The 72,089-nt window shown below is 39.0% G+C and overlaps 2 protein-coding genes across 2 annotated transcripts; both read right to left on the reverse strand.

The window, feature by feature from the left end:
• Positions 1 to 42,079: 42,079 nt before the first annotated feature.
• LOC138869267 (uncharacterized) lies at positions 42,080 to 42,628 on the reverse strand. The gene has a single exon (XM_070146870.1). The coding sequence runs from the start codon at positions 42,626 to 42,628 to the stop codon at positions 42,080 to 42,082; it is 549 nt and encodes a 182-aa protein (XP_070002971.1).
• A 3,932-nt stretch (positions 42,629 to 46,560) lies between these two features.
• Positions 46,561 to 47,910, reverse strand: LOC104242717 (protein SENSITIVE TO PROTON RHIZOTOXICITY 1-like). The gene has a single exon (XM_009797794.2). It carries the CDS (start codon positions 47,795 to 47,797, stop codon positions 46,667 to 46,669), a length of 1,131 nt encoding a protein of 376 aa, XP_009796096.1. The 5' UTR covers positions 47,798 to 47,910; the 3' UTR covers positions 46,561 to 46,666.
• Positions 47,911 to 72,089: the final 24,179 nt, after the last annotated feature.

Below are 72,089 nucleotides of genomic sequence, written 5' to 3' on the forward strand. Positions count from 1 at the left end.
TTGAATCATCTCAAATTTCCTTGTAGGTCAAATGATATGAGCTTCCGAAGTAGGACCAATGAAAAGTTCCCCACCGCGGCCGCACAACATCTACCGCGGCCGCACATCTTTTTGTGTGGTCCGCACAACACGTACCGCGGCCGCACTTCTTTTTGTGTGGACCGCGCGGGTGAGTTTCAAGGCCTGCAACAGTTATGATTTTCGGCCCAAAACATCCCGGAACCTACCGGGAACTCCCGGAACTTCAAACTAATTGTACCAACACATCCCATGACATCGTTCAAACTTGTTCAAAACTTCTAAACGCTCACAACAATATCAAATCACCAATTTAACATAGGATTCAAGTCTAAGAACTCCAAGAACTCTTAAATTATGCTTGCGATCAAAAAGTCTTTCAAATCTCGTCCGAATGACCTAAAATTTGCACACACATGCCAAATGACACAATGAAGCTACTGTAACTCTCAGAATTCCATTCCGACCCCTATATCAGAATCTCGCCTATCAACCAGAAACGCCGAAATCTCAATTTCGCCAATTCAAGCCTAAAACTTCCACGGACCTCCAAAATGCATTCCGATCATGCTCCTAAGTCCCAAATCACCTAACGGAGCTAACCCAACCATAAAAATTCTGATCCGAGATCATACACAAACAAGTCAAATCTTGGTAAAACCTTTAGAATTTCAAGCTTCAACTGAGAACTATTTTCTTCCAAATTTAATTCCGATTACCCTGAAAACCAAAACCAACGATTTACATAAGTCATAATACATCACACGGGGCAAGTAATGCCCGAAAAATAGCATGCAAAATGCAAAAGCTCAAAACGAGCGGTCGGGTCATTACATCCTCCCTCACTTAAACATACGTTCGTCCTCGAACGTGCCTAGAGTTGTTCTAATAGCCAACCAATTGCTGAATAACCTTACCGTGCATATATCCGGGGTGATCCCACATCACCCTATCTCATATAGGTCCAATAACATATTGTAATTGAAATTTCACAACCCAATCTAGCCCATAAACCATAGAACCACATTTCCACTTCTTAAATCCTCAATACGATCAGAATCTCACATTTATACTGTGAATAATCCCGAACCAGCTGTAACCAACCATACCTGCAACCTCAAATGCCATTTCATGATAAACCACATAACTGAAACACTTGTATCGATAACTTCTATTCACAGCAGCTGCCCACAACAACCGAATATCGGTAGAAAATCTCTTATCAACTAAAATCTCATTCCAACACTTTCATATACTGCCAATGATCACTAAGACACGCGGTAAGCCATAACCATTTCCCAGATCAACAATTCGTGAAGCCACTTCTTCCTTGGCAAATACCACAGCAAATTTCCGAATCGAAGCTCGATACTATCCTTCCAACATGATAAAATCGCATCCGTTCGTATTTATTAATGATCCCCAACAATCTCCTCTAATACAACACATTACTCTGGTGACATGACGCATCCATACAGGCCTAATCCACAACTTGAACAATACATGCACCAATACGCAACAGTCCGAACATACTCAAATCATGAAAATGACTTAAATGAAAGAGCTATACCTCAAGTTCACCGGTACCACCACAACACAAGGCTGAGAACCCGTCTCACATCATAGGAACAGAACACATGAATCTAACCCGCAAGGTCATACCTCCACATAACTTTGCTGCGATGTGCGATCCTATCCAACGCTGCTCCACATGAACCATCTTAAGTCACTATGCTCGAAATCGACAACCGTGCACAATTCGATATCTGGAACCAAAGCAAATCATCATACCCACGGTGAAGCAAATAACATATACCACAATAACCCGAAAGGACATAACCGATGCGCCATTCACCGAGCAATACCCAATCACTCTTCCCGCTCGACTTCCACTATGAAACCCCAATAGAACCGCACCATATGTACCTATAACCAACAAATCATAACATCTCGCAACACAGAAAGGTAACTCATAGATCTTCCCATATTACTAATAAGCTCAATAACAATCGAATCAACACACCCCTCACAGTATAATTCGGAGCCAACCAAGCTGGCTCAAATTAGATCACGCATCCACATTGGTCTGCCAACGAGCTCCTTATCACAAAAATCCTGGAGTTGTTCTTCAACTCCTTTAACTCTGCTGGTGCCATACGATATAGTACCCGGCATCAAATCAATACCGAAATCAACAACCTTGCCCGAAGACATGCCCGGCCACAAGAAACATATCCGAAAAGTCCCTCACCACCGGAACTAAATCAATGGTAGGAGTCTTTACACTGACATCCATCACGAAAGCCCAAATAAGAAAGACAATCCTTCCCAGCCGTCCGCTGGTCCTTCGAAATATAAAACTACTCCACTAGGGCATAATCCTACGGACCTCGCCACCTAATCCATGGCATTTACGGCATAGCCAACAACGTCGCCTTAGTGCAATAGTCAAGAATGACACAACACGGATACAACTAGTCTGAACCCAATATCACATCCAAAATCTAACATACCAAGCAACAAAAGATCCGCTCGGGTCTCCAAATCCCGATAGTCACTAAACAGTGCTGATACACACGGCTCACAACCACCACATAGCCTGAATATGAGAACTTCTAGTCTCTAACTCCATATGGCCTATGATTCAACATATCTGGTTCCAATTCCACCATCCGAATACATACCACACCTTAAATACCCAATCATTCCACGAGAGAAAATCTAGAATTCCTCTATGCCACCAAGCAAACTCGAATATCAGCAATTGATCTAACAAGAAAATGTCGCAATACTACTGAAGTATCATCAACTTAATCACATTGCCCTTTCTGAAACATATGCCCTCGTCAAATCACCAAAAAATTAGCAATACCATTTCCTTAATCATCTGAAGACCCATTCTAGTTATCTGAAGCTTGTTCCTTTAATTATCTGAAACTTCCCGCCGCCTAAGAGTTGTGACCTTCCTTTCAGATCTGAACCACAGCCTTACACACGCGATTCTCAATCCTTCACAACATACCGCATAACCCGTACCATCCTAGGATAACCATGAGAACTTCATATCCCTTCTGAACCACAAGCAACTATGCATTCCACTAGCCAAGAACTCCCCATTGATCCCATCTAGAAGAGAACCACTATACATCCCATGCTCCCCACGCCAATAGGAAAAATATACCTCTCTAACTATGGTGGAAACCATCTAGAACTCCCCGAATTCCTTTTGCACAACACTAACTCATCAGGACTGAATCCTTCTAACTCAACCGAGCTACGCATGTCACTAATACCCAAAAGAATTTCCGCGAAACACCTGCAGAGACTCGTTACCTCGAAAACACCTAAGGAACTAATCATATCGTTACCATATCGATCTGGCATACTACCACGCTATCTCATCTATTCGAGTTTCCCTCTGATCTACCGTTAGCTTGACACTTCTTCTTGCTACAACGCCACAATTCCTAAACCCAGACTCACCACGCAATACCCAAGCATGAAACCACATTGTCTAAGGCTTATAAGCCACTGAGTACTCTCTTAAATGTTTTCAAAAGCACCACGTTCAAAATACCTACCCCGAAGGGGCTTCCTGCGAATCTGGAACCATTACCTTCCTAATACTGATATATAGAATCTCATAGTTAATGTAGAAAGTACCACAAGTCTTGACATCTTCCAAATGAAAACTCAGTTCCTAACTACATATACAACTTTAAAATACCCAATTGCTACATGTAGAATCTTTAAGACATTAGAACCATTCTCGAGAGTCATTCACTCTATTCAAACTGCAATTAGTCTGATCAAATGAACCGAACAACCTGTGTCTCATTGGCACTCCGACACCATAGAATGTAACCTCATCCCAATACAACCAAGCAACTTCCTGCTCTATGCACCGAGCATTCTTGCCAATAACAACTCAAGACATCCCGTTATTCTCACACACCTATGAAGCATAATATAATCTTCGTCAAAATCTTCCTTCCGTAAGCCATAACTGATGCACCAGCACGCCTCAAACTGGAACCAACATAGCACCTAATCATGCAATCACCTAATCAATAGCACGCTCCCCCACTTGGCTCGAAGCCATAGATCATCACACACTCAATAATTCATAACGATTATACTCTATTGATGCCATGATACCATAGTGAGATTAAACTCAAATCTTTTATAAGCCTTTGAAAACACAAATCATCTAGAATTTTAACTCTTCTGCAAATCTCGCATTCCACTCTCGCAACAGTTACACCCACTCTCTAATCGACCTAATTTAAATTGCAACACATATCATACACTCGCAAATGAGATCTTCTAACAGACACATAAGGATCGTACAACCTCAGAACATTTCGTAGGAGACAACCCACCTGCTTTGCCTCTAACTAACATTTCTGTATACCTTCCACTATCATAAACTGTACGCAATCACTTAGTCTTCCTGAGTCTAAACTCATACCGCAACATGAAATTTACTTTACTCACAATTGGGAAACATGAAAAGATCCTTCACACACTCATAACTCGGGGCTATACCTCAAACCAAGATGGAATTCAAGCACCTAATAGTGCTTCTATCCTCTAGCAGACCTTCTCATTGCTTCCAAATCATGTGGATACATCTCGCAATACCAACATACTCATCACATAGTTATCCAGCCGTCACTTCCACTAGTAGGGACAATACCGAACATATACGTTCAAAAAATACTTGGTCACATAATCAGCACCTCGGTGCTCAAGCTATAGGCAAAGATCCAGCCTCAAAACATCCAAACTGGCCCAACATCAACTCACAGAGATCACATCCCGCCCCTCGATCAGGGAATCACAAGCCATCAAGGCACATCCGATACTGAGCGCTCATGCGCGCATACGAACGCGTGGAAGGAATTCATGAGTTACTTTTCAAGCTAAATCAAGGACGCACGATTAGAATTCAAGAATGTGAAGTTCTTCCAAAAGGTTCTGCAGCCTCTCTAGTATAAATACAAACGTCTCCGTACCGATCCGCAAGACTCTACTAAACCTGCTTATGACTCGTGAGATTAACCTAGGCTCTGATACCAACTTGTCACGACCCTAATCCCCGAACCCGGTCGTGATGGCGCCTCTCGTGAAGACAAGGCCAGCCAGTCCAACACAGTACACTTCTTTAAGTAGTTAACTACCATGAAACAGTTTAAAGCATGATTTAATAGCGATAATTCATGGAAATATAGATAACAATAGAAGGAACCATCCCGACACAGCCCAAACCGGGGTGTCACAAGTCATGAGCAACTAATGATCCTGATACGAGTCTACTAGGTACGATGTATGGTACAATAGTTTGAAAAACATAGAATTAATAAGATAAAGGGAGGCACGAGGGCTGCCAACGCCAACAACTACCTCGTAGTCTCCAAAACACCACCTGGACTGGAAGGATCAACACTCAGGAGCGGGATCTGCTATGCCTGAATCTGCACACAGGGGTGCAGAGAGTAAAGTGAATACTCCAACTCAGCGAGTCACAAATATAAATAATGGCTGAAAGCATGAAAACACGTAAAGGCACAAGGCAATTCTATATCAAAGCAGTAAAATCACTTAAAGCAGTAAATCCGTGAAGAAATCAAGTTAAATCCCTTTTTAAACAAGTAAAACAGGTAGTTTGGCAGGTAAATAACAAGTAGAAATCCGCCCCTCGGGCACAGTATCAATCACTCAGGATAGTATCAGCCCCTCGGGCTCACTCTCAGTACAATATCAGCCCTTCGGGCTCACTCTCAGTACAATATCAGCCCCTCGGGCTCACTCTCAGATCATGATGGGTAATCGCGCTCACTGTGGGTGTGCAGACTCCAGAGGGGCCCCTTATGGCCCAAGCGCTATATAAAGCCACCTCGTGGCATCATCTCTCGGCACTCGGCCTCACATCATTCGGCACTCGGCCTCACATCACTCAAGCCACCTCGTGGCATATAAAGTATCTCAGGCCCTCGGCCTCATATCACTCAGTGTATCCTCATATCTTGCCCTCGGCCGCACTCAGTCAGAAAATCATCATAAGACCCTCGGGCATTTGTAAAACAATAGTGCTCAGCCCAAAACATCGTTTAGAAATATCATTTAAGTCTCAAAACTGAGTAAGAGTGGCTGAGTTGTAAAACAGTGGATAACAACAGGACTAAGTTCAGGTAATAAATCAATACCGTGAGAAAATAGTGATAAAAATCCCCGGAGTTCAAATAGTTGGAACGAAGCCCAAATATGGCAATCAGCCCAAACCATGATGATAACAAACAAGTTTCAGTCAAATACGCGGTAAAATCATCAATCGGGACGCACCAAGTCACAATCCCTAATAGTAAACGACCCCATGCTCATCATCAAGCGCGTATCTCACCTTAATATATTACTACGATGTGCGATCCGGGGTTTCAAACCCTCAGGGCATCAGTTACAATCATTACTCACCTCGAACCGGCTAAATCTCTAGTTTGCGATGCCTTTGCCCCTCGAATTGGCCTCCACGCGCGTCGAATCTATCCAAAATCAGAACGAATACGTCACAATATACTAAAGGAACAAAGCCCAAGCGAAAACAACCAACAAAGGGCACAATTCCCAAAATTACCAAAACCCGAGCCTCGGGCCCACGTCTCGGAATTTGACAAAATTCACAAAACTAGAATCCTTATACTCTCACAAGTCTAACCATACGAAAATTATCTAATTCTGGTACCATTTGGTCCTTCAAATCATCATTTTATACTTTTGGAAGATTACATAAATTTTCTTCCCAAATTCCATCCCAAATCATGAATTAAATGATGAATTCAATGATAGATTCATGTACTCTAGCCAAATCTGAGTTAGAATCACTTACCCCGATGAATATCTTGAAAAACCTGCGAAAAATCGCCAAAATCCGAGCTCTGTAGGCCAAAATATCAAATAAAACCCAAAACCTCGTATTTATAGAGTACCCCACAGATCTCTACCTTCTCGGGCCGCACAAAATCAACCGCGGTCCGCACAAAACTAGTGCGGTCCGCACAAAAACGACCGCGGGCGCATAGCTTTCCTCTGCAGTGATAGGCTTTAGTATTTTGGCTGTAACTTTCGCTACATATGTCCAAATTGCAATATATTTACTTTTCTGGAAACTAAACACGAAGGGCTACAACTTCTGTTTTTGAATCATCTTAAAATTCCTTATAGATCAACAGATATGAGCTTCCGAATTAGGACCAGTGAAAAGTTTCCCACCTCGGTCACACAGCATTTTGTGCGGTCCGCACAACATCTACCGCGGTCCGCACAGCACGTACCATGGCCGCACTTCTTTTGGTGCAGACCACGCGGGTGAGTTCCGAGGCCTGTAACCCTTCTGCACCTGCTACAGTTATGATTTTCGGCCTAAAACATCCCAGAACCTACCCGGAACCTCAAATCAATTGTACCAACACATCCCATGACATCGTTCAAACTTGTTCAAAACTTCAAAACGCTCACAACAACATCAAATCACCAATTTAACATAGGAATCAAGCCTAAGAACTCCAAGAACTCTTAAATTATGCTTTCGATCAAAAAGTCTTTCAAATCTCGTCCGAATGACCTAAAACTTTGCACATACATGCTAAATGACACAACGAAGCTACTGCAACTCTCGAAATTCCATTCCGACCCCTATATCAGAATCTCTCCTATCAACTGGAAACGCCAAAATCTCAATTTTGCTAATTCAAGCCTAAACCTTCCACGGACCTCCAAAATGCATTCTGATCACACTCTTAAGTCCCAAATCACCTAATGGAGCTAACCCAACCATAAAAATTCTAATCCGAGATCATATACAAACAAGTCAAATCTTGGTCAAACCTTTCGAATTTCAAGCTTCAACTGAGAACTGTATTTTCCAAATTTCATTCTGATTACCCTGAAAAGAAAAACCAACTATTTACATAAGTCAGAATACATCACACGGGGCAAGTCATGCCCGAAATTTGGCGAGCGAAATACAAAAGCTCAAAATGATCGGCCGGGTCGTTACAGAAATACATGTAGAAATTGAGATTTTATTGTAATTATATTATCAAGTGAATTCAACGATTCCCAGCTCTTTTTACATTATAAATCTTTCAGAAATTGTTTGTTTTGCTTTAATTAATTAACAAGTTTTAAAACTCACCTTTCATCAATTTGGTTCTCTCAAATAGTAGTAAAAATATTAAAAGTCTGTAGCCTAGATTAACCAATCTCTGTGGGACGATATCATAAACTATACTAGAATTTGACTGAGTACGAGAAGAAAAATCCTATGCACATTGATCTCGTCAAATTTTTGGCGCTGTTGCCGAGGATTGACATACATCTACTTCAAATTAAATATTTTGTACTAATTTGAGAATGTATTATTATAATTATTACTATTATTATTATTATTATTATTATTATTATTATTATTATTATTATTATTATTATTATTATTATTATTATTTATGTCAGTATTCTCACTATCTACTATTAAGTACTTCTACCTACTACTTCTATCATTAGTTTTCCTTAAGTATATTTAGTACAATATTACTAGTACTATCTTTGCTTATACTTAATATATATTATCGTACTTTTTTTTCAACTAATTATTTTTGTTATTTTTGAATTTTTTTTTAGTTATTGTTAGTAATGCTTTAGAAATTAGTGTTAATTTATTATTATTTTTCTTCTCTTTAAAATTTTAGGTAGTTTATGACCCGCTCTTCTTCAAAAAAGTTGGCTAGTTAGGATCCAGAAATTGAAAAATCTCTTCGATTGTACAGGAAAGGACAAACAATATCTTCTCAAGGTATAGCTCGTGAAGGTATGGAGAATCGAGAAGTAGAAAAAATTCAACTACCAGTCCATGTGGAGGATCAGTTTGATGAAGTAGCACCAAGGCCAGCAAACAGAACCCTAAGGGATTATGCTATACCCGACCGCTTCAATTGCGAATTTAGTGTCAGAAAACCTCCAGTGGCAGCCAACAACTTTGAAATCAGGACTGGCCTGATTCAAACGATTCAACAGTCTTGCATCTTCAATGGAGACGCAAGTGAAAATCCACACAGTCATTTAATTGACTTTTTGGAACTTATTGAAATAGCTAAGTATAATTGAGTACCTCGTGAAGTTATCAAGTTAAGTCTATTTCCTTTCTCTTTAAAAAGAGATATCAAGACTTGGTTGCGAAGTTTGCCACACGGTTCCATCACCACATGGGATCAAATGACTCAGAAATTTCTGAACATATGCAGTTGTATATTTTTTATCACGGGTTAAAACCCTCTTCTAGAAATGTGATTGATGCAGCTGCAGGAGGTTCTGTAATGGGAAAAACCACGGAGAAAGCATTGCAATTGTTGAACGAGATTTCTGAGAATGCCATCCAATGGCCATCTCAGCGTGTAATCATCAAGAAGGCTGCTACGGTAAATCAGGTTGATGCTTTAAATACACTAACACAACAAATTGTTTCTTTGGCAAAAAAGTTTGAAACATTTCAGGTGAATACACAACAACCAAGTCAATCTGAGGTTTGTGACATGTGTGGAGGAAACCATCTGAACTATGAATGTCAAACAAACAATCATAATGACGAACATGTCCATTCTGTCGGTTATAAACCGTACCCTTTTGGGATTCCTATGGTACAAAAGCATCCAGGATTTCAATGGAGCAATCCAAATGGTGCAGAGAACTCTCAAAGCTTCTAAAAGCAACAAATACAGGGTCCACCCGGATTCCAGAATCCAAACCATGGTCAATCAAACTTCAGACCTTATCAGCAAGCAACTTCATATCAGCAAAGGCCTCAACAAGCCCATTCAAGTCTTAATGATCTTTTGTATAAGTACATTAAGGTCATTGATGAAAAGATGGAGAGCCAAAATTCATCCCTCAAAAGTCTAGAAATACAATTGAGCCAATTGGCAGCTCTTATTTCAGAAAAGATTCAGGGTCCCTTACCAAGCAATACAGAGAAAAATCCAAAAGAGCATCTTAAGGCCATCACCTTACGGTCAGGTAAGGAACTTCATAAACCCTATGTAGACCAATCAGAACAACAGGTAAACAACGGTAAGAATGTTGAAATACCTACTGAACCATCTGAAAAGAAAGAAGTCAAGAAAAAAGAAGAAAAAAAATATTGAAAAACTAACTCCTCTCCCTGTGACAATTCCTTCTCCATAAAAAATGAAAAGAGAAAAGCTTGATAGTCAATTTGCAAAAAATTTGGATATTTTAAAACAGATTCACATCAATATTCTGTTCACTGATGCTTTATTGCAAATGCCTTCATATGCCAAATTTTTAAAAGAAATTTTGTCAAACAAAAGAAAATTGGAAGAAGTTTCTATGGTAATACTTACTGAAAAATGCAGTGCTATACTTCAAAAAAAGCTACCACAAAAACTTGGTGACCCAGGCAGTTTTACAATTCCATGCACTTTGGGAGGAGTATATTTTGAAAAGGCACTCTGTGATTCTGGAGCTTCAATAAATTTGATGTCATTTTCTATCTTTAGAAAATTGAATCTTGGTGAAATGAAAGATATAGGTGTTTCTCTTTAATTTGCAGATCAAAGTACTAAGAAACCTAAGGGAATAATTGAAAATGTGCTCGTAAGAGTAGATAAGTTTGTTTTCCCTATAGATTTTATAGTACATGAATTGAAGGAATATCCCGATGAACCAATCATTTTGGGTAGACCATTTCTTGCCACAGGTAGAGCAATCATAGATGTCTATCAAGGACAACTAATTTTGAGAGATGATGAAGAAAGAGTGATTTTTGATATGCAAAAGATATTAAGATTTTCAGGAGATGAGACGTCATCGTCGTGTTTTTCGATTGACATGCTTAATTATCTTACAGATGAATTCAAAGATGATCAATTAATTCCAGACTCAATGGAAAGATGTTTGGCTAAATCTGGCACAACACAAGATGATGATCCTATCATCAGAAGAGAAGCCAAAATACTAGAAAAAGATTCTGAAGATGAGGAGATCCAACCAGAACAAGTTCAACCAAAAATTGAACTCAAAGTTCTCCCATCTCATTTAAAATATGTTTGCCTTGAGAAAGAATTATTTCCAGTAATTATTTCATCTTCTCTTACTGCAGGACAAGAAGAAAAACCGATTGAAGTGTTGAAAGCACACAAAGGAGCCTTGGGATGGACTATAGAAGATATCAAAGGGATTAATCCAGTTCTTTGTACGCATAGAATCCTTATGGAGGATAGCTACAGGCCAATAGTCCAGCCCCAAAGGAGATTGAATCCAGCAATGCAGGAAGTAGTAAGAAAGGAGATCATAAAGCTTTTGGCAGCAGGTATTATCTATCCCATTTCAGACAGCCCTTGTGTAAGCCCAGTTCAGGTAGTACCAAAGAAAGGAGGTATGACTATTATAAAAAAAGAAAGTAATGAACTCATACCTACCAGGACCATCACAGGATGGAGAGTCTGAATTGATTACAAACGTCTCAATGATGCTACTAGAAAAGATCATTTACCTTTACTATTTATTGATCAAATGTTGGAAAAAATTGCAGGATATGATTTTTACTGTTTTCTTGATGGTTATTTAGGATACAACCAAATACCAATTGCACCTGAAGATCAGGACAAAACAACTTTCACATGTCCTCATGGAACATATGCCTATAGGAGAATGTCATTTGGTCTATGCAACACCCCTGCTACATTTCAGTATTGCATGTCAGCAATTTTTTCTAACATGACTGAATTTTTTTTTTGAAAGTTCTTAAGAGATGTGAAGAGACAAACTTGATTCTTAATTGGGAAAAATGTCATTTTATGGTTACTGAAGGAATTGTTTTAGGACATAAAATCACTGCTAAAGGGATAGAAGTTGATAAGGCTAAAATTGATCTTATAGTAGGATTACCCCCCTCCCACAACTGTTAAAGGCATCAGAAGCTTTCTAGGTCATGCAGGTTTTTATAGACGGTTAATAAAAGACTTTTCAAAGATTTTAAAACCGTTGACTAACCTTTTGATGAAAGATATTAAGTTTGATTTTTCAGGTGATTGTTTGAAAGCATTTGAGACCCATAGGGAAAAGTTATCAACCGCCCCTATAGTTGTGTCCCCAGACTGGAATCAACCTTTTGAGGTCATGTGTGATGCTAGTGATATAGAAGTTGGAGTTGTTTTAGGCCAGAGAAAGGATAAGATCTTTCGTCCCATTTACTATGCTAGTAGAAGAATGAATGAGGCTCAACTAAATTATGCCACAACAGAAAAAGAGTTACTAGCAGTAGTATTTGCTTTTGATAAGTTTCGATCTTATTTGATAGGAACCAAGGTCATTGTTTTTACTGATCATGCAGCTTTAAAATACCTCTTAGCAAAGAAAGATGCTCGACCTAGATTGTTAAGATGGATTTTACTTCTACAAGAATTTGACCTTGAGATAAAAGACAAAAAGGGAACAGAAAATCAAGTAGATGACCATTTGTCTAGATTGGTAAATCCCCCCCCCCTTGAGTTTAGCGAAATAAAAGAAGAATTTCCTGATGAACACATTTTCTTAGTTAACTCAATTGTGACTCAACCAACCTGGTTTGCAGATATTGCAAACTACTTGGTTGGAAAGTGGACACCCCAAGATCTCTCTTACTAGCAAAGAAAAAAGCTTATATCTGATGCAAGTATTATTTGTGGAATGAACCTTACTTGTTTAAAAATTGCGCAGATAATATCATTAGAAGATGTGTGCCTGAAGATGAGATGAGAAAAATTTTATATCACTGTCATGATGGAGCAACTGGAGGATATTATGCAGCAAATCGAATAGCCTTTGAAGTTTTGGAAGCCGGATTTTTTTGGCCGAGTCTCTTTAAAGATGCCCGAGCATATGTTGCACAATGTGACAGGTGTCAGAGAACAGGTACATCACTAAGAGAGATAAGATTCCATTACAATCAATACAGGTATGTGAAATATTTGACGTTTGGGGAACAGATTTCATTTGTCCTTTTCCTTCTTCTCATTCTTTTTAATATATCCTTATCGCCGTGGATTATGTGTCAAGATGGGTTGAAACCATCCCCACATGGAAAAATGATGCTCGAACTATGTGCAATTTCTCAAAAAACATATTTTTACCAGATTTGGCACACCACGAGTCATCATTAGTGACCAAGGGACTCATTTTATGAATAGACAATTTTCTGCTTTGCTGACAAAATATGGTGTTACTCATAAAATAGGAACACCATATCATGCTCAAGCTCAAGGGCAAGTTGAAGTTTCCAACCGTGAGTTCAAAAGAATTCTCGAAAAAACGGTTGGAATCTCAAGAAAAGACTGGCTTTAAAATTAGATGATACATTATGGGCATATCGAATGGCGTTTAAAACGTCAATCGGAACATCCCCATATAGATTAGTCTTTGGGAAAGCTTGTCATTTGCCAGTTGAATTAGAACACAAAGCTTTTTGGGCACTAAAAGCACTAAACTTTGAATTAGCCTCTGCTGGTAAAAATAGATTTTTTCAGGTTAATGAGTTGGAAGAACTGAGATTAGTAGCTTATGAAAATGCAAGAATTTTCAAAGAAAAACAAAAATCTAGCATGACAATTAGATCCAACAGAAAAGTTTTCAAGTGGGAGATCAGGTACTTCCTTACAATAGTCGACTCAGGCTATTCCAAGGAAAGTTGAAATCCAGGTGGACAAGTCCTTACAATGTTATAGATGTAACTCCATATGGTACAATTGAAATTTAGCAAAATAATGGAGGAGACAAGTTTAAGGTGAATGGACACATGCTAAAAATGTACTTTGGAGGACATTTTGAGCAAAATCCGTTGGTCACTTTGATAGACTGATGAATTTTAAAGTTAATAAGTCAAGTTGACGACATTAAACTTAGAACTATGATACCCTACCCGTAGCCATTGAGGGTGAAGCAATGGAGCCTCATAAGTCCGATACAGATTTGGGTAATTAAATGTTTAACCAATTAATCTGGTCAATATCCAAGTTATTATACAACCGGAACATCTCATGAAGGCCTCTACAAAAACAGTATCACCTACATAGGAGTAACTCCATGGTGATCGGTATGCCTAAGTAATTGATGGTTAGCCATTTAATAATTCAATTTGAATGTTGGCAAAGGTAAATTTTCTGGTTTATATTCATAACCAGCACTTTATGACTGTTAAAGTGTTAAATTAATTCAGTCTATTACACATAGAACATGTGTGGTCACAGTTTCTTTCAAACTTTCTTCTATGATTGTAAATTTGAAAGTCAAAAAGATTTTATTTTATTTATATATTCTTATTTTTAATCTAATATATATATATATATATATATATATATATATATATATATATATATATATATAAGGATTTTCTAATATATTTATCTATGCATAACTAATTTTCTTTAGTTTATAATCATCCTTTATTCGTAAGTATTGCTCTTGTACGGTTTTAAAGTGTTAAGATAAAATTTTACATACCGTTGAACATAATTTTTTTCGTTTATGCCATCTAACTTCCAAGTTTGTGATTTTTGTTTTTATGAAGGCAAAGGATGAGTATCTCCAAATATGAGAAATTGTTGAAATTGAGAAGCATTATGATCACAAACAGGTAGAATCAATATAATTTAGTTAGAACTTGCCCCAAATGTCTATCGAGGAGAAATTTTAGACAACATTGATTTTTAAAAATTAGGCTTTCTTTGTTTAACTTTTTTTTTTAGCCTTTTTATCCCGAAAAGAAAAAAAAGTATACATATATATTCTTTTAGCACCCAAATTTGAGCCTTCAATTTTGTTGCTACACCATCATGAAAAGAAAAGTAAGAAAGAATACAAAAGTACTATTCTTACTCTTTCTAAGCTATCTATAGTTGAGTAGAAATGGTTATCAAAGCAAGGGATGGAGAACTATGAAGAAAAAAAAATGAAAAAACTGGGCATTCTGAAAAACTGTGCTTCATGTATATATGAATGTCCCATACAAAAATACAAAAAATGTATATATGCTTGCGAAATAAATTTGTAGTTGACAAAATAATTAACTCTTTGATAAAGCTGGAAACATCAAGTCACTATCAATATATCCTTTATCCTTAACAGCATTAAGCCAAATATTACAAACCCAAAAAAGTCCTAAGAAGATTTTAGAAATCAATGTTGATCGTATATTAGTGGAGACTGACATGAAGGGCAAGCTTATGGAAAAATTTGAGAAACTCAAGAGTTGTGATCATAAAGTTATCAATCTCAAAAGGTTCGTCATGAATACGAGATGCAAAATTTCTTTTGCTAAATAAAAGCAGAAGCAGATTCAAGGTAAAGATTTGGTGAACTTGAAAAAGTTATTGCCGTTGAACTTTATGTAAATTTTTATTTTTTCAATTTTCTACTTTACAAGAAACAATAATTACTAATAAAGTTATTTTCCTCGAGGACGAGCAATGGTTCAAGCATGGGGGAATTTGATGAATATAAAATATTTGCTTATTATATATTATTAATATTCTACTTTAAATAATATACTTAAATTTAAATTTAGTATTTTGCCTCTTTCTAACTATTTTTGTAGAAAAAAAAAAGATTAAAATTACAGAAGAAAAAGACAAAATACTCGATGAAAGTCTGTTATGGCAAGCACAAGAATTGAGATGGAAAACGGAAGCCTATAATTGAAGTTTAGATACATCCAAGCTCCTATCTTGGACGTGTCCAAGCCCATGTTTTCAGACGTATCCAAGCTCATGTTTTCAGACACATCCAAGCTCATGTCTTCAGACACATCCAAGCTCACTCCTCGGACACATCCAAGCTCACTCTTCAGACGTGTCCAAGCTTATTCCTTGGACACGTCTAATCATCTAATGCTTGCAAGATTTATCTATAAATAGAATGCAATTTGGCATCGGAAGAGGGAAGAAGGAGGAGAACTACTTTTATCTAAACATTGGTCTTAACTTCCTTCTTTAACTATTTTATTTTCTTCTTAGTAGTTTTTGGATTTTATAAGAGTATTGGAAATATTCTAGAATTCCTTTTTGTTGTGAGATTTAAATACTCCATAATGGAGTAATCTCTTTTGTTGGGATAGTTATGAAGCTTGATATATATTTTTATAATATTATTTCAGTTTTAATACATCCTTGGCTTGAAATTTTCATTGTATAATTCATACTGTGCTGAAATAATGGTTTCTATCTAATCATTATTATCACTTCTATATATTTTATTTAAGTTATTCTTATATTAATTGTGTAATTCTCACGAAGCAAAATTAATATATAATAACCAATGAATAAAATAGTAGAGTGAGAATAATTTTTTGTAACACTCTTATTTCAAATCCATAATCTTGTTTGTCTCAGTTTTAATTCTCATGGAGGAATTGTTGTCGGCAAGATTACTGATTTTTAGTAAAAATATTCTCACGAAGTTTTTACTACCTTTTAGCACAATTCAAGTAAGAAAATATTTCGCTTTGATCGTCACTAGTTTTAACTCAATTAATTGCATAACCTCATGGAGTGCTATTAATTGACTTTTTCTTAGTGAGCAAATATAACTGTAATAGCAATAAGCAATTATTCTTTAGAGAAATACATGTAGAAATTGAGATTTTATTGTAATTATATTATTAAGTGAATTCAACAATTCCCAACTCTTTTTACATTATAAATCTTTCAGAAATTATTTGCTTTGCTTTAATTAATTAACAAGTTTTAAAACTCACCTTTCATCAATTTGGTTCTCTCAAATAGTAGTAAAAATATTAAAAGTCTGTAGCCTAGATTAACCAATCTCTATGGGACGATATCATAAACTATACTAGAATTTGACTGAGTACGAGCAGAAAATTCCTATGCACACTGGTCTCGTCAGAACGTGAGGCTTTGACCGCATTCGCGAAGAAGGATAGGTCACCTAGGCAGAATGTTTAAATAGTCATTCTTCGCGATTTTGGGTCTAACTTCCACCATTTTTGAGCGATTTTGGAGCTTTTTGAGAAGAATTTAAGAGGGAATCAAAGGGAAACACTTGGAGTAAGATTTATGGACTTAATACTCGATCCTATTGTGATTTCTACCTAATTAAACATGAAATTTATGGAATCTAAAGCCTAAAATTGGGGAGTTAGGGCTTGAAATTTGAGACTTTGATTTGAGGATTTGAGGGGTCGTTTTTGGTCGGATTTTGATATATTTAATATGCATGAACTCGTGAGAGTGTAAGCATACTAGTTTTGTGATTTTTATCAGAACCCGAGACATGGGTCGGGGGGGTCAGGTTTTGACCAATTTCGGGATTTGTGATGTAATTTAATTATTGTCGTGTGGGATTTTCTCCCTTAGCATATATTGATTTTATGGTTCTAATTTTGGTTAGATTCGGGGCATTTGGAGGCCGAGAAAAAGGCGTCGCGGGCTAGAGTTTGGCTTGCCTTAAGGTAAGTAACGGTTCCAAACTTAGTTCTGAGGGTTTGAAATCCCGAACTGTGTGTTCTATGATTACTATTGAGGTGACACAATGCCAAGTGACGGGTGTGTGGGCGTGCACCGTGAGAAATGTGGTCTGGATCATTCCATGGCATTTCTTAGTGACTCTTTTATACTGATATCTGTGTCGTAATTATGTGATTAAGTTAATAAGCTACAAATCATGCTAATTATCATGTTAAGGCTTCCCGCCAACACTGTTGAGACCCGAGAGGTCTTTTCTTGTTGTCATGTCATTAGCTTCATTTATATTCTATACTCAGTCTTGTTCATGCATATTATATCATACCTAGTCTCGATTATTGCTATTTGACATATCATATCATTGGTTGGGCTTGTATCTTGATATTTTATAGCCCGTGTGTGTGGGACTGGAGAGTATTGACTGAGTGAGGCCGAGAGCTTGATATTGATTGATAGTATAGGATCGGGCTGCACGCCGCAGCGAGATATTGATAATGTCTTCACTGTCATTGATATAGCACTTGGGCTCAGAGAATCCCCTCCGGAGTCTTTACACCCCCAGTGAGCGCAGTTGATGATATATATATTCCGGGATAGATCTTTCCTAGGCCGAATGGACCATATACAGTACCGAGTGGTTGAGTATTGTGAGTGGAAGTATTATACGTAACATTGACCATGCTATTTGTGCATTGGTACTTAGAGGTTCCTGAGCTTTATACTCTGTATCGTTCATACTGTGTTTAATTACTGCTGAGAAACTACATGAACTATAAGCATGTCTACTATTCCTTACAATTAACTATTGCAACCTGTTGAGGTTTGGTTCGTCACTACCGTCAGTCCATAGTCTGGACTTATTACTTACTGAATTGGTGTACTCACGTTACCCCCTACACCCTTGTATGCAGATCCAGGTATCTCAGGGCACGGCAGCGGTTGTTGATCACACCAGTTGGAGACTTTCTATGGAGATTGCGAGGTAGCTTCTTGGCAACCGCAGTTCTGCCTTCTCCTTTCCTTATCTTTCTTTAGTATATTTATTTGGATATTCTTAAACCATGTTGGCCATGTTATTTCAAACAGATGTAGTAGTTTTAGCTCATGACTTAGTGACACCCGAGGTCGGGATTGTGTTTCTTACCGCTAGATTTTGATTTCTATTTTTATCTTATTGAATTTCTATTAAAATTATGATTTTCCTTAAGTTTTTATTTGAAACAAATGGAGTATTTGGAAATACGTTATTGGTCTAGTATCACGATAGGCGCAATCACGACATGGTTAGATTTAGGATCGTGACATGTTGGTATTAGAGCCTAGATTACATAGGTCTCACGGGTCATGAGCGGGTTTAGTAGAGTCTTGCGGATCTGTACGGAGATGTCTGTACTTATCTTCGGGAGGCTACAGAATCTTTCGGAAAAACTTCACATTCTTGAATTCTTGTCGTGCGAATCTGTTGACTCTGGTAACTAAACTTCTATTATTCTATTCTCTCACAGATGGTGAGGACACGTGCTACCGGTCACGATAGCTTACCACCAGTTGGGGCCGCTAGAGGCTGAGGATGCGGTCGATGCGTGGTAGGGGCAGTGTTGTGGCCCACACAGCAGCAAGGGCAACACTTGCAGATCCACCCGCCGCCCTAGTTCATGATCAAACTCCAGCGGGGATGCTCCAGTAGCACCAGCTCAGGCACCGACTGTGCGTATTGTTATTCTGGATCTCCATGAGACTTTGGCTCAAATTCTTACTGTGTGCACCAGTCTTGCTCAGGCAGTCGCAGTTTCTACTACAGTAGCTACTTCTCAGGCTGGGGGAGGCACTCAGACTCCCGTTGCCTGTACACCCCAACAGGTTGTTCAGGGACTCCAGACACCGGAGGCACCACTCGCCTAATTGGTTGTACCTGCTCAGGATTTTGTGGTTCCAGTTATGCCTGATGACAAGCACCGTCGATTGGAGAGGTTTGGTACACTTCAACCTACGACTTTTAGTGGCGTAGAGAGTGAGGGTGCCCAAGGTTTCTTGAATAAGTGTCAGAGGATGTTGTGTACAGCGGGTGTTCTGGACACTAGTGGATTCTCATTTACTACTTTTCAGTTTTCTAGAGCTATCTTCACTTGGTGGGTGGCTTATGAGAGGTGTAGGCTTGTTGGTGCACCGCCCCTTACCTGGTATCAGTTCTCCATTCTCTTCCTAGAGAAGTTTGTACCGCATTCCCGCAGAGAGAAGCTGCGCAGGTAGTTCGAGCAGCTGCATTAAGGGGAGATGACTATGTTGCAGTATGAGATAAGATTCTCCGAGTTGGCCCGTCATGCTATCTGGCTAGTTCCCATGGATAGGGAGAGGATCAAGAGGTTTGTTGATGGCCTCAACTATCTGCTACGAATTTTTTCTTACCAGAGAGAGAGTGTTTGGCGCTCCTTTTTGAGGAGGTGGTTGACATTGCTAGAGAGATAGAGTCAGTTCACCGCCAGGAGCGGGATGAGAGGGAGGCCAAGAGGTTTCGGGGATCTGGTAGCTTCAGTGGTGTTCCTTCGGGAGGTCAGTCTCAGCACGGTAGAGGCCATCCATTCAGACATGCTCATCCAGCCCGCTCAGGTCACTATGGTGGGTCACCTGGCCCTGGTTCTCATAGTTCACATCAGGGTCATTCATCTCTCAGTTCCCTTCCAACTCAGAGTTCGACTCAGGCACCATTAGTTTAGGGTTCATTTATGCCTAATTCTTCTAGTGGGCATCATGGTGCACGGGGCTCCCTTCAGTCCCCACCGCCACTTGCTATAGGGGGTTGCTTCGAGTGTGGAGATTTAGGTCATATCAAGAGGTTTTGTCCCCGTCTTACGGGAGGTTCATCCTAGTAGAGGAGTCAGCCTTCAACTTTAGCACCAGTTACTTTCCCACCTGCTGAGTCAGTTCGGGGTAGAGGTCAGTCAGCTAGGGATCTCCCTAGAAGGGGAGGTCGATCAGGTGATGGTCAGGCCCGTTTTTATGCCCTCTCAGCCAGACCAGATGTTATTGCTTTAGATGCTGTGATTATAGGTATTATTTCATTCTACCACAGAGATGCCTCTATATTATTTGATCCTGGTTCTACATTTTCTTATGTGTCATCATATTTTTCCTATTATTTAGATATGCCCCGCGAGTCTCTTGTTTCATCTGTTCATGCATCTACTCCGGTAGACGATATATTATTGTGGATCGTATATATCGATCGTGTGTAGTGACTATTGAAGGTTTGGATACCCAAGTGGATCTCTTGTTGCTTAGTATGGTTGATTTTGATGTGATATTAGGCATGGATTGGTTATCACCATGTCGTGCTATTTTGGACTGTCATGCTAAGATAGTGGTATTGACTATGCCGGGGTTGCCACGGATTGAGTGGCGAGGTTCGACTAATTATGTACCTAGTAGGGTGATTTCATTTCTGAAGGCCCAGCAGATGGTTGGGAAGGGTTGTCTTTCATACTTAGCCTTTGTGAGGGATGTAAGCGCAGACTCCTAGTATTGATTATGTTCCTGTAGTGAGGGATTTTCCCGATGTATTTCCTGCAAACCTGTCGGGCATGTCACTAGACAGGGATAGTGACTTTGGTATTGATTTGTTGTCAGGCATTCTTCACATTTCTATTGTACTATATCGTATGGCACCGGCAGAGTTGAAAGAATTGAAGGAGCAGCTTCAGGAACTCCTTGATAAGGGGTTTATTCGGCCTAGTATGTCGCCGTGGTGTGACCCTTGTCTTATTTGTGAAAAAGAAGGATGGCTTTATGAGGATGTGCATTGATTACAGACAGTTGAACAAGGTCACAATTAAGAACAAGTATCATATTCCTCGTATTAATGATTTATTTGACCATCTTCAAGGAGCGAGGGTGTTCTCTAAGATTGATCTCCGTTTAGGGTATCACCAACAGAAGATCAGGGATTCGGATATTCTTAAGACGGCTTTCAGGACCCGATATGGTCATTATGAGTTCCTTGTGATGTCATTTGGGCTAACAAATGCCCCGGCAACATTCATGCATTTGACGAACAGCGTGTTTCAGCCCTATCTCGACTCATTCGTGATTGTTTTCATTGATGATATTCTAGTATATTTGCGTAGTCAGGAGGAGCACGCGAAGCATTTGAGAGTTGTGTTGCAAAGATTGAGGGAGGAGAAGTTTTATGCAAAGTTCTCCAAATGTGAGTTTTGGCTCAGTTCAGTGGCTTTCTTGGGGCACGTGGTGTCCAGTAAGAGTATTCAGGTTGATCCGAAGAATATAGAGGCGGATCAGAGTTGGCCCAGACCATCCTCGGCCATAGAGATTCGCAACTTTCTTGGTTTGGCAGGTTATTACCGCCGGTTCATTCATGGATTTTCATCTATAGCATCACCCTTGACCAAATTGACTCAGAAGAGTGCTCCATTCATGTGGTCGAATGAGTGTGAGGCGAGCTTTTAGAAGCTCAAGATTGCTTTGACCACAACTCCAGTATTAGTGTTGCCATCAGCTTCAGGTTCTTATTCAGTGTATTGTGATACTTTGAGAGTTGGTATTGGGTATATGTTGATGCAGGAAGGTAGAGTTATTGCTTATGCTTCTCGTCAGTTAAAGCCACATGAGAAAAACTACCCCGTTCATGATTTGGAGTTGGCTGTCATTGTTCATGCGTTGAAGATTTGGAGACATTATCTGTATGGTGTGTCTTGTGAGGTGTTTACTGATCATCATAGCCTCCGGCACTTGTTCAAGCAAAAGGATCTCAATTTGAGGCAACGGAGATGGTTGGAGCTGCTAAAGGATTATGATATCACAATCTTGTATCATTCGGGGAAGGCTAATGTAGTGACCCATGCCTTGAGTAGGAAGGTGGTGAGTATGGGGAGTTTGGCGTATATTCCTGTTGGGTAGAGACCTCTTGCAGTTGATGTCCAGGCCTTGGACAATCGTTTCATGAGGTTGGATATTTCGGAACCCAATCGGGTATTGGCTTGTGTGATTTCTTGATCTTCCTTATTTGATCGCATCAGAGAGCATCAGTATGATGATCCTCATTTTCTTGTCCTTGAGGACAAAGTTTAGCACAACGATGCCAGAGATGTGACTATTGGTGATGATAGGGTATTGAGGATGCAGGGCCGGATATGCATGCCCAATGTTGATGGGCTTCGGGAGTTGATTCTGGAGAAGGCCCATAACTTGCGGTATTCCATCCATCCGGGTGCCGCAAAGATGTATCAGGATCTGAGACAACATTATTGGTGGAGGAGAATGAAGAAGGACATTGTGAGATTTGTAGCTCGGTGTCTCAATTGTCAGCAGGTGGAATACGAGCATCATAGACCGGGTGGCTTGCTTCAGCAGATGGATATTCCAAAATGGAAGTGGGAGCGGATCACCATGGACTTCGTAGTTGGGCTCCCATGGACTTTGAAGAAGTTCGATGCTATTTGGGTGATTGTGGATCGGTTGACCAAGTCCACGCACTTTATTTCTGTGTGTACTACATATTCTTCAGAGCAGTTGGCAGAGATCTATATCCAAGAGGTTGTTCGGTTGCATGGTGTCCCAGTTTCCATCATTTCAGATAGAGGTACTCAGTTTACTTTGCAGTTTTGGAGAGCCGTGCGGAGAGAGTTAGGTACTCAGGTTGAGTTGAGCACAACTTTTCACCCTCAGACGGACGGGAAGTCCGAGCGCACTATTCAGATATTGGAAGACATGTTGCATGCTTGTGTCATTGATTTTGAAGGGTTATGGGATCAGTTTCTACAGCTCTTAGAGTTTACTTATAATAATAATTATCAGTTGAGTATTCAGATGGCTCCATATGAGGCTTTATATGGCAGATGGTGTAGATCTCCAGTTGGTTGGTTTGAGCTAGGTGAGGCTCCGCTTTTGGGTATAGACTTGGTACAGGACGCTTTGGACAAGGTGAAGGTGATTCAGGAGCGGTTTCGTACAACGCAGTTGAGACAAAAGAGTTATGTTGACAGGAAGGTCAGTGACGTGTCCTACATGGTTGGAGAGAAGGTTCTGTTGAAGGTTTCACCCATAAAGGGTGTTATGAGATTTGGGAAGAAGGGTAAATTGAGTCATCGGTTCATTGGGCCTTTTGAGGTGCTACGGAGGATTGGGGAGGTGGCTTATGCGCTTGCTTTGCCACCCAGCTTGTCGAGTGTGCATTCGGTATTTTATGTTTCTCTGCTCTGGAAGTATATTGGCGATCCGTCTCATATTTTGGATTTTAGCACGGTTTAGTTAGATGGTGATTTGACTTATGTTGTGGAGCCAGTGGCTATTTTGGAGCGTCAGGTTTGAAAGTTGAGGTCAAAGGATATAGCTTCAATGAAAGTGCAGTGGAGAGGTCCGCCCGTGGAGGAGGCTACCTGGGAGACCGAGCGGGAGATGTGGAGCAGATATCCTCACCTATTTGAGACTTTAGATATGTTTCTTGACACGTTCGAGGACGAATGTTTGTTTAAGAGAGGGAGGATGTAACGACCCGGCCGGTCGTTTCATGAATTACCGCTCCATTTCCCCCATTTCTGCTTCTTTATGTCTTGTTCAACTGTATTATGTGGTATCGTGTTGGTTAGTTTGGGTTCAGAGTGGTTTTGTAGAGAAATGAGACACTTAGTCTCTTAAGTTGGCCTTTTAGTTGGAAAAGTCAACTTGAAGTTAACTTGTGGGTAAACGATCTCGGAATTTGGTTCTTATGATTCGGATAGCTTGGGGAGGTAATTTTGGACTTAGGAGCATAATCAGAATGTATGTTAGAGGTCCGAAGTAGATTTAGGCTTGATTGGCAAAATTGGAATTTTGGCATTTTCCGGATGTATATAAGGGTCGGAATGGAATTCCAAAAGTTGGAGTAGGTCTGTTGTTATGTGTGTGAAAAATTTCAGGTCATTTGGATGAGGTTTGATAGACTTTTTGATCAAAAGCGGAATTTGGAAGTTTTTGGAGTTCCTAGGCTTGAATCCGATGATGATTTGATGTTTTGATGTTGTTTTGAGTGTTCCGAATGTTGGAAAGAGTTTGAATTATGTTATGGGATATGTTGACATGTTTGGTTGAGGTCCCGAGTGCCTCGGGTGAGTTTCGAGTGGTTAAACGGATCAAATCTTGTTGTGGGAAGTTGCAGATTGTCTGTTGTTGGTGTTGCAGAGTTCTGGCCTTCACGTTCGCGAGAGGGCTCTCGCATTCGCGAAGGGATGAGAAGTGAGGCAGTCAATCTGGTCTTCGCGTTCGCGAAGGGTGAGGTTCAGTGTGCTTTGCGAACGTGATGAGGTTCCCGCATTCGCGTAGAGTAAATGGGAGCAACTAGGGCCCTGATCAATTGTGCTTTGTGTTTGCGTTAAGGAGGTCGCGTTCGCGATGGTCTGGGAAACGGAAGCTTCGCGTTCGTGAGCTGGAGATCGTGTTCAAGTAAGAGGAATTTTGGTCAATGAGCTTTTGTGCTTCGCAAACGCGATGCTTTAACTGCGTTTGCGAAGAAGGATAGGTCACCTAGGTAGAATGTTTAAATAGTCATTGTTCGCGATTTTGGGTCTAAGTTCCACCATTTTTGAGAGATTTTTGAGCTTTTTGAGAAGAATTTAAGAGGGAATCAAAGGGAAACACTTTGAGGTAAGATTTATGTACTTAATACTCGATCCTGTTGTGATTTCTGCCTAATTAAACATGAAATTTGTGGAATCTAAAGCCTAAAATTGAGGAGTTAGGGCTTGGAATTTGAGACTTTGATTTGGGGATTTGAGGGGTCGTTTGTGGTCGGATTTTGATGTATTTGATATGTATGAACTTGTGAGAGTGTAAGGATTCTAGTTTTGTTATTTTTATCGAAATTCGAGACATGACCTGGGGGTCGGGTTTTGACCAATTTCGGGATTTGTAATATAATTTGATTATTGTCACATGGGCTTTGTTCCATTAGTATATATTGATGTTATGATTCTTATTTTGGTTAGATTCAGGGCATTTGGAGGCCGAATCGAGAGGAAAAGGTGTCGCGGGCTAGAGTTTGGCTTGGCTTGAGGTAATTAACGCTTCCAAACTTGGTTCTAAGGGTTCAAAACCCAAACTGTGTGTTGTATGATTACTATTGAGGTGATGCAGTGCCAAGTGATGGACGTGTGGGCGTGCACCGTGAGAAATGCGTCCTGGATCATTCGATGGCACCGCTTAGTGACTCTTTTATACTGATATATGTGTCGTAATTATGTGATTAAGTTAATAAGCTGCAAATCATGCTAATTATCATGTTAAGGCTTCATGCCAACACTGTTGAGACCCGAGAGGTGGTTTCTTGCTGTCATGTCATTAGCTTCGTTTATATTCGATACTCAATCATGTTTATGCATATTATATCATGCCTCAGTCTCGATTATTTCTATTTGACATATAATATCATTGTTCGGGCTTGTATCATGATATTTTTTAGCTCGTGTGTGTGAGACTGGAGAGTATTGACTGAGTGAGGCCGAGAGCCTGATATTGATTGACATTATGGGATCGGGCTGCACGTTGCAGCGAGATATTGATCATGCATTCGCTGGCATTGATATAGCGCTTGGGCTTAGAGAAGCCCCTCCGGAGTCTTTACACCCTCAGTGAGCGCAGTTAATGATATTGAGGGATGGATCTTCCCTGGACATGGATCTTGTCTGAAGTATTGGTATGGAGATGGATCTTCTCCAAGAGGCTGGATTGGCATGTTTCCTCGGTACTGGGTGACTTATAGTCTGTGATGTATATATATTCCGGGATGGATCTTCCCTGGGCCGAATGGGCCATATACAGTACCGAGTGGTTGAGCACTATGAGTGGAAGTATTATACGTAACATTGATCATGCTATCTTTGCATTGGTACTTAGAGGTTCCTGAGCTTTATACCCTGTATCGTTCATATTGTGTTTAATTACTGTTGAGAAACTACATGAACTGTAAGCATGTCTACTTTTCCGTACAATTAACTGTTACAACCTGTTGAGGTTTGGTTTGTCACTACCGTCAGTCCATAGTATGGACTTGTTACTTATTAAGTTCGTGTACTCACGTTACCTCCTGCACCTATGTGTGCAGATCCAGGTATCTCGGGGTACGGCAGTGGTTGTTGATCACACCAGTTGGAGACTTTCTGTGGAAATTGCAAGGTAGCTGCTTAGCTACGACAGTTCCGCCTTCTCCTTTCCTTATCTTCCTTTAGTATATTTATTTGGATATTCTCAGACCGTGTTGGTCATGTTATTTCGAACAGATGTAGTAGTTTTAGCTCATGAATTAGTGACTCTCGAGGTCGGGATTATGTTTCTTTACGCTGAATTTTGATTTCTACTTTTATCTTATTGAATTTCTGTTAAAATTATAATTTTCCTTAAGCTTTTATTTGAAAAAAATGGAGTATTTGGAAATAAGTGGCTGGCCTAGTATCACGATAGGCGCCATCATGACATGGTTAGATTTTGGGTCGTGACAATTTGTTCCCATAATTGTTGAGTTTTCACGTGTCTTCTTTTCTGCAGCTTTATGTCCTCTTCGATTCAATCGAACGATGAGATCTTCGAGTTTCAACTCCTTGCGCTTGTGTTTCAAGTAGTTCTTAAAGTCCTTCCATAAAGGAGGAAAATTCTCAATCATTGCTGCAACTTGAAATGCCTCATTGATGACCAAACCTTCAATGAAAAATATCGTACTCCCTCCGTTCCAGTTTATGTGAACCTATTTTCTTTTTGGTCCGTTCCAGAAAAAATGACCCCTTTCTATATTTGGAAATAATTTAGCTTAAACTTCCAATTTTACCCATTAATGAGAAGCTTTTATAACCACACAAATACTCTGGATCCCTTTCTGACTTATTTAGGACCATAAATTTCAAATGTCTTTATTTTTTCATAAACTCCATTTCCAGTCAAACAAGTTCACATAAATTGAAATGGATGGAGTAATTAGTAGCAAATTTTATACTTTCAACAGAAGCATTAATTCAGATTATACCTTCAACAAAGAGATCATGAATTATAACTTTATACGGGTAAAAACAGAGCTCATGATATACTCCAGCCTCCAATAGGATAAAACGAGCTCGAGATATGATTGCGAAGGATCGGGATCGAAATGAGGGTCTTATCGAGTAAGAATCCGGGGGCATGATGTCTGCCCTCGAAAATATTAGTTATGAATCGACATCGATCCAAATCCTGAAAAACTTTGGAGAACATTGTTGGGCAATCAAGCACGACCAACAGAGGGCCGTAATATCCGCGATTGGCCGGATATCACGGTGTAGATCTCGGCACGTATCGATGAAGAACCGACAATCAGTTAAACAGAAGATTTTTCTACCTTTTATGGGATTGTATTTAGAGTAGGATTCTCCTACTATATAAAGAGGGCCTTATAATTCATTAGACATATAACACGCATTCCAAAACAATATACTATTATTTTCACTGTTATTGTAAGCTTTTTCTCTTGTTCATCAAAATTGTCCAATGTGTGCCCAGATCGAGGGTGAATGCTTCCCTAAGGATGGAATCATCCTCTTCGCGTGGTTTTAATTTACTATATCTTTACTGGTCCACTCAATTTATCATTTTGTAACAAATTAATCTGCATATCCTTAAAACCACTTACAGATTTAACTGTTATCCGATTTTGAGGGTAAACAATAATTTGCAGCTCTTGTACTTGTGTAATGACAAGCTTGTTGTCTACCATCTTATAGTCCAAAAATTTGCTGCAACAAACTTCTTCAAACTGGCATCCTCGGTTTTATACTCCTTTTCCAATGCATCATATAGTTCTTTCGAAGTTTCCACATTACTATAGCCATTGTAAAGATTATAGTAATTTGAAATTAATCCCAAAAAATTTTGGGCTTTTTCGCCAGAGCCGGTGGTGGCACAGAACAACTGTAAGGAAAATTTGTGGGAAAGTTCATGCATTTATAGCCAGAAAGTTGAGTATATCGAAGAGTTGCAACTCTTCATTTTAAGGCTTATGATGACCCAAAAGGTCATCACTTGCTTTTAATTAAATTTTGTATCTCCGGGACCTTGAAAACCTCATTTAGAGTCGCCTCAATTTGCGTGCACAGTCCGAGCATGTAGCCGGAAAGCTTAAATATGAAATTCTATGAAAAATAATAAAATTTGGTTATAAAATGAGTTAATTTGACTTCGGTCAACGTTTTTGGTAAACGGACTCAGACCCGTGATTTGACAGTCCCGTAGGGTCTGTAGGAAAATATGGGACTTGGGCGTATGCCCAAGATCAAATTCCGAGGTCCCAAGCCCGAGAAATGAATTTTTAAAGAAAATTATTTTTTGAAATTGCTTAAGGAAATTTAAAATGAAAATCAATTAGAATGTGATGGTATCGGGCCCGTATTTTGGTTCCAATACCCGATACAGGTCTTATATATGATTTAAGACATTCCTATAAAATTTGGTTAAAAACGGATATCATTTGACGTGATTCGGACCTAAATTGCTAAAGTTGATACTTTATGAAATTTGAGAAAAGTTCTTGATTTTGAGGATTAATTCGTTGTTATTGAGGTTATTTTAGCAATTTGATCGCAAGGATAAGTTCCTATGATGTTGTTGAGTTAGAACGTATGTTTGGTTAGGAGCCCCGAGGGCTCACGTGTGTTTCGGATATGTTTCGGGAGGTTTTTTAGAACTCAAAAGTTGCATGATTTTGGCTGTTCAGTGCCCAGGGATTTTACCCTTCGCGTTCGTGTGGTCCCTCTCACAAACACATAAGGCGAAAATCCCAGGTGCCCAATTTCTTCTTTGCGAACGCGAAGGTTGAGACGCGAACGCGAAGCTGAGGGGGGATCCTTCGCGAACGCGTCCCTCCACTCGCGAACGCGTGAGGTTCTAGGGAGGGGTTACCTTTTTGTTCATCGTTAACGCAACCACTGGCCCGCGAACGCATAGGCTTGAGGAGCCAAAGCTCTGCGAATGCGAGCCTTGTTCGCGAATGTGAAGGTCTAATAGGCCTGACTCATCGCGAATGCGATGGGTCTGTCGCGAACGCGATGAGTATTCTTGCCCAGTTATTTTAAAAGACCCAAAACAGTAGCATTACGGAATTTTCATAAAAGTTCATAAACCCCTTCTTCTCAAAGCTCTTAGGCGATTCTTGAAGCAATTGTTCACCATAATCTCTTGGGTAAGTAATCTTTAACTTGTTTTCTTCCATTTTTATCAACACCCACTAGATTTCTAGGCCTAAAACATGATATTAAGGGTAGAAAATTAGGGATTTGGGTAGAATTAAGGTTTTTTGGTTATTTATGATTTAGACCTCGTTTTGGAGTCGGATTTGAAAACAAATTATATATTCAGGCTCGTGGATAAATGGGTGATCGGATTTTGGTTCGAACCTCGTGTTTTGACCAAGCGGGCTCGATGTCGATTTTTGAATTTTGGGGAAGAATGATTGGAAAACTATAATTAGGCATTGGATTTGAACTGTTTAGCATTTATTGATGTTATGAAGTCGATTATGTATAGATACAATTGATTGGGAGCCAAATTCGAGAGGAAAGGCGGTAATTGAGGATTGAGTTGCCGTGGAAGTTTGAGGTAAGTGTTCGGTCTAACCTTAGCTTGAGGGATTAAGAGTTGAGTCCTATTTGCTATTTGTTTCTTGTTGAGTACGACGTATAGGCATGGTGACGAGTATCTATACGTTGGCGTCGAACATGACCGTGAGTCTTTAATTGATACTTATTGTATTCTTGAATGATACTATGGTTGCAATAGTGGGTAAAATCCTTGATATTGAGCAAAGACTTAGTTTATTTTCATGGAATCTATTTGTGACTGAGTAATGGTGATAACTGAGGTAATTAGGAGTTGAGTTGAGATTGGTTATAGATGATTCTCCCTTGCCGGGACGTATGTACTTGTACCATTGTGTTCCTTTGCCGGGATAGTATAGCTTATTGTTGATCCCTTGCCGAGACGGTTATTATGACTATTGTTGACTGTATTTTTGGAACGGGTTGCGCGCCGCAACAGTTATATATATATATGGATCGGGTTGCACGCCGCAATATTTTATTATATGGATCGGGTTGCACACCGCAACAATGATATGTTGGATCGGGTTGCACGCCGCAACAATTATTATATGGATCAGGTTGCACGCCGCAACAATTATTATATTGGATCGAGTTGCACACCGTAACAGTTATATATATATATGGATCGGGTTGCATGCCGCAACAGTGTTAAATGATAAGGGATGGGGTTGCGCGCCGCAACAGTAGTATTATTGTATTATTGTAGATACTGTATTGTCCTTTCATATTTATATTTAGTTTCTGTTAGATTGATATGTTCCCCGAAGCATGTACCCCCTCCCTTTTAAACTGCTTATTACTTGTTTATTTTTTCGCCATGTATTATATAACTGCACAGGTTTATCTGGAGTCTGGTCCTAGCCTCGTCACTACCTCTTCGGGGTTAGGCCAGACACTTACCAGCACATGAGGTCAGTTGTGCTGATGCTACACTCTGCACTTATGTGCAAATACCGGAGCAACATTTGGTCAGCAGTAGTAGGGAGGCCAGCCTTCAGTCCATCGAGATTCTGAGGTAGTCCTGCTGGCGTTCGCAGGCACGTCGTCTCTTCTGTCAGTATTATGTTCTGTTATCACTTGTACTCGAGATAGACTATGTTCCTTCTTTCAGACACTTATATGTAGTAATCATAGATAGTCCGTGGATGTTGTGACACCAGTTTCTGGGTAGAGGCATGTGTTGGTTTTCGAAACATTTTAGTTTTATATTTATTTAAGTCTTCCGCTTAAATCTCATATTCCGCTGTTATTTAAATGTGTATTACTTGTTAATGTAAATGGTAAGAAGATTTAAAACAAAAGAGTTAATGATTTCTAAGTTCATGACTTGCCTAGCTTCTATGAGTAGGCGCCATCACGACCCCTGATGGTAGGAATTCCGGGTCGTGACAAGGCTGCAACTCAAAGTACCGTTACATAAACGACTAATTTGGTTTAAATAATATTGCGTTAATATTAATATTAACAAATAAACTTGATCAAAAAAGTTAATCAACAAAAAAATTAATCAATTAAATCATTTATCCAAATCCGAAGATGAGTCGAGCGATAACGATGGCGCGAGGCTTGTCTTCTTCTCAACTCTTTAAGAGATAGAAGAAATGCAATTGTATATATACTCATCAAAACTCTTTTCCTCCTCTAATATGGAACAATGTCCCTCTGTCAAAAAGGAAAATTCAAAATTTCATTTTTCATCTTTAAGAGATTGCGTAGTTTAGGGTCATCATCTATACGGGGTGTTTCTTTACCTCCAGTGAGTTCTACTCCTCCTTCTAGAACTAGGGGTTCTCTTTCACATAGATCTTCATCTAGAAGTAAAGACTCTAATGAACCGTTCGTGAGCCTTTAGTAGATGAAATTGTTCCTTCTGAACTATCTTTTTACATTGATAGAGAATCGATTAGAAACCAAGTTTCTTCTATGTCTTCTTTAGATCGTGCTGATGTTTACCCTACTCAAATTACTAAAGGTTTAATCTCTGTTGTTCGTAGGGATTTCCATTGGAGACCTGACTTTCCTATCATAATTCCCAATGCAAACCAAAGAATTACATCTTACTTGACCGGATTAACTTTTGTGTATACATATCCCTTTATGCTGAATTTTAAACCCCCCATTGATCCTATTATCATTGAGTTTTGTCATTTTTTCAAGGTTTTTCTACGAAAGATTGGCCCCATTGTGTGGAGGGTTGTTGCTTATTTAAGGCACTTAACAAGGCGGGCTAATTTGCCTTTTATTTTTTTCCATTTGATCCATCTCTACTCCCCTAAGCTTTTCCGACATGTGATCTTCACTTTAGTGGCAAGAAGTAAGAGAGTGCTAGTTAGCCCTGAGGATGACAAGGACCGTGACTGGTATTCCACATTTGTTGCTGCCCATATTGTTGGTTTAGTAGGTGAAAAAAATGTACCATTCCCTGAAAAGTGGAATTTTGCACGTAAGTTTTACTTTCGCAATTTTCCTTTTTTTTTGAAATGGTTTATTTTTCCTGTTGCTATTTAACTTTCTCTTTTTTCCGCAACCATGGGAACTGTTGACGAGATTCCCAATTTCCGTGGTTGGGTAGAGAAGTTATTGATTGTTGCTCCGATGGAAGGTAGATCTTGGAAAAATCTTTCACACAGGTTTAGTTGGAAGGTTAAAACTCATGGTAAATGTTTTACCCCCTTCCTTTTCATATTTTCATTCATCTTTCCCTTAGAATTTGTTTGACCCTTCTTTTTATCAGGGTTTCCCATATGTAGTATAAGTGCTGAAGCAGTCGCGGCTTCCAGAGTTTCTTTGGAAAGAGCTCAAGAGATAATCTTGAGTTCTTCATCGAAAAGGAAGGCTGATGCGACCCGGGATTCTGAGGAGGAAGAGGAACAGGATGGAAGTTTCTTGGTTAAAAGGCCACGGGCTAGAAGACGCATTTTTTTAGATGATGAAGCAACTCCTCCCCATTTTGTTCCCATAACTGAGCCTGTTGAAGCCACCTTGGTGAGTTCTGATGATGATACTTCTGCAGTAGCTCGTGACTCTGATGATCAGCTTTTTTCTCGTGGGTTTGATAGTGAGAACCTGGATTTAGTTTTTGATAAAGTACCCCTTGCCTCCTTTACCATGTCTGTCCCTATGGTGCATTCTTTTGCCAGTTATTTCTGCTACTGTTTCTGCTCTGCCCCAAGCTGTTATGACTTCCTCTACAGTTCGTACTACTACCATTCCTCGTACTAAGGTTGGTTCTTCAAGTGGAAGTGGAGCAATGAAGCAGATTACCATTGAGGTCCCTGCCGATGGTAATCTTTTGAAAAAGTCAGGTCGGGCTGACGTATGGTTGAAACCCTTGATCGGTCTAGTCGAAAAGTCCAAGCTTGACAGTCACGGCTCTTTGACTTGGATGAATGATATAGTGCAATCGTCATTGAAGGTATTTGCTTCTGTTTACACTTTATTCCATTCTCTTTTTTTTATATTAAGGTTCTTACCCCTTTTTCCTTTTTTAGATCAATCTTATTGGCACAGAGATGATGAAGAGGGTTTCTCATACGGAGAAGTTAATGCTTGATTATCAAACTGGAGCAGACAATTAGAAAGAGCAATTTGAAAGTCTACAGCTTGAGATGGAAGTTCTAGAATAAAACAAGTGTACCTTAGAGCAGCAGCTAAGAGTTATGGCATCGGAGCTAGCAGTTGAGAAGGCTTCTTCCAATCAGGCTGGCAAGGATAAAAATCTCCTTGAGACATCTTTTTCCGAGCAACTCTCCAAAGCCAGTGAATAGGTTAGAGGATTGAGAGCTTTGCTGAACGAAAAAGAAGTCTATGCAGGTGTACTTGTTCAGACACTCACCCAGACCCAAGAGGATCTTCATGTATCTTCTGATAAGGTCAGATTTTTGGAAAGTTCACTTGCCCCTTTGCAATCCTCTTATGATGCTTCTTTGGTCGAGAAGGAAGAGCTCAAAAATGGGATTGACCAATGGGAAAAGGATTATAAAGCTCTTGAGGACAAAACTGCTATTGAAGTGAGTTGGGATATTTTAAATACACGCCATGATACCCTAGTGGAGGCTAGCCAAGAAGGTTTTAATTTAGATACTGAGCTGGCTAAGATAAAGGAAACCAATGAGAAAACTCAGTAAGACCAAAGTTTTTCTTCTACCATGGCTTATACTCCTGAGTATATTGAAGCTAATGTAGGCGCGGTAGATGTCCCAACTCCTTCAAATCAAATCAAGATTGTTGATGATGTTGTTTTAGACTCTTCTTCTGCTCCCCAGTGAAAGTTTATGAAGTTCCTTTTCTTTTTTTTTCTTGGTGGAATGTGGTTTTAACCCTGGTCCCATTTGGGGGTTCAGTTTTTTGGAATGACAAGTCCCCGGACATTTTGGGGAATTTTGTAAAAATATGACAATCAGTGTATGACTAAGCTCATATTTAGTCTTAATGTTATAAAGTTTTTGTTTCAACTTAATTATCTTGAGTTTCTATTTTACTCTTTTTTCCTTGTTTCATTATATAAATTCAAGGTCTTGCTTTTTAATTTGTGGGTTTTCGTCTTACCCTTTTTGCATTTTTTAATAAAATTCTTTACTAACTTCATATATCTTTGAATCAGACATGAAATTATAAAAGAAGACCCTTTTATATATGACACTTAATGAAGAAGACGTCCCAACTTCATAATGGTGTAAATATACGGAAAAAAATAGGAACACGCATGTTTCTTGAAATTACTTTGATAAAGTTTTCATTTGAACTTTGTTAAGTTTAAATAACATCTTACATGTATTTAAATATCTTCTATTTCTTTTCCGTAGCTATTTTCTTTACAACAGATTTGCAAAAAAGGAAAGAAAATCCAAGGGTTTTTTATAACCCATGGCTAAATACTGCCTTTAACCTAAACGTCATAAGATTTTGAAATCTATATGAAGGTTTTTTGATTGGCTTGCATTATTGGCTCGTGATTTTGCTCTGAACTTGATATACTTGATGAGTAGACTTTTGGGCTTGACTTGAACTTTAATTGTTTTTAGTCTTCTTTGCCTTCTTTACACATATATCATATGTATACTATATAGTCCCCCAAGTGTTTGACCTTTGAAGTATGAAATCTCGAGCACTTGATTCTTCCTTCCATGTGGTCCTTTTCCGAAAAAGGAAAACATACATGACTTGGAGGTACGATTTTAGATGAAGACTGCTTAACCCATTTAAATTTCCATCAGAATAGTTGTAACCCTGGACTAGGAATTATGTTCTTTCCACGTGTCTTTTCAGGTCGTAATTCATCATTTAGTGCGGGATAGCTTTTTGCCTATCATCTAAAATCGTTAGTAAAATTTTAACAATTCAAAAATAAAAGTTATTAATGAGGATACCTGCCCGTGGGTATTTCTTTTCCTTAAAAATAGTATCTCTTTAGATGAACATCTGATGATCTGGCCAGTAGTCTCATGAGTTACCGCTCTGTTTTCCTCATTTCCGCTTCTTGATGTTTTGTGTATCCTTGTTATATGGTATCGGGTTGGTCGGATCGAGTTCGGAAAGGATTTGGTAAAGTTGGAGACGCTTAGTCTCTTTAGAGTGAGTTTAAGTTGGAAAAGTCAACCGAATATTGACTTGTGTGTTAGAGGTCTTGGATGTGAGTTCTGATGGTTCGGTTAGCTTCGGGGGGTGATTTGAGACTTAAGAGCGCGATCGGAATAAGTTTTGGAGGTTCGGAGTAGATTTAGGCTTGAATTGGCGAAGTTGATATTTTGACGATTTTCGGTTGGTAGGCGAGATTTTGATCTAGGGGTCAGAATGGAATTCCCGAGAGTTGCAGTAGTTCCGTTGTGTCATTTGGGATGTGTGTGCAAAATGTTAGGTCATTCAGACGTGTTTTGGTTGGGTTTTTTTTATCAAAAGCGGAATTCAGAAGATTTTTAGAAACTTAGGCTTGAAGCCGATGTATTTTAGTTGATTTGATATTATTTGAGGTGTTTTGAAGATTGGAACAAGTTTTAATAAGGTTTTGGGATGTGTTGATTCCTTTGGTTGAGGTCCCGAGGGCCTATGATGAGTTTTGGGTGGTCAATCGGACCAATTCATGAAGTTGGAACCTGCAGAAAATTACTGGTCAGTGCTGCAGAAAAGTGACCTTCGCGTTCGCGAGAGGGTCCTCACGTTCGCGAAGAGTCCGTCGAGGAAGGTGGGAATTAAGCCTTCGCGTTCGCGATGAGTTCTCCCCGTTCACGAGGGGCTGGGCGTAGGTGCATCACGTTCGCGGGTGTGTAGTCACGTTCGCATAGAAGGAAATGAGAGGCTGAGCTTCGGTGGAATTAACTCATCGCGTTCGCGATGGATGGAACGTGTTCGCGAAGGTCCGTCTCGGTAAAGCATCGCGTTCGTGAGGGTTTAGTCGCGATCACATAAGAGGAAAATTGGTCAAAGTTAATTTGTGCTTCGCTAACGCGAGGCTTTGACCGCCTTCGCGAAGAAGGAATTTAGGCCTGGGCAAAAGGTTTAAAAGGTCGTCTTGTCCGCGAATGTGGGGTTATTTCCTTCCATTGTTGGTCATTTTTGGAGATTTTTGAAGGGGGTTTAAGAGGGATTAAAGGGGAATCACTTGGAGGTAAGATTCTTGGACTTAAAACTCGATTCTAATGTGAATTCCACCTAAATAATCATGGAAAATAAGCCAAAAATTGAAGATCTAGGGCTTGGAAATTTAGACCTTTGATTGAGGATTTGAAGGACCATTTGAGGTCAGATTTTAGAACTTTTGATATGTATGAACTCATGGGGGGATAAGGAATCTATTGGTGTAAAAATTATCAAATTCCGAGATGTGGGCCCAAGGGTCGGGTTTTGGTAATTTCGGGATTTGTGTCGTATTTTGATTGTTTTCGCTTGGGCTTCATTCCCTTAGCATATTTTGACATCCTCGTTCTGATTTTGGATAAATTTGATGCGATTGGAGGCCGATTCGAGGGGAAAAGGCGTCGCGAGCTAGAGATTTGACCGGTTCGAGGTGAGTAATGATTGTAAATGATGTTCTAAGGGTTTGAAACCCCGGATTTGCACATTGTAGTGCTATATTGAGGTGTGGCACACGCTTGATGACGAGCGTGGGGTCGTACACTATTGGGGATTGTGACTTGGTCTCTACCGATTGATGAATTTACCGTGTATTTGACTAAAATCTATTTGCTATCATCATTACTTGGGCTGAATGCCATATTTGGGCTTCGTGCCAACTATTTGAACCCTTTGGGAATTTTTACTGGTATTTTCTCACCGTTTTGACTTTATACTTGAACTCAGTCATGTTATATTTTACTATTTTTCGTACTCAGCCATGTTTACTCTGTTTTAATACTTACATGATCTTTTAAATGATATTTTGGGCTGAGAAACATGTTTTACTACTGCTTGAGTAGCTTGTGAGGATTTTGACTAAGTAAGGCCGAGGGCCTACGTTGTAAGGAAATATTTGATACTGATTATGAGGCAGAGGTCCTGAGATATGTATGTTACGAGGTGGCTTGATTAATATGAGGCCGAGGGCCTAGTGATGACGCCACGAGGTGGCTTGATATTGCGCTTGCGCCGTAAGGGGCCCCTCCAGGAGTCTGTACACCCCCAATGAGTGCAAGTACCCATTGTGATGTGAGATTTAGCCCGAGGGGCTGGTATTGTGATCTGAGATTTGAGCCCGAGGGGCTGGTATTATTCTGAGATGTTGTCCGAGCGACGGATTTGTTGATACTATGCCTGAGGGGTGAACCTTTATGTATTTACTTTTCATAATTGACTGCCAATTACTTGTTTAATTGTAGAAAAAGGCTTTTTTTCATGAAGTTAAATTTGAGTTAAAGTATTTTTACCTATCTTTCACTAGTTTTACTATTTTTAATAGTTTTACTGCTTCATTATAACATGCTTTGTGCCTTACGTGATTTCCTGCTTTCAGTCTTTATTTATGATTATTACTCACTAAGTCGGAGTACTCACTTTACTCCCTGCACCCTGTGTGCAGATTCAGGCGTATCTGGTTCCGCTCCCGAGTGCTGATCATTTCCAGCTTCAGGCGGATCCGAGGAGTCTTTAGGTAGCTATTGGCGTTCGCAGCCCGGAGCTCCTCCCTATCTTATCTATTTATGTCTTTAGTTTTTGTATTAAAATCTGTAGTTGATTTGAAGTCTTCCGTGTTGTTAGATGCTTGTGACTTGTGACACCCCTGTATCGGGCTGTGTTTGGGCTGTATTCCGCATATTATACTATCTTTTGCTTAGACTTTGGTTTATTTACTCATGCTTAGGCTGTTTATTACTGATTAACTATTTAAAAAAGTGAATTGGGTTTAATTGGCTGGCCTTGTCTTCACGAGAGGCACCATCATGACCATGTTCGGGTTTAGGGTCGTGACAGAACAACATTCCAATTTGAAGGTAGAATCTTGCCATCCAGAGTTTCAAGTTCGTATGCTCCTTTTCCTGCGATACCATGTATCTTATAAGGTCCTTCTCAAGTTGGACTTAACTTTCCTGCATTAGCTGCCCTCATGGAATGGAAAACCTTCTTGAGTACGAAGTCCCCAATCTTGAAGTATCTGAGACGAGCTTTTCAGTTATAGTATCGCTCCATAACTTGTTTTTGCGATGCCATCCTTATTAATGCAGCTTCCCTCCTTTCTTCAAGTAAATCCAGGTACTCACATCTCTTCTTCATTTGCTTCCTCAGTAGCTTGTGTATATCTTGTACTTGGTTCCCCTATCTCGACTGGAATTAAGACTTCAGCTCCGTATACAAGTGAGAACGGTGTTTCCCCCGTACTTGTTTTTGCGATTGTTCAATAAGACCATAAGACTCCAGGTAACACCTCTGGCCAATTGCCTTTAGATTCCTCCAATATTTTCTTCAAGTTATTGATAATGACTTTATTTGTTGATTCAGCTTGTCCATTACCCACCGGATGATAAGGCGTTGAAGTAATCCTTTTAATTTGCCAGCTTTGAAAAAATTCTATGATTTGCGTGCCTATAAATTGCGGGCCATTGTCATATACGATTTCCTTTGGTACCCTGAATCGGCATATGACGTTTTGCCAAATGAAATCTCTGACCTCTTTTCCGCGTACCTGTTTAAAAGCTCTTGCATCTACCCACTTAGTAAAGTAATCAGTGAGTACTAACAAAAATCTTACCTTGCCTTTAGCTTGCGGTAGTGGACCCATGATATCCATCCCTCATTTCATAAAAGGCCACGGTGCAATGACCGGATGTAATAATTCAGCAGGTCGATGCATGTTGTTCCCGTATCTTTGGAACTTGTCACATTTAGCCACAAAATATTTCGCGTCTTCTTCCATTTTTGGCCAGTAATAGCTGGCTCTAATCATGGTTTTTACTAAAGATCTTCCTCCTGCGTGATTTCCACAATGTCCCTCGTGTATTTCTCTCATCACATACTCTATTTGAGAAGTCCCGAGGCATCTTGCTAGAGGACCACCGAATATTTTACGATAAAGATTGCCTTGCTTTAAACTGTATTGAGCAGTTTTTTTACGAAGTGCTTGAGCCTTTTTCTTATCTTCAGGTAAAATTCCATACTGCAAAAAAGTGACAATCTCGTTCCTCCAATACCAAGTTAGATTATTGAAATTTACCTCGTTTTTGTCTTGATCAAGTACTGAATGAAGTAAATGAATTACAGAAGCATTTTCGTCATTTGTTACTTCTGCAGCAGATGCAAGATTAGCTAGGGCGTCAGCCTCTGCATATTTCTCTCTTGATATCTGTATGACTTTCCAAGTTTGAAATTGCATGACCAAATCTCGTGCCTTTTCCAGGTATTGATGCATCCTTGCCTCTCTGGCTGTATAAGTCCCCAACATTTGGTTAACTACGAGCTGTGAATCACTTTTAATTACGACCTGTTCTATGCCAACCTCTCGTGCCAGTTCTAAACCTGCAATCACAGCTTCATATTTTGCCTCATTGTTAGTAATAGGGTGACAGTTTATTGCTTGTCGTATGGTTTCTCTCGTGGGTGGTACCAAAATAATACCTAAACCTGACCCTTTTACATTCGATGAACCATCAATAAATAAGGTCTAAGTTCCTGGATTAGACTCGTTAAATACATGCAGTTCTTTTTCTGCTTCTAGTTGTATCCCTTAACTAAAATCTGCCATATAATCTGCTAAAACCTGTGATTTTATTGCAATTCTAGGTTGATATGTAATGTCATATTCACTTAGTTCTATGGCCCACTTGGCTAATCTACCTGATAACTCTTGTTTATGCAATATATTACGCAAGGGGTAGGCGGTTACGATAGAGATGAGATGACATTGAAAATAAGGTCTGAACTTCCTAGATACCATAATTAACGCAAGTGCAAGTTTTTCTAGATGAGGATACCGAGTTTCAGCATCTAATAATGACTTGCTAACATAATAAATCAGAGACTTTTTACCTTGGTCTTCTCGAACTAACACATCACTTACCACTACTTCTGAAACAGCAAGGTAGATGAGTAGTTTATCCCCATCTTTTGGTTTTGCAAGCAACGGTGGATTTGACAAATATACTTTCAAATTTTTAAGTGCTTGTTGACATTCTTCAGACCATTCAAATTTATCCTGCTTTTCTAGGGCTGAAAAAAACCTGAAGCATTTTTCTGATGATTTTGAAATAAATCTTCCCAAAGCTGCTATTCTTCCTGTCAGTCTTTGTACTTCTTTTTTACTTGTCAGTGTATCAGGAATTTCTTCAATAGCTTTAATCTGCGCGGGATTTACTTCAATGTCATGGTTAGAAACAAGAAATCCCAAGAACTTACCTGACGAAACTCCAAATGCACATTTCTCAGGGTTTAATTTCATGTTAAGTTTACGAAGAATCTGAAATGTATTAGACAAGTGTTGGATATGATCCCCTGCTTGTTGTGACTTGACCAACATATCATCTATATAGACCTCCATGGTTTTCCCTAGATGTTATTGAAACATTTTGGTCACCAACCTTTGATACGTGGCTCCAGTATTCTTGAGACCGAATGACATTACTTTGTAACAGTAAGTCCCCCTATCTATTATAAATAAAGTTTTTCCTTCATCTATAGGATCTATTTTTATCTGATTATACCCTGAATATGCATCTAAAAAACATAACAATTCATATCCTGCAGTAGTATCAATTAGTTGATCTATATGCGGTAATGGAAAAGAATCTTTAGGACAAACTTTATTTAGGTCAGTATAGTCTACACAAACTCGCCACTTACCATTCTTTTTAGGTACTACTACAGTATCAGCTAACCAATTTGGATATTTTACCTTGCGGATGGACCCAATTCTTAGAAGTTTTTGTACATCATCTTGAATCACCTGATTTTTGAAAGATTGTTGCTTTCTTTTCTTTTGTTTGACAGGTGGGTATGATGGATCTTCAATTAACTTGTGGGTCATCACTTCCGGAGGTATTCCTGCCATATTATAATGGGACCAGGCAAAATAATCCACGTTAGTTTTCAAAAATTTAGTCAACTTACCTTTCATTTATTGGCTTAGGTTGGCCCCAATGTAGACTTTCCTTTCAGGCCAGGGTGCAAATAGTACTACAACTTCCAATTTCTCAATCATTGTTTTGATGTTTTCATTTTCCTCTGGCTCTTAGATTGTATCAGGCCTCGAGTCTACATCTATTCGCTCGTGCTCAGTTGAGGCTTGTGTTGCAGCATCCTCAACTGGATTCTGTGATTGCTATTTCTTTTCGTTTTTTGTGCTCGAATCTGCTACAGAATTAATGCTTCTAGATGCTTGTTGGTCACCACGAATTTGCCGTATTCCCCATTGTGAAGGGAATTTAATAACTTGATGCAAAGTCGATGGAACAACTTCCATTTCATGAATCCATGGTCTACCAAGAATCATGTTATAAGCCATATCCATTTCTACCACTTGAAATTGGTGTCTTTGACTACTCCTTCAGCGAATGTGGTGAGTGTTATCTCGCCTTTTGTTACGATGCTCGAGTTGTCAAAACCGAACAATGTATGAGCCTTGGGTATCAACTTATCATCAGCTTGCATCTTATTTACCACTCTTAATAGAATGATATTTATAGAACTACCTAGATCAATCAAAACTCGTTTCACGTTAGTGTCATGTACAAGTAAAGATATTACCAGTGCATCATTATGTGGGGTTAGCACGCCATCTGTGTTTGTATCATCGAAGGTAATATTATCTTCTTCCAAAATTTGCCGAACTCGCTTCCCGTGTGTAACCGTTATTTTTGACACCTTCCTCGCTGCTGTTACACCATAGATCTCTTCTTCCCCGCTTATGACATTAACCGTTCTTTTTGGTGAAGGGGGTTTTGGAGGCTCATGTCTATTTTTCATATATGCCTGCTTTCCCTTTTCACTAAATAATTCAGTCAAATATCCTTGTTTCAATAAATGTTCTACTTCACCTTGCAATAATCTACAATCCGTCATTTTGTGACCGTGATCGTGGTGAAACTCGCACCAAAAATTAGGATTATGCTTGTTCGGATTTGATCTAATTTCTCTTGACCATCTACCTTGTCGCCCATATTTCTTAAAACAGCCACCAATTCGGATGTGCTAACATTAAAATTGTAACCTCCGATTTTTGCCTTCGTGCTTCTGTCAATATCACGCAATTCTTGTGTGTTTCGTTCTTTTCCGAACCTTGATAATGAACCTGATTCCCTATCTCTTGATCTATGATCGTACTTTGGATTTTCCTGTTTTGAACGTGAGTCTCTTCCCGCTGGTCCCATGTAAGGCTCGTACCTATTTTACCAGATATTTTTTCAGTTTCAGTTTACCTTGAACTTACCTTTTCATCCCTTCAAGATTGAATGATGGTATCTTCTTCTATCCGCAGCTTCGTGCTATATCTATTGTAAACATCATTCCAAGTTGTAGCTGGAAATTCTCGTAAACTTTCCTTGAGTCTTCTTTTGGCTTCTGAACTTTTTTCATTTAGATTGCTGGCAAACACCATAGCTGCCCAGTTATCTGGTACATGTGGCAACGTCATCCTTTCACGCTGGAACGTGTCTACGAATTTCCTGAGTAGCTCTGTATCTCCTTGCTTTATTTTGAAAATGTCTTCCATTCTTTTCTCAACTTTTTGAGCTCCCGAGTGTGATTTGATGAATGAATCTGAAAGTTCAGCAAAAGAATCTATAGAATTTTTGGGTAGAAAAGAATACCATGTTAATGATCCCTTACTGAGTGTTTCTCCGAATTTTTTGACCAATACTAATTCAATTTCTTGCTTGGTCAAGTCGTTGCCTTTTACGCCAGTTGTAAATGCAGTCACGTGATCCCGCAGATTAGTTGTTCCATCATATTTCGGAATATCAGACATCTTTGAATTTCTTCGGAATTGGTTGAGGAGCTGCACTTGGTTTCCAAGGTTGTTGTGAGTATTTGTCCATATCTATTCCCTTGACTACAGGCGGTACCCCAGGTATTTGCTCTATGCGATCGCTCTTCTCCTTGAGCTGTTTCTGCAATGTTAGTACTAAATTTGGTAAATCAAAATTGATTGGATTACCTGACCCTCCATCACGAGATTCGCTAGGAGTTCCTCCAATGCCCGAATTAACGAGTCCTGAGTGAGGATTTTCTAAGGTGTTGTTGTTTGGAGTTGATGTTGGCGGCGCAACTGGCAATTGGTTAGCGAAAGCCTCAAGAGTATTGCTAACTTGTTGAGCAATTAACTTTTTCAAAGCTTCGTTAATAGCCTCATCGTTTTCAAACTGATCGTTAGCATTTGATTGAGATCCATCAGGTGTTCCTTCTCGAGATTGTCGAGGAGAATTTCGTGGGGAAGAGACCGGGGTTCCATCGCCTTGCTGATTCTCCTAGAACTGACGGTCTCCTTGATTGTTGTCATTGACATTCGCCATGATTGATTTGACAAAAAAGGTTAATTTAGAAAGTAATAGATTATCAGATTCCCTGTAACGGAACCAATTTGTTTAACCAAAAATAAGAATTTCAGTCAAAGCTTGTTTTTAGAAGAACTCGGGTTACTGATAATCAAATAGAAATAAGATTAATTGATGTAAATAATAGCTGGATAAAAAGCAAAGTAAATCAGTATATTCCAATAGTATTTCGTGTCCTTATAAATGTTCATTCCTCACCTTTTATAGTTGTTTCTAAGTAATACGTTTCTTTCCTTCCATAGTGGAGTTATTACAGACAACTAATGACATTTAATGTAACGCTATAATTGACAATCGTAACTGTTCAGTACAGATTCTATAATGTTTTTTGTAATTAATGCTCATTAATTACCGATAATACGTATCTATACTCTTTTGCTATCTAGGTTCATTCTTCCGATGTTTTTTTAAATTATGAAGAGGTTCGAGCACCCATTCCTTCTGGTTTTCTTGGATCTTTGCCCGTATCTGTTAAAGCTCGTGCTTCTTCAACTATTCTTCGCCAACTGTCATTTCTTTACTGATCCATGTATCATGACATGTCATCACATAATTAATTCGATATATTAACTCGATTTTTTCCAATACAGTCATTTGATTAGCAACAAAGTTATCCGTGGACTATAATCAGATTATAATCTCACATTCAATGTGAGATAAATAATACAAAAATATTAATACTTATATTCATATTAGCTAATATCCGTAATCAAACATTGGATAAATATAATCCCCTAAGTGCACTTGCATTAATGTTTTCGCATACAGAAAAATGCATTTGATTTTGTACCAAAGAAAAAAAAGGAAAAAAAAAGGTAAATTTCTTGTTCTGAAGAATCAATCTCCTAAATACCCCTCAAGGGTTAACAACTTAACATTACTTTGGTTTTAATATGTGTAGTCGCTTTAATCCTACAGCTTTAGTGCAATGTATTCAACGAGATGTAAGATCCAACTTGGCAACTCATATGTGAATAAATTCCCTTTTCTCACCAAAACAAAAAATGAAAACGATGGAATAACACAAAACATTCTTTCTCATCTATCTTTCTAAAAAAATTGTTCTCTTTTGGGTTCTTTTCTCCCGTCACAAGAAGTTGTTACCAAATATTCAACCACATTATGGACTACATAGACACAAGGTATTTAGAGTTTTAGGCAAAATACATAAGTTGCCACCTGACCTATGGCCCAAATCCTCCTTACACACTTTTTGTGGACGATAATAATATTACACACGCAACCTTTCTAAAGTGTATCTAGTACACACCATCTTGTTGTTGACCAGTTTTTTAAAATATGTGTAATTTCACGCACCAATAATATCGTGTCACGTGTCAAAACAAAAAGAAAATACAATAAAATACCTAATTTACACCATAATTAAAATTTCTTCTTTAAAAAAAGAAAAAAGAAATAAAAAAGATCCCCCTTTCCCGCTTTTAGTAATTCCTTGCCCCCTGCCCCAACCCACTTAATCATCTTCTCCACAATCTTTCCACAATTAACGCCATAGTTAGTAGCACTGTGTCCCATTTTCTTAATATTGCCAATGGAGCTTGACTCTTAGAGATGAATAAGAGCTAAAGATGCCCATCTTCTTCTACAAAAAAGTTTTTTTTATTAAAATCATCATTGTCATAACAGTACCACTATCGCCATTAATTTTTAGAGCAAAATCCACAAACACTATAAACCCCCTTTTCAAACCCATTCAATTAAAAAAAATTGAAGTCAAAGAAAGAATCAACAGATCTGAAAATAAAATTATGAAAAAATATAGAGAAACTAGTCATTGATTTCATTAGCAGATCTGAAAGGGTTAAATCTCGGAGGAGATGACTAATAATTTAGAACTTGGATCTAGTTCTACAATTATTGTTTTGTTTTAGAGTTTAATCTATGGAGAAGACAAAGTGGGTGGCCGGGGGAAGAGGAAAACGTGTGGGGTGGTAGGGTGTGGAAAAGGGACCAAATTATTTGGAGATGAAATAGTTAAAAATAGAAAAGGAAGAATTGACTAAAAAAAGTTTAAAAGTAAAAAAGGCTGGACATATGGCGTTTAAGTAATGATTAAGACCCAAAAGTTTTGCATTCACTCGCCTCTTTTACGTGTAAAATACGCGCGCGCCATCTGTCAAATATGGTGTGTACTAGATACACTTTAGAAAGGTTGCGTGTGTAATATTATTATCGTTCACAAAAAGTGTGTAAGGGGGATTTGAGCCATAGATCAGGTGGCAACTTATGTATTTTGCCAAGTTTTAAGTTAATCTAACATAGTCTATTCACTAATTCTACTAATTCTATTCGCTTTGCATTTAATTCCGAAAGCTCAAATTATAGACCTCCGATTCAACTTGAAGGCATTTTATGCATTTCGTCTCATCCCTCGATGGTGATTTTGATTCGGCAACAAGGAACTTGCTAGATTTACCGCAATTGAAACGGAAAATAAAATACCAGTTATATCTTTTATTACATTGAAAACGAAGAATAAAAATTTTGTAATCTCTGAAACAACAAATACATATAGCAGTACAAAAAGCTAAGAGAACCATTCATTAGTATCTGGAACTGTATTTAACCCACTTGGAGAAGAAGATCCCAGTAAATCTTGGAAGCAATAACTGTCAATAGATTCAAGCCCATCAAGCATTAACCTATCCAAAAACCCATTATCCGACCCGGTTCTGATATCCAAAAACCCGTTATCTGACCCGCGACTGACATCCATTTCCACGTCATCCTCAACAGCCGCCGCCGCCGGGGGTTTTGCTTCCTCTTCCGGTTCAATCGCCGGCATGTGGCCTTCGAACAACGCCATGTGACCAAACAACTTGTCCTTTCGAGAAAAACTGGTACCACAAGAACACTTCCACTTCGTCTCTCCACAGTGCTTCAAATGGCTTTTCAAATCCGCGAGTACCGAAAAACTCTTCTTGTTGCAGCGCGTGCACGAGTACATCTTCGGACAGTGACTCCTCTTGAAGTGATTCTTCACGCAAATCGCCGATTTTAACGGCCGAAACTTGCTGTGCGATTTGTTCCGGCAACAACCAACAAACGGGCACGAAAACCTCCTATTCTTCGAACTTGATTCAATGCATTTATCGGGTTTTGCTAATGCTTCGGGTGTTTTGTACTGATTCCCGTGAGCTCTCATATGCATCCGCAAATTCGCATCTCGTTTGAATCCTTTTCCGCAAAAATCGCAGAAGTGAATGTGCTCCGCCAGTAGCTCCACCGCGTCCAGCTCAATAATCTCCCAATCGCCGCCGTCTTCTTCCTCTAAAACATCCATTTCAGAACCTCTCCGATCAAATTCTGAAAACGTTCGCTTGTGACTCGATTTTGGATTTATTTTCAGTTCCGGCGGATGCGGCGAATTATTTGGTGATTGGGTGGAGGAGAGAAGGGCGGCGCCGTTAACGATAATCTGATGAATGGCGTAGGTGATTTCGTCGGAGACCATGTTCATTTGGTGTTGACCAAGTAAAGTATTGGAGTTGACCGAATCTGAGAGGAATTTCTGGAGGGTATCCATTCGGGCTTGGACGGCGGAGAGGTTGAGAAGTGGAGCCCTAGGACCATCTCCGATCATAGGTGCGGCGGACATTGTGGTTAAAGGAGGCTTGGTTTTGGCCGGAGTATGACGTAAGTCACCGAAAAATGACATGTTGTGAATAATAAATTGAGAGAGCTGTAGGTATGTGGAAGATAATGATAGGGGTTCTTTTTTCGATTTTACGGTGGAAATGAAAGTGGGATTTTAATATTTTAGTGGCGTCGTCGCGATTGAAAAATTAGCGCGCACGTTTGAACGGACACGTGTCGAAAAGATACTTTGAGATAGACAAGATTAGTACTTTTTCTTTTCTTCTCTTTTCGGAGTAATCCTTAAAAAACGACAATAACACGATGGGTCAACGTCACTCATTTGTATTTCTTTTCCTAATGAAATTATGTCTCCAACTAAAAATGAATAGTAGAATTATAATATGAGCGGCATTAATCATTAAGAATAACTTCGTTCATATTTTTATAGTCTATAGTATATTTTTCATAATAAAATTTTAGTGTATTGGTATACTTAAGCACACGAAGAAGTTACTTATTGGTATTTACAATTTTTCTTGATGAAAGACCTAATTTTGTGTTTATGTTACATAACTATATGAATTATTCTTGAACTTCTTGGTTAATTCCCTAAATCACCAATATAAGTGTATTCGGGTAAGCTTTTATACAACAACAACTACCCAGTAAAATCTCACAAAGTGAGGTCTGGGGAGGGTAATGTGTACGCAGACCTTACCCCTACCCCGATAGGGCAGATAGGCTGCCCTCGGCTCAGAAAACAAAAAAAGATAATTCATTAGTAACTCCAGTAGAAACCGTAATAGTAACGAAGCATAACAATCAAAAGATAAATGACATGCAATAACAGTAACTAGTAACTAAGGCCCGAGGCTAAGATAAACAACAAAGATAGTGTGGATTCAACATAATCTGCAAGCCATCTAAGATCAACTCTAATCCAACCCCGCCTCACCCCCGGTATGAAGTAAGGAAAGCTCTACTATCCCCTAACCTATGACCCTAATGCTTGACCTCCAAACCTTCTTATCAAGGGTTATGTCCTCAGAAATCTGCAGTCGTACCATGACCTGCCTGATCACCTCTCCCCAATACTTCTTAGGCCTCCCTCTACCTCTTCTCGTACCCACTACCGCCAACCGCTCACATCTCCTCATCGGAGCATCAAGGCTTCTCTTCCGCACGTGCCCGAACCATCTGAGTCTCACTTCCCGCATCTTGTCATCCACAGGAGTCACGCCCACCTTCTTCCGAATATCTTCATTCCTAATCTTGTCTATTCAAGTGTGTCTGCACATCCACCTCAGCATCCGCATCTCTGCTACCTTCATCCTCTGGATAAGGGAATTCTTAACCGGCCAATACTCTGCCCCAAACAATATGGCCGGTCTAACCACAACTTTATAAAATTTACCTTTAAGAATCGGTGACACTTTCTTGTCACACAAACTCTAGATGCAAGCCTCCATTTCATCCGGCCCGTCACTTTCTTGGCACTTTCGGGTAAGCTTTTATATTTCTCGAAAAGAAATTGGCATTAGTAGAAAGTAAAAACTGCATCCTTTAATATTTGTAAACAATAATTTTCAACTGCGGATATACGACGCTCGATATCTATACTTTCATATGAACCTATATTTACTTCGAAATTTTATGTCTTTTCTTGTCGAATATTTTCCTTTTCTCTATGACGGTGTTGATTAAACATTTAATAATGAAAGAAAAACGTCTACAACTTTTGGTTTTTTAATATGAAATGATATTTCTCTATTAAACTAAAACTTTAACATTAATATATTTTTAAATATAAAAATTTATTATTTTTAGTAAATTAAAAAAATAGCACATAAAATGAAACAAAAGAATAGTAGTTAACAAAAGAAAATGCCGTTTTTAATCAACTTACGGGAGAAATTCTTGCAATGCAACAGCTGTCCTCGTAGTTAGTGGTGGCAAAGTCAGATAATTGAGCCACCGGCCAGTGGTGGCAGTCCATCGTTTAATTTTATATTCTTAATAAGTATTATTATTTATATAATAATGGTATGAAAAGGTTAAAATAAAGTAACTGATAAGTAAGAATTTATATAATGGGCCTCAACAAAATTTAGTTTGTTGTATTCTTATTATATACTCCTGTCGTTTGAATATATGATGAATCATTTTTTAGTTCATCCCAAAGAGAATAACAATCTTTATATTTAAAAATAAATTAATTTAAATTTGTTATTTTATTCTTAATAAATTAATTTATAATCAAATAAGTACCTATACATTATTTTAAATAATAGATATTTTATATTTAAGTTTAGTATTTAGTCAAACTCTACGGAGAGGTAAGGATTCTGTAGGCCCCATCATGTTGGGAGTGGACTTATAATAAATCATTTTTGGTTAGTATTATTGATGGATGCACTTACGAGAGCTTTACTTGTCGCCTTCCGACGGCATCGAGATTGAGGAACGAGACCCTACTCCGGGCTTTGGATCAAGGAACCCAACAACTTTCCCTGCATTATTACCAGCCAAAATACCTTACCACCCCTTAAATTTGACAAAGATTATTAGTTACAATATTAAATTATTCGTGGTCTTAATTACTTTCTCAACTTTACTTTTTGGAAGCCATTACTTTACTGAACGTTGATGTGGTAAAAAGTGTGGGTGCACTCGTTTGTCACGTGTATTTTTTTGTATATGTGACATTTTTTAAAAAATAAAATATATTTTTCGAATACAATTTATGATAAAACTTGAATAAAACTATATTATTTAGGCTAATTTTTTTTTTGGCTAAAAATAATAAAGTTTTAGTTTATCTTTTTTTTTTTGAATTTGACTTGATAATAAAGAGTTATACAACTGAAATAAATAGTCAAGGCATCTAAAAAGTTATAAAAATACATAGTTTGAAATTAATTATTTTGGCTATAATTTTTTATATAGCTCTAAATTATGGTGCATATATATATTTTGACTTGATATAAGGTTATTTTGGTAAACCGACATTGTATTCATGCTTTTATATATATATATATATATATATATATATATATATATATATATATATATATATATATATATAAGCATGAATACAATATCGGTTTACAAAAATAACCTTATATCAAGTCAAAATATATAGGATATAATTATGAGTTATTATTAAGCATAATAACTCATAATAAAAGGACATAACCGGATTTCTAGATATTAGCTTTATAATCCTATTAGTTTTAGGATATAATACTACACGTTAGGACATACATGATTACCTTTAGGAATCCTGTTAGTATAATTACTTTCGTGATGTCTAATTCATATAAAATTAATTAAGTAAATATCTTTAGTCCAGTAATCTTATTACTTTTAGGATACACCTTAAAAATTCCTATTTGATCCCTATTTACTTCTAGAAAAAAAATTTAAAAATATTTCATTTAGAACAAGTAAATATCTTCCATACACATTCTTCTTGGAGGAAGTTAGACACAAATCTAAATCTCCTTGACGTGTGAATCTACTAAGCTATCCCATAAATAAATACCTAATTATTGGAATTCAATTTGCTTATTTTTATTTCAAGAATATTAAAATATATTATTTAGGGATTGATCTAATATTTAGGATTTTGAAGTCAACTATTAAATGTATTATCCACTGGGACAATTTAACCTTGTGCAATAGAATCATGACTTTGCACAGACTTACAATTCCAATTTTCTTCTCTTATAAATATGAAGTATGGAATATTTCATGCTGCAGAAACATTTCAACGTGTAAGCTGAATTTTCATGTATAATAATAGTCGCAAGAAATATATTTCTTTCATGGATGATGAAAAGCTGAAGGTAGAGTCAAATGAAACTATTGGTACTACAAAAATATAAGAAAGATCCCATGGCAACTATTGCTGGTTGTACAACAGCCAGAGCCTTCAACGATATTTTTCTTACCAAGATAAGATGAACTTTAGCGTATATGCATTATAAAAATTATTTTATTTTGTCATGCTAGAAGTATATATATGTTAATGCAAACAATCTAATATTCTTTGCATAGTTAATAGATAAGTCTTAATATCACTAGACATGATTCATAATTAAATAGAAAATACATATGTGATTTTGTAAATAGATATTAGTTGAATTTTTTTCTTTTTTGTTATAAATCATATTTAATTGATATACATATTTCTTTCTGAAAGAGTAAAAGCTATAACCAATTAACCATAAAGTTAAAAAATATCCGCAAAAAAAAAAAAAAAACAAATAGCGGATGGTTCTTGTGGTTCTTTTTGGGGCATCAAAGTAATTGAATATTTAAGATTTCTCCTAATTCTTTATTAATGGGATATTAAATTTGCATGTACATAAAATTAATAGATTTTAAGCATAAAAAAAATAATCTGATGGATGTTTAAAAGAAGGAAACACTAATTCCTTTTCCCCTTCCCTCATTATAAATTTGTATACTTATAAAGTTATCTATATCTATCTATTCCCTTTAATTTTGAGTATAAGTTAATCAACATGAAATTATCTCTTTAAAAAATTATTTAACCAACCTAAATATCCAGAATTTTGGCAAGAAAGAGAGAAGACAAATGAGAAAATGCATTAACTTCAATGATAACTAAAAACTAAAATTCTCAAGGTCCATGATATATATTGAAGTACTATTCTTGTCCATGTGGAATTGGTAAAGGGATTAGCTTGATGAGTTCTTGGAGTATATTTGTCATGCTGCTCAATTAGAGATATTTAATATCTCATTAGTGAAAGTTAGATGATAATTATAAATTATATAAATTTATAGTTAAATTAGGGTAAGAGGCACTTTAAAGTGTTATTATGCAAATAGAATTGTAGAACCAGTAGGAAATAACGATTCAAATAGTAAAAAAATTGAGTTCTTATAAGAATTGATGATACTTTTAGAAAAGAATTTTGGAGAAAAGAAATAGTAGAATGAAGTAGCATGATAAGAGAAGACTCCTAGGTTTACCGTGAACCATGATTTTCTATTCTTTTTTTCGAATATTTCAAAACCTTATGTTTATTAAAAATAGAAGTAGGGTAAAGGCCGTACAATTTGTTTTTTAAGGCAATGAATAGGAAAAGAAACCAACTTATTTTGAACTTTTTGACAACTTTTATTTATATAGCTGATAAAATGAATTTGCAAAGGAATATTTTATTATACTCACTTTGAGATGTTGGTTTTTTGTCTATTTATTTTCTCATTAAACTGCTTTTCAATGGTGATACAGGTACTTGATATTTAATTCATATATACTTTCACATATCGGTACGTATCTTCGAAAAAGTTCATTAATTTGTTCTAAATCATCTTCTAGGCTTATTTAGTTGTTTACTTCCTAATTGTTGATTCCAATTCTTCAAAAGCATTGTTTGATTTTAAACATCTTTCAATTGAAGGAACTATGTCTCATTTTTCTTATTATTTGAGTTTACTTTTATATATGTTATATACATGATAATTTTGGATTTTACATGCCCTTTAGTGATTAATACGAGATAATTACGTGCAACGCATGTATATAGAAACTAGTATATATATAACTTACTAGATGTATTAATCAAAATCTGACCGCTGTAGTCAAGCTGACCAACATCCCGTCCAAGCAGCAAGGCAGCGAAAGACGACATGGTCTACTCCATATCCCGCACTCACAATATCCATCTAGTCAGAAGAAACAACGTTCAGGGGACGATCAAGGTAGACATAGTGTGAAAGAGTGTCAGACCAAGTACATAGCAAATGTCCCATGATTATATATAGTAGGGGAAAACCTTCGGTAAGGGGGGCGGTTTTTTACTTCTTTTTCTCTCCCTAGTTCTCTCTTTTGTAATCTTCATAATGAAAAGAAGAGCGAAACATTCTCCAAGAAAATATGTAAAATGGTCTCCTCCATTGGGAGCCACAACAGAAAGTTTCAATAAGATTGGTTACCTCTATCTCATCTTATGTATTATTTTTCCAATTAGTTTATTGAACTGGAATTTATTATAATTGACTAAGATTTACCCCTTCATTTTCTTTAATTGATTTATTCAAAAAGATTCCAATATCTTTTGAGTAAAATAATTTGGCGTCGTCTGTGGGGATTTTTTAGTGAAATTTCCTAGTCTCGTCCAGATCAAAGATAAAAAACACGATTACCCACCAAAAAGAGCGCTAAGGCAAAGCCCAACCCAAGCAGGGCAAAGGTGCATCATAGAAGAGGAAAGAGAGCTGAATACAGTCACCTAATTTAGAAATCATCGCCCCATCAACCATCGAAATGCCAGTTAAAACGAGCAACGTTACAAACCTACTCTCATTCACCGATTCATCGGATTGGGGGGGGGGGTTAAGGAAAGTATCATTTTGACTCACCTTCTGCACTTTGCACAAGCAGGAACACAAGTTCCACGCGGGCGAGTGAGCAAAGAAACATCTCAATTAGAGAATGAAAAACTACTACAAGACAACCGAAATATTGCCCACCAATAACATCTCCAAACCGAAAAGCAGGAATCAGACAAGGAAACTCCAATGTGTGCACAAAACGAACATAAGCGAAACAACAACGTTTCATACTCTCCGACATTACACTCTCTGATGCAAACAATATCAAGCGAACCGCGACTCCCCCAGAGGATGCCCGATTCTCCAAAACTGGGATTGTCGACGGGTAAATGTATCGACAAGTTCGAAATAATACCCTTTAAGGCCAAGAGCCTTTGCCAAAAAGAAGAGTTCGACCTTCATCGAACGACGACGGGTCAGTATTTCGACAAGTTCGAAATAACACCCTTTAAGGCCAAGGGCCTTCGCCAAAAAGAAGAGATCGACCTTGATCGAATGACGACGGGTTAGTATTTCGACAAGTTCGAAATAACACCCATTAAGGCCAAGGACCTTCGCCAAAAAGAAGAGTTCGACCTTGATCGAACGATGACGGGTCAGTATTTCGACAAGTTCGAAATAACACCCTTTAAGGCCAAGGAACTTCGCCAAAAATAAGAGTTCGACCTTGATCGAACAACGATTGGCTAATATTTTGAAAAGTTCGAAATAATACCCTTTAAGGCTAGGGGCCTTCACCAAAAAGAAGAGTTTGACCTTGATCGAATGACGACGAGTTAATATTTCGACAAGTTTGAAATAACACACTTTAAGGCCAAGGGCCTTCGCCAAAAAGAAGAGTTCCGCCTTGATCGAACGATGACAGGTCAGTATTTCGACAAGTTCAAAATAACACCCTTTAAGGCCAAGGAACTTCGCCAAAAAGAAGAGTTCGACCTTGATCGAACAACGACGGGATAATATTTTGACAAGTTCAAAATAATACCCTTTAAGGCCAGGGGCCTTCGCCAAAAAGAAGAGTTCGACCTTGATCGAACGACGACGAGTTAATATTTCGACAAGTTCGAAATAACACACTTTAAGGCCAAGGGCCTTCGCCAAAAAGAAGAGTTCCGCCTTGATCGAACGATGACGGGTCAGTATTTCGACAAGTTTAAAATAACACCCTTTATGGCCAAGGGCTATCACCAAAAAGAAGAGTTCGAACATGATCGAACGACGATGGGATAATATTTCGACAAGTTCGAAATAACACCCTTTAAGGCCAATCGCCAAAAAGAAGATTTAGACCTTGATCGAACGATGACAGGTTAATATTTCGACAAGTTTGAAATAACACCCTTTAAGGCCAAGGGCCTTTGCCAAAAAGAAGTGTTCGACCTTGATCGAATGACGACAGGCTAATATTTTGAAAAGTTAGAAATAACACCCTTTAAGGCCAATGGGCTTCGCCAAAAAGAAGAGTTCGACCTTGATCGAATGACGACAGGTAAGTATTTCGACAAGTTTGAAATAACACCCTTTAAGGCCTAGGGCCTTCGCCAAAAAGAAGATTTTGACCTTGATCGAACGACGACGGGTTAATATTTTGATAAGTTTGAAATAACACCCTTTAAGGCCAAGGGCCTTCGCCAAAAAGAAGAGTTTTACCTTGATCGAACAACGACGGGCTAATATTTCAACAAGCTTGAAATTACACCCTTTAAGGCCAAGGGCCTTCACCAAAAAGAAGAGTTCGACCTTGATCGAACGATGACGGATCAGTAATTTGACAAGTTCGAAATAACACCCTTCAAGGCCAAGGGCCTTCGCCAAAAAGAAGAGTTCGACCTTGATCTAACGACAACAAGTTAACATTTTGAAAAGTTCGAAATAACACACTTTAAGGCCAAGAGCCTACGCCAAAAAGAACAGTTTGACCTTGATCAAACGACGACAGGTTAATATTTCGACAAGTTAAAAATAACACCCTTTAAGGCCACGAGCCTTCGCCAAAAGGAAGAATTCGACATTGATCGAACGACGATGGGTCAGTATATCGACATGTTCGAAATAACACCCTCTAAGGTTATGGGCCTTCGCCAAAAAGAAGAGTTCGACCTTGATCGAACGACATCGGGTTAATATTTCGAAAAGTTTGAAATAATACCCTTTAAGGCCAAGGGCCTTCGCCAAAAGGAATTGTTCGACCTTGATTGATCGACGACGAGTTAATATTTCAAGTTCAAAATAACATCCTTTAAGGCCAAGGGCCTTCGCCAAAAAGAAAAGTTCGACCTAGATCGATCGAACGATGACGAGTTAATATTTTGGAAAGTTCAAAATAATACCCTTTAAGTCCAAGGTCCTTCACCAAAAAGAAGAGTTAGACCTTGATCGAACGACGACGGGTTAATATTTTGTCAAGTTTGAAATAATACCATTTAAGACCAAGGCCCTTCCCTAAAAAGATGAGTTAGACCTTGATCGAACGACGACGGTCTAATATTTCGACAAGTTTGAAATAACACCCTTTAAGGCTAAGGGTCTTCGCCAAAAAGTAGAGTTCGACCTTGATCGAACTATGACGGGCTAATATTTCGACAAGTTTGATATAACACCCTTTATGGCCTAGGGACTTCGCCAAAAAGAAGATTACGACCTTGATCGAACGAAGATAGGTCAGTATTTCGACAAGTTCGAAATAACACCCTCTATGGCCAAGGGACTTCGCCAAAAATAAGAGTTCGACCTTGATCGAACGAGACGGGTTAATATTTTGACAATTTTGAAATAACACAGTTTAAGCCAATGGCTTTCGCCTAAAAGAAGAGTTCGACCTTGATCGAACGATGACGGTTCATATTTTGACAGGTTCGAAATAACTCCCTTTACGGCCAAGAGCGTTAGCCAAAAAGAAGAGTTTGACCTTGATCGAACGAAGACGGGCTAATATTTGGACAAGTTCGAAATAACACCCTTTAAGGCCAAGGGCCTTCGCCAAAAAGAAGATATCAACCTTGATCGAACAACGACGGGTTAATATTTCGATAAGTTCGAGATAACACCCTTTAAGGTCAAGGGCCTTCGCCAAAAAGAAGAGTTTTTCCTTGATAGAACGACGACGGGCTAATATTTTGACAAGTTCAAAATAACACCCTTTAAGGCCAAGGGCCTTCGCCAAAAAGAAGAGTTCGACCTTGATCGAACGATGGCGGGATAATATTTCGACAAGTTCGAAATAACACCCTTTAAGGCGAAGGGCCTTCACCAAAAAGAAAAGTTCGACCTTGATCGAACGACGACTGGTCAGTATTTCGACATGTTCGAAATAACACACTTTAAGGCCAAAGGCCTTCACCATAAAGAAGAGTTCGACCTTGATTGAACGACGACGAGTTAATATTTCGGCAAGTTCGAAATAACACATTTTAAGGCCAAGGGACTTCGCCAAAAAGAAGAGTTCCACCTTGATCGAACGATGACGGGTCAGTATTTCGACAAGTTCTAAATAACACCCTTTAAGGCCAAAGAACTTCGCCAAAAAGAAGAGTTCGACCTTTATCGAACAATGATGGGATAATATTTTGACAAGTTCCAAATAACACCCTCTAAGGCTATGGGCATTCGCGAAAAAGAAGAGTTCGACCTTGATCGAACGACATCGGGTTAATATTTCGAAAAGTTTGAAATAACACTCTTTAAGGCCAAGGGCCTTTGCCAAAAGGAAGAGTTCGACCTTGATCGATCGACGACGAGTTAATATTTCAAGTCCGAAATAACATTCTTTAAGGCCAAGGGCCTTCGCCAAAAAGAAAAGTTCGACCTAGATCAATCGAACGATGACGAGTTAATATTTCGGCAAGTTCAAAATAACACCCTTTAAGTCCAAGGTTCTTCACCAAAAAGAAGAGTTACACCTTGATCGAACGACGACGGGTTAATATTTTGTCAAGTTCGAAATAATACCATTTAAGACCAAGGCCTTTCCCTAAAAAGATGAGTTAGACCTTGATCGAACGACGACGGTCTAATATTTCGACAAGTTTGAAATAACACCCTTTAAGGCTAAGGGCCTTCGCCAAAAAGTATAGTTCGACCTTGATCGAACTATGACGGGCTAATATTTCGACAAGTTTGATATAACACCCTTTATGGCCTAGGGCCTTCGCCAAAAAGAAGATTACGACCTTGATCGAATGATGACAGGTCAGTATTTTGAAAAGTTCGAAATAATACCCTTTAAGGCCAAGGGCCTTCGCCAAAAATAAGAGTTCGACCTTGATCGAACGACATCGGGTTAATATTTCGAAAAGTTTGAAATAACACCCTTTAAGGCCAAGGGCCTTTGCCAAAAGGAAGAGTTCGACCTTGATTGAACGACGATGGGTCAGAATTTCGACAAGTTCGAAATAACACCCTCTAAGGCTATGGGCCTTCGCCAAAAAGAAGAGTTCGACCTTGATCGAATGACACGGGTTAATATTTTGACAATTTCGAAATAACACCCTTTAAGCCAATGGCTTTCGCCTAAAAGAAGAGTTCGACCTTGATCGAACGATGACGGTTCATATTTCGACAGGTTCGAAATAACTCCCTTTACGGCCAAGAGCGTTAGCCAAAAAGAAGAGTTCAACCTTGATCGAACGACGACGGGCTAATATTTGGACAAGTTCGAAATAACACATTTTAAGGACAAGGGCCTTCGCCAAAAAGAAGATATCAACCTTGATCGACCAACGACGGGTTAATATTTCGACAAGTTCGAGATAACACCCTTTAAGGCCAAGGGCCTTCGCCAAAAAGAAGAGTTTTACCTTGATAGAACGACGACGGGATAATATTTTGACAAGTTCAAAATAACACCCTTTAAGGCCAAGGGCCTTCGCTAAAAAGAAGAGTTCGACCTTGATCGAACGATGGTGGGCTAATATTTCGACAAGTTCAAAATAACACCCTTTAAGGCTAAGGGCCTTCGCCAAAAAGAAGTGTTCGACCTTGATCGAACGACGACTGGTCAGTATTTCGACAAGTTCGAAATAACACACTTTAAGGCCAAGGGCCTTCGCCAAAAAGAAGAGTTCGACCTTGATCGAACGACGATGGGTCAGTGTTTCGACAAGTTCGAGATAACACCCTTTAAGGACAAGGGCCTTCGCCAAAAATAAGAGTTATAACTTGATCAAACAACGACGGGCTAATATTTTTAGAAGTTCGAAATAACACCCTTTAAGGCCAAGGGCCTTCGCCAAAAAGAAGAGTTTGACCTTGATCGAACGATGGCGGGCTAATATTTCGACAAGTTCGAAATAACACCCTTTAAGGTCAAGGGCCTTCGACAAAAAGAAGAGTTCGACCTTGATCGAACGACGACGGGTCAGTATTTTGACAAGTTCGAAACAACACCCTTTAAGGCCAAGGACCTTCGCCAAAAAGAAAAGTTTTACCATGATCGAACGACGAAGGGCTAATATTTAGACAAGTTCGAAATAACACCCTTTAAGGCCAAGGACCTTTGCCAAAAAGAAGAGTTCGACCTTGATCAAACGACGATGGGTCAGTATTTTGACAAGTTCGAAATAACACCCTCTAAGGCTATTAGCCTTCGCCAAAAAGAAGAGTTCGACTTTGATCGAACGACGACGGGTTAATATTTTGACAATTTCGAAATAACACCCTTTAAGCCAATGGCTTTCGCCATAAAGAAGAGTTCGACCTTGATCGAACGATGACGGTTCAGCATTTCGACAAGTTCGAAATAACTCCCTATATGGCCAAGAGCATTAGCCAAAAAGAAGTGTTCGACCTTGATCGAACGACAACGGGCTAATACTTCGACAAGATCGAAATAACACCGTTTAAGGCCAAGGGCCTTCGCCAAAAAGAAGATATCAACCTTGATTGAATGACGATGGGTTAATATTTCGACAAGATCGAGATAACACCCTTAAAGGCCAAGGGCCTTCGCCAAAAAGAAAAGTTTTACCTTGATAGAACGATGCCGGGCTAATATTTTGACAAGTTCAAAATAGCACCCTTTAAGGCCAAGGGCCTTCGCCAAAAAAAAGAGTTCGACCTTGATCGAACGATGGCGGGCTAATATTTCGACAAGTTCGAAATAACACCCTTTAAGGCCAAGGGACTTTACCAAAAAGAATTGTTCGACCTTGATCGAACGACGACTGGTCAGTATTTCGACAAGTTCGAAATAACACCCTTTAAGGCCAAGGGCCTTCGCCAAAAAGAAGAGTTTGACCTTGATTGAAGGACGATAGGTTAATATTTCAAAAAGTTCGAAAAAACACCATTTAAGGCCAAGGGCCTTTGTCAAAAAGAAGAGTTCGACCTTGATCGAACGGAGACACATTAATATTTTGACAATTTCGAAATAACACCCTTAAAGGCTAAGGGTGTTTGCCAAAAAGAAGAGTTCTACCTTGATCGATCTACGACGGGATAATATTTCGATAAGTTCGAAATTACACCCTTTATGGCCAATGGCCTTCGCCAAAAAGAAGAGTTCCACCTTGATCGAACGACGACGGGTCAGTATTTCGACAAGTTCAAAATAACACCATTTAAGGCCAAGGGCCTTTGCAAAAAAGAAGATTTCGACCATGATCGGATTACGACGGGTTAATATTTCGACAAGTTCGAAATTACACCCTTAAAGGCCAAGGGCCTTCGCAAAAAAGAAGATTTCGACATTGATCAAATGACGACGGATTAATATTTTGACAAGTTCGAGATAACACCCTTTAAGGCCATGGGCCTTCGCCAAAAAGAAGAGTTATACCTTGATCGAACGACGACGGGCTAATATTTTTAGAAGTTCGAAATAACACCCTTTAAGGCCAAGGGCCTTCGCCAAAAAAAAGAGTTCGACCTTGATCGAACGACGACGAGCTAATATTTTGACAAGTTCGAAATAACACCCTTTAAGGCCAAGGGCCTTCGCCAAAAAGAAGAGTTCGACCTTGATCGAACGATGACGGGTCAGTATTTCGACAAGTTCGAAACAACACTCTTTAAGGCTTAGGGCCTTCGCTATTTAGAAGAGTTCAACCTTGATCGAAGGACGATGGTTTAATATTTCAAAAAGTTCGAAATAACACCCTTTAAGGCCAAGGACGTTTTCCAAAAAGAAGAGTTCGACCTTGATCGAACAACAACGGGTTAATATTTCGACAAGTTTGAAATAACACCCTTTAAGGCCAAGGGCCTTTGCCAAAAAGAAGAGTTCGACCTTGATCGAACGACGTCGGGTCAGTATTTTGAAGAGTTCGAAATAATACCCTTTAAGGCCAAGGGCCTTCGCCAAAAATAAGAGTTCGACCTTGATCGAACGACAACTTGTTAATATTTCGAAAAGTTTGAAATAACACCCTTTAAGGCCAAGGGCCTTCGCCAAAAGGAAGAGTTCGACCTTGATCAAATGACGACGGGTTAGTATTTCAAGTTCGAAATAACATCCTTTAAGGCCAAGGGCCTCCGCCAAAAAGAAGAGTTCGACCTAGATCGATCGAACGATGACGGGTTAATATTTCGGCAAGTTCAAAATAACACCCTTTAAGTCCAAGGGCCTTCACCAAAAAGAAGAGTTAGACCTTTATCGAACTACAACGGGTCAGTATTTCGACAAGTTCGAAATAACACCCTTTAAGGCCAAGGGCCTTCGCCAAAAACAAGCGTTTGACCTTGATCGAACGACGATGGGTTAATATTTCATCAACTTTGAAATAATACCCTTTAAGACCAAGGCCCTTTGCTAAAAGGAAGAGTTCAACCTTGATCGAACGACGACGGTCTAATATTTCGACAAGTTTGAAGTAACACCCTTTAAGGGTAAGGGGCTTCGCCAAAAAGAAGAGTTCGACCTTGATCGAACTACGACGGGCTAATATTTCGACAAGTTCGAAATAACACCTTTTATGGCAAAGGGCCTTCGCCAAAAAGAAAATTCGACCTTGATCGAACGACGACGGGTTAATATTTCGATAAGTTCGAAATAACACCCTTTAAGGCCAAGGTCCTTCGCCAAAAAGAAAAGTTCTACCTTGATCGAATGACGACGGGTCAGTATTTTGACAAGATAGAATTAACACCCTTTAAGGCCAAAGGCCTTCGCCAAAAAGAAGCGTTCGACCTTGATCGAACGGCGATGGGTTAACATTTTTACAATTTCGAAATAACACCCTTTAAGACCAAGGCTCTTCGCCAAAAAGAAGAGTTCGACCTTGATCGAACGACGACGGTCTAATATTTCAACAAGTTCTAAATAACACCCTTTAACGCTAAGGGCCTTTGCCAAAAAGAAGAGTTCGACCTTGATCAAACTACGATGGAATAATATTTCGATAAGTTCGAAATAACACCCTTTACGGCCTAGGGCCTTTTCCAAAAAGAAGTTTTCGTACTTGATCGAACGACGACGGGTTAATATTTCGACAAATTCGAACTAACACCCTTTAAGACCAAGGGCCTTCACCAAAAAGAATATTTAGACCTTGATCGAATGACCACGGGCTAATATTTCGACAAGTTCGAAATAATACCCTTTAAGACCATGGGACTTCGCCAAAAAGAAGAGTTCGACCTTGATCGAACGCCGACGGGTCAGTATTTCGACAATTTCGAAATAACACCCTTTCTGGCTAAGGGCCTTCGCCAAAAAGAAGAGTTCGACCTTGATCGAAGGACGACATGTTAATATTTCAAAAAGTTCGAAATAATACCCTTTAAGGCCAAGGGCCTTTGCCAAAAATAAGAGCTCGACCTTGATCGAACGATGATGGGTTAATATTTTGACAAGTTCGAAATAAGACTCTTTAAGGCCAAGGGCCTTCGCCAAAAAGAAGAGTTCTACCTTGATCGAACGTCAACGGGACAGTATTTCGACAAGTTCGAAATAACAACCTTTAAGGCCAAGGGCATTCGCCAAAAAGAAGAGTTCGACCTTGATCGAACGACTACGGGTTAATATTTCGAAAAGTTCTGTAACACCCTTTAAGGCCAAGTGCGTTTGCCAATAAGAAGAGTTCGACCTTGATTGAACGACGACAGGTTAATATTTTGACAAGTTCGAAATAACACCCTTTAAGGCCAAGGGCCTTCGCCAAAAAGAAGATTTCGACCTTGATCGATCGAACGACGACGGGTTAATATTTCGACAAGTTCAAAATAACACCCTTTAAGGTGAAGGGCCTTCGCCAAATAGAAGTGTTCGACCTTGATCAAACGACGACGAGTCAGTATTTCGACAAGTTCGAAGTAACACCCTTTAAGGCCAAGGGACTTTGCCAAAAAGAAGCATTCGACCTTGATCGAACGACGATGGGTTTCTATTTTGACAATTTCGAAATAACTCCCTTTAAGACCAAGGCCCTTCGCCAAAAGGAAGAGTTCGACCTTGATCAAACGATGACGGTCTAATATTTCAACAAGTTCGAAGTAACACCCTTTAAGGCTAAGGGCCTTCACTAAAAAGAAAAGTTCGACCTTGATCAAACTACGACAGTCTAATATTTTGATAAGTTCGAAATAACACCCTTTAAGGCCTAGGGACTTCGCCAAAAAGAAGATTTCGACCTTAATCGAACGATGACGGGTAGATATTTCGACAAGTTCTATATAACACCCATTAAGGCAGGGGGCCTTCACCAATAAGAAGAGTTTTACCTTGATCGAAACGACAATGTGTTAATATTTCGACAAGTTCGAAATAACACTCTTTGTGTCCAAGGGCCTTCGCCAAAAAGAAGAGTTTGACCTTGATCGAACGACGACGGGTTAGTATTTCGAAAAGTTCGAAATAACACCCTTTAAGGCCAAGGGCCTTCGCCAAAAAGAAGAGTTCGACCTTGATCGAACGACGACGGGATAATATTTTGAAAAGTTTGAAATAACACCCTTTAAGGCCAAGGGCCTTCGCCAAAAAGAACAATTCGACCTTGATCAAATGGCGACGGGTTAATATTTTGAAAAGTTCAAAATAACACCCTTTAAGGACAAAGGCCTTTGCCAAAAAGAAGAGTTTGACCTTGATCGAACGACGAGGGGTCAGTATTTTGACAAGTTCAAAATAACACCCATTAAAGCCAAGGGCCTTAGCCAAAAAGAAGAGTACGACCTAGATCGAAAAATGACGATTTAATATTTCGACAAGTTCGAAATAACACCCTTTAAGATAAAGGGCCTTCACCAACAAGAAGAGTTCTACCTTGATCGAACGACAGCGAGTCAATATTTCGACGAGTTCGAAATAACACCTTTTAAGGCCAAGGACCTTCACCCAAAAGAAGAGTTCGACCTTGAACGAACGACGACGGGCTAATATTTCGACAAGTTCGAAATAACACCCTTTAAGCCAAGGGCTTTCACCAAAAAGAAGAGTTCGACCTTGAATTAATGACGACGGGTTAATATCTCGACAAGTTCGAAATAACACCCTTTAAGGCCAAGGGTTTTCGCCAAAAAGAAGAGTTTGACATTGAACGAACGATGACGGGTTAGTATTCCGACAAGTTCGAAATAACACCCTTTAAGGCCAAACGCCTTCGCCAAAAAACAAAGAGTTCGAGCTTGATCGAACGAAGACGGGTTTATATTTCGACAAGTTCGTGATAACACCCTTTAAGGCCAAGGGCCTTCGCCAAAATGAAGATTTCGACCTTGATCGAACGACGACGGGTAAATATTTCAAAAAGTTCGAAATAACACTCTTTAAGGCCAAGTACCTTCGCCAATAAGAAGAGTTTGACCTTGATTGAACGAAGATGGGTTAATATTTCGACAAGTTCGAAATAACTCCCTTTAAGGCCAAGGGCCTTCGCCAAAAAGAAGAGTTCAACCTTGATCGAACGATGATGGGTTAGTATTTCGACAAGTTCGAAATAACACACTTTAAGGCCAAGGGCCTTCGCCAAAAAGAAGCATTCAACCTTGATCGAACGACGACAGGTTACTATTTTGACAATTTCGAAATAACACCCTTTAAGACAAAGGCCCTTCACCAAAAAGAAGAGTTCGACCTTGATCGAACGATGATGGTCTAATATTTCGACAAGTTCGAAGTAACACCTTTTAAGACTAAGGGCCTTCGCTAAAAAGAAGAGTTCGACCCTTGATCGAACTACGATGGTCTAATATTTTGATAAGTTCGAAATAACACCCTTTAAGCCTAGGGCCTTCGCCAGAAAGAAGATTTCGACCTTGATCGAACGATGACGGGTCAATATTTTGACAAGTTCGAAATAACACCCATTAAGGCATGGGGCCTTCGCCAATAGGAAGAGTTTTACCTTGATCGAACGACAACGTGCTAATATTTCAACATGTTCAAAATAACACTTTTTATGACCAAGAGCCTTCGCCAAAAAGAAGAGTTCAACCTTGATCGAACGACGACGAGTCATTATTTCGACAAGTTCGAAATACCACCCTTTAAGGCCAAGGGCCTTCGCCAAAAAGAAGAGTTCGACCTTGATAGACCGACGACGGGTTAATATTTTGAAAAGTTCGAAATAACACCCTTTAAGGCCAAGGGCCTTCGCCAAAAAAATTAGTTCGACCTTGATCAAACGACGATGGGTTAATATTTTAACAAGTTCAAAATAACACACTTTAAAGCCAAGGGCATTCGCCAAAAAGAAGAGTTCGACCTTGATCTCAGTATTTCGATAAGTTCGAAATAACACCCTTTAAGGCCAAGGGCCTTCGCCAAAAAAAAAAGAGTTCGACCTTGATCGAACGACAACGTGCTAATATTTCGACAAGTTCGAAATAACACTTTTTATGGCAAAGAGCCTTCACCAAAAAGAAGAGTTCAACCTTGATCAAACGACGACGGGTCAGTATTTCGACAAGTTCGAAATACCACCCTTTAAGGCCAAGGGCCTTCGCTAAAAGAAGAGTTCGACCTTGATCGAACGACGACGGGTTAATATTTTGAAAAGTTCGAAATAACACCCTTTAAGACCAAGGGCTTTCGCCAAAAAGAAGAGTTCGACCGTGATCGAACGACAGTGGGTCAATATTTCGACAATTTCGAAATAACACCTTTGAAGGAGAAGGGTCTTCGCCCAAAAGAAGAGTTCGACCTTGAGCGAATGACGACGGGCTAATATTTCGACAAGTTAGAAATAACACCCTTTAAGCCAAGGGCTTTCACCAAAAAGAAGAGTTCGACCTTTAATGAATGACGTCGGGTTAATATTTCGACAAATTCGAAATAACACCCTTTAAGGCCAAGGGACTTCGCCAAAAAGAAGAGTTCGACCTTGATCGAACGATGACGGGTTAGTATTCCGACAAGTTTGAAATAACACCCTTTAAGGCCAAACGCCTTCGCCAAAAAAAAGAGTTCGACCTTGATCGAACGAAGACGGGCTAATATTTCGACAAGTTCGAGATAACACCCTTTAAGGCCAAGGGCCTTCGCCAAAATGAAGATTTCGACCTTAATCGAACGATGACGGGTAAATATTTCAAAAAGTTCGATCTAACACTCTTTAAGGCCAAGGACCGTTGTAAAAAAGAAGAGAATGACCTTGATTGAACGATGACGGGCAAATATTTTGACCAGTTCGAAATAACACTCTTTAAGGCCAAGGGCCTTCGCCAAAAAGAAAGTTTGACCTTGATCGAACGACGATGAGTCAGTATTTCTACAAGTTCGAAATAACACCCTTTAAGGCCAAGGGCTTTCGCTAAAATGAAGAGTTTGACCTTGATCGAAGGACAACGGGTTAATATTTCAAAAAGTTCGAAATAACACCATTTAAGGCCAAGGGCCTTCATAAAAAAGAAGAGTTCGATCTTGATCGAACGAGAATGGGTTAATATTTCGACAAGTTCAAAATAACACCCTTTAAGGCCAAGGGCCTTCGCCAAAAAGAAGAGTTTGACCTTGATTGAACGAAGATGGGTTAATATTTCGACATGTTCGAAATAACTCCCTTTAAGGCCAAGGGCCTTCGCCAAAAAGAAGAGTTCAACCTTGATCGAACGATGATGGGTTAGTATTTCGACAAGTTCGAAATAACACCTTTTAAGGCCAAGGGCCTTCGCCAAAAAGAAGCAATCAACCTTGATCGAACGACGACAGGTTACTATTTTGACAATTTCGAAATAACACCCTTTAAGACAAAGGCCCTTCACCAAAAAGAAGAGTTCGACCTTGATCGAACGATGATGGTCTAATATTTCGACAAGTTCGAAGTAACACCTTTTAAGACTAAGGGCCTTCGCTAAAAAGAAGAGTTCGACCCTTGATCGAACTACGATGGTCTAATATTTTGATAAGTTCGAAATAACACCCTTTAAGCCTAGGGCCTTCGCCAGAAAGAAGATTTCGACCTTGATCGAACGATGACGGGTCAATATTTTGACAAGTTCGAAATAACACCCATTAAGGCATGGGGCCTTCGCCAATAGGAAGAGTTTTACCTTGATCTAACGACAACGTGCTAATATTTCGACATGTTCGAAATAACACTTTTTATGACCAAGAGCCTTCGCCAAAAAGAAGAGTTCAACCTTGATCGAACGACGACGAGTCATTATTTCGACAAGTTCGAAATACCACCCTTTAAGGCCAAGGGCCTTCGCCAAAAAGAAGAGTTCGACCTTGATAGACCGACGACGGGTTAATATTTTGAAAAGTTCGAAATAACACCCTTTAAGGCCAAGGGCCTTCGCCAAAAAAATTAGTTCGACCTTGATCAAACGACGATGGGTTAATATTTTAACAAGTTTAAAATAACACACTTTAAAGCCAAGGGCATTCGCCAAAAAGAAGAGTTCGACCTTGATCTCAGTATTTCGATAAGTTCGAAATAACACCCTTTAAGGCCAAGGGCCTTCGCCAAAAAAAAAAGAGTTCGACCTTGATCGAACGACAACGTGCTAATATTTCGACAAGTTCGAAATAACACTTTTTATGGCAAAGAGCCTTCACCAAAAAGAAGAGTTCAACCTTGATCAAACGACGACGGGTCAGTATTTCGACAAGTTCGAAATGCCACCCTTTAAGGCCAAGGGCCTTCGCTAAAAGAAGAGTTCGACCTTGATCGAACGACGACGGGTTAATATTTTGAAAAGTTCGAAATAACACCCTTTAAGACCAAGGGCCTTCGCCAAAAAGAAGAGTTCGACCTTGATCGAACGACAGTGGGTCAATATTTCGACAATTTCGAAATAACACATTTGAAGGACAAGGGCCTTCGCCCAAAAGAAGAGTTCGACCTTGAGCGAATGACGACAGGCTAATATTTCGACAAATTCGAAATAACACCCTTTAAGCCAAGGGCTTTCACCAAAAAGAAGAGTTCGACCTTTAATGAATGACGTCGGGTTAATATTTCGACAAATTCGAAATAACACCCTTTAAGGCCAAGGGCCTTCGCCAAAAGAAGAGTTCGACCTTGATCGAACGATGACGGGTTAGTATTCCGACAAGTTTGAAATAACACCCTTTAAGGCCAAACGCCTTCGCCAAAAAAAAGAGTTCGACCTTGATCGAACGAAGACGGGCTAATATTTCGACAAGTTCGAGATAACACCCTTTAAGGCCAAGGGCCTTCGCCAAAATGAAGATTTCGACCTTAATCGAACGATGACGGGTAAATATTTCAAAAAGTTCGATCTAACACTCTTTAAGGCCAAGGACCGTTGTAAAAAAGAAGAGTATGACCTTGATCGAACGATGACGGGCAAATATTTTGACAAGTTCGAAATAACACTCTTTAAGGCCAAGGGCCTTCGCCAAAAAGAAAGTTCGACCTTGATCGAACGACGATGGGTCAGTATTTCTACAAGTTCGAAATAACACCCTTTAAGGCCAAGGGCTTTCGCTAAAAAGAAGAGTTCGACCTTGATCGAAGGACAACGGGTTAATATTTCAAAAATTTCGAAATAACACCATTTAAGGCCAAGGGCCTTCATGAAAAAGAAGAGTTCGATCTTGATCGAACGAGAAGGGGTTAATATTTCGACAAGTTCAAAATAACACCCTTTAAGGCCAAGGGCCTTCGCCAAAAAGAAGAGTTTGACCTTGATAGAATAACGATGGGTCAGTATTTTGACAAGTTCAAAATAACTCCCTTTAAGGCCAAGGGCCTTCGCCAAAAAGAAGAGTTCAACCTTGATCGAATGATGATGGGTTAGTATTTCGACAAGTTCGAAATAACACCTTTTAAGGCCAAGGGCCTTCGCCAAAAAGAAGCATTCAACCTTGATCGAATGACGACAGGTTACTATTTTGACAATTTCGAAATAACACCCTTTAAGACAAAGGCCCTTCACCAAAAAGAAGAGTTCGACCTTGATCGAACGATGATGGTCTAATATTTCGACAAGTTCGAAGTAACACCTTTTAAGACTAAGGGCCTTCGCTAAAAAGAAGAGTTCGACCCTTGATCGAACTACGATGGTCTAATATTTTGATAAGTTAGAAATAACACCCTTTAAGCCTAGGGCCTTCGCCAGAAAGAAGATTTCGACCTTGATCGAACGATGACGGGTCAATATTTTGACAAGTTCGAAATAACACCCATTAAGGCATGGGGCCTTCACCAATAGGAAGAGTTTTACCTTGATCGAACGACAACGTGCTAATATTTCGACATGTTCGAAATAACACTTTTTATGACCAAGAGCCTTCGCCAAAAAGAAGAGTTCAACCTTGATCGAACGACGACGAGTCATTATTTCGACAAGTTCGAAATACCACCCTTTAAGGCCAAGGGCCTTCGCCAAAAAGAAGAGTTCGACCTTGATAGACCGACGACGGGTTAATATTTTGAAAAGTTCGAAATAACACCCTTTAAGGCCAAGGGCCTTCGCCAAAAAAATTAGTTCGACCTTGATCAAACGACGATGGGTTAATATTTTAACAAGTTCAAAATAACACACTTTAAAGCCAAGGGCATTCGCCAAAAAGAAGAGTTCGACCTTGATCACAGTATTTCGATAAGTTCGAAATAACACCCTTTAAGGCCAAGGGCTTTCGCCAAAAAAAAAGAGTTCGACCTTGATCGAACGACAACGTGCTAATATTTCGACAAGTTCGAAATAACACTTTTTATGGCAAAGAGCCTTCACCAAAAAGAAGAGTTCAACCTTGATCAAACGACGACGGGTCAGTATTTCGACAAGTTCGAAATACCACCCTTTAAGGCCAAGGGCCTTCGCTAAAAGAAGAGTTCGACCTTGATCGAACGACGACGGGTTAATATTTTGAAAAGTTCGAAATAACACCCTTTAAGACCAAGGTCCTTCACCAAAAAGAAGAGTTCGACCTTGATCGAACGACAGTGGGTCAATATTTCGACAATTTCGAAATAACACCTTTGAAGGACAATGGTCTTCGCCCAAAAGAAGAGTTCGACCTTGAACGAATGACGACGGGCTAATATTTCGACAAGTTCGAAATAACACCCTTTAAGCCAAGGGCTTTCACCAAAAAGAAGTGTTCGACCTTTAATGAATGACGTCGGGTTAATATTTCGACAAATTCGAAATAACACCCTTTAAGGCCAAGGGCCTTCGCCAAAAAGAAGAGTTCGACCTTGATCGAACGATGACGGGTTAGTATTCCGACAAGTTTGAAATAACACCCTTTAAGGCCAAACGCCTTCGCCAAAAAAAAGAGTTCGACCTTGATCGAACGAAGACGGGCTAATATTTCGGCAAGTTCGAGATAACACCCTTTAAGGCCAAGGGCCTTCCCCAAAATGAAGATTTCGACCTTAATCGAACGATGACGGGTAAATATTTCAAAAAGTTCGATCTAACACTCTTTAAGGCCAAGGACCGTTGTAAAAAAGAAGTGTATGACCTTGATCGAACGATGACGGGCAAATATTTTGACAAGTTCGAAATAACACTCTTTAAGGCCAAGGGCCTTCGCCAAAAAGAAAGTTCGACCTTGATCGAACGACGATGGGTCAGTATTTCTACAAGTTCGAAATAACACCCTTTAAGGCCAAGGGCTTTCGCTAAAAAGAAGAGTTCGACCTTGATCGAAGGACAACGGGTTAATATTTCAAAAAGTTCGAAATAACACCATTTAAGGCCAAGGGCCTTCATGAAAAAGAAGAGTTCGATCTTGATCGAACGAGAAGGGGTTAATATTTCGACAAGTTCAAAATAACACCCTTTAAGGCCAAGGGCCTTCGCCAAAAAGAAGAGTTTGAACTTGATAGAATAACGATTGGTCAGTATTTTGACAAGTTCAAAATAACATCCTTTAATGCCAAGGGCCTTTGCCAAAAAGAAGAGTTCGACGTTGATCGAACGACGACGGGTTAATATTTTGAAAAGTTTGAATAACACCCGTTAAGGCCAAGGGCCTTCGCCAAAAAGAAGAGTTCGACTTTGACCGAACGACGACGGGTAAATATTTCAACAAGTTCGAAATAACACTCTTGAAGGCCAAGAGTTTGACCGTGATCGAATGATGACGGGTCAGTATTTCGACAAGTTCGAAATAACACCCTTTAAGGACAATGATTTTCGCTAAAAAGAAGAGTTCAACCTTGATCGAAGGACGAATGGTTAATATTTCAAAAAGTTCGAAATAACACCGTTTAAGGCTAAGGGCCTTCGCCAAAAAGAAGAGTTCGACCTTGATCGAACGACGATGAGTTAATATTTCGACAAGTTCAAAATAACACCCTATAAGGCCAAGTGCCTTTTCCAAAGCGAAGAGTTCGACCTTAATCGAACGATGACGGGTCAGTATTTTGAAAAGTTCGAAATAACACCCTTTAAGGCCAGGAGCTTTCGCCAAAAAGAAGAGTTTGAACTTGAACGAATGATGACACGTTAATATTTCGACAAGTTCGAAATAATAAACTTTAAGGCCAAGGGCCTTCGCCAAAAAGAAGAGTTCGACCTTGATCGAACGATGACGGGTCAGTATTTTGACAAGTTCGAAATAACACCCTTTAAGGCCAAGAGCCTTCGCCAAAAAGAAGAGTTTGACCTTGATCAAATGACGACACGTTAATATTTCGACA

This window comes from Nicotiana sylvestris, chromosome 5, assembly GCF_000393655.2.
Source record: "Nicotiana sylvestris chromosome 5, ASM39365v2, whole genome shotgun sequence".
In the NCBI taxonomy this organism is placed as follows: Eukaryota; Viridiplantae; Streptophyta; class Magnoliopsida; order Solanales; family Solanaceae; genus Nicotiana; species Nicotiana sylvestris.

What these genes read in the sequence shown, in the direction of transcription:
- LOC138869267 (XM_070146870.1), bottom strand. Translation starts at nt 42,628, where the DNA reads ATGACGGATTGTAGATTATTGCAAGGTGAAGTAGAACATTTATTGAAA.
- LOC104242717 (XM_009797794.2), bottom strand. Translation starts at nt 47,797, where the DNA reads ATGTCATTTTTCGGTGACTTACGTCATACTCCGGCCAAAACCAAGCCT.